This window comes from Rhodamnia argentea, chromosome 3 (genome assembly GCF_020921035.1).
Source record: "Rhodamnia argentea isolate NSW1041297 chromosome 3, ASM2092103v1, whole genome shotgun sequence".
Taxonomy (NCBI): domain Eukaryota; kingdom Viridiplantae; phylum Streptophyta; class Magnoliopsida; order Myrtales; family Myrtaceae; genus Rhodamnia; species Rhodamnia argentea.
Window position 1 is genome coordinate 1,401,774 of NC_063152.1, and position 72,089 is coordinate 1,473,862.

The 72,089-nt window shown below is 40.5% G+C and overlaps 1 protein-coding gene across 1 annotated transcript; it reads left to right on the forward strand.

The window, feature by feature from the left end:
* The first annotated feature begins 19,661 nt into the window (after positions 1-19,661).
* Positions 19,662-23,184, forward strand: LOC115727885 (protein SRG1-like). The gene is made up of 4 exons (XM_048276614.1): positions 19,662-20,014; positions 20,117-20,364; positions 22,270-22,594; positions 22,920-23,184. The coding sequence occupies exons 1-4, from the start codon at positions 19,754-19,756 to the stop codon at positions 23,163-23,165; spliced, it is 1,080 nt and encodes a 359-aa protein (XP_048132571.1). The 5' UTR covers positions 19,662-19,753; the 3' UTR covers positions 23,166-23,184.
* The last annotated feature ends 48,905 nt before the right edge of the window (positions 23,185-72,089 follow it).

Below are 72,089 nucleotides of genomic sequence, written 5' to 3' on the forward strand. Positions count from 1 at the left end.
AAGAATGTGCGATATACTATCTTAGCAAGAAATTTTCGGATTCCGAAGTCAACTATCCGAAAGCTGAAAAAACTCACGTTGCTCTGGTTTGGGTGTTACACAGATTGCAATAATATACCCTTCACCATCAAATCATCTTGGTCACCAAATGTGATCCCATCAAGTATCCGCTGGATAAGCTAGCGTTGGTCGATAAGTTGGCCAAATGGAAAATTCTTATTTTTGAGTTTGATGTGCAAACCATGACGTAGAAATTAGTGAAGGGTCGAGCCATAGAAATCACCGAATGTGATCCCATCAAGTATCCACAAGACCACAGGCAGAAGATGAGATTGACCTTCTTGATGATCGTGTTTTGCTAGTGACTACGTAAAAGTGGGTCATGTACTTTAACGGGGATGTTAACTTGTTAGGATATGGTACAAGAGTAGTCCTTATCTCCCAAGATGGCTCGCACTATCCAAGAGCCGCTAAGTTATTGTTTCCGCGCACCAATAACGTCACCGAATACGAGGTTTGCATTCTTGGGCTGCAGGCTGCAGTAGAGATGGATATCCTAAGATTACGGGTTTATAGCAATTCTTCCCTTATAATCCTTTAGACAAAAGGCAAGTGAAAAACTCGTGACTCGAAATTGATCCCATATCATGAGTTTCTAGAGGACATAATTGAGGAGTTCGATGAGATAACGTTCGAGTATCTTCCGAGAGCCCAGAACCGGTTAGCGGATGCCTTGGCCACTTTGTCGTCAATGTTCCATATCACAACAAGTTCCAATATCGAGCCACCGAGAATTTAAATCTTGAAACGTTCAGCCTACTCCATGCTAGTAGAAGAAGAGGCACATGGAAAGCCATGGTACCATGATATTAAGGTCTACCTGCAGAGCAGAGAGTTCCCTAAAGGGAATGAAACGGCTGACTAGAAGTATATGATGAAACTATCTGCGAAGTTCTTTCTCGGTAGCGATTCGTTGCATAAGAAGTCATATGATTCCATTCTCCTAAGGTATGTCAATGCTAAGGAAGCAAATCAATTGATAACTAAGATCCATGAGGGTGGATGTAGTCCTCATATGAACGGTCACCTACTAAGTAAAAGGATTATAAGGTTGGGATATTATTGGCTCACCCTAGAAACCGATTATATTCAGCATGTTCGTTCCCGCCATTAGTGTCAAGTCTACGGAGATAGAATCACTGCTCCTCCCAATAAGCTGCACCGGATGTTTGAGGCGTGGCCTTTCTCAATGTGGGGCATCAACGTCAAAGGGCCAATTGATCCCAAAGCTTCAAACGGACATCATTTTATACTTGTGGCTATTGACTACTTCTCAAAGTGGATCGAAGCCGGTTCATACGCCAATGTCATGATCAAGAATGTGGCTAGGTTTTTGCATCGAGATATCTTTGCCCGATATAGAGCACCATAGGCTATAATCACCGACGGTTGCTAAAACCTCAATAACAAGTAGAAGCAGCGAACAAGAATATCAAGAAGATTCTATCCAAGACAGCATAGAATTATCATGATTGGTATGAGAGGCTTCTCTATGCATTGATGGCATACCGGACGTCGATCCGTACTTCAATTGGGGCAACTCCTTTCTCATTGGTATACGGTATGGAAGTGGTGCTACCGGTGGAAATAGAGATTCCATCACCGAGGATTTTGTCACGATTAAAACTATCAAAAGTAGAGCGGGTTCAACAGAGATATGAACAGTTGAATATGATCGACAAGAAAAACTGCGGGCCATCTATCACGGTCGGTGTTATCAAAAGCATGTAGCAAAGTCGTTCAACCGTAAAGTTCATCCCCGTCATTTCGAGATCGATGACTTGGTGTTGAAGAAGAGATTAGCGTTTATGCCGCACCCTAGAGGCAAGTTCACACCGAACTATAAAGTGCCATATGTGATCAAGAAAGTCCCCTCGGGGGCCCGTTGATTTTAGGCTGAGATAGACGACCGGGTCTAGTCAAATCCTATAAATGCCGATATGGTGAAGAAGTATTTTCCATGAATAAAATCAAAGGCTCTGATGGCCGTTTCCTATCTAGATTTGAGTTACGCCAATTGTAAACATCATGCATACCATGCATATATGTATATCATACTTGTGTTGCAGATTTAGGTGTGATACTCAATGAATCTAAGACAAGTGACTGGATTAACTCAATATCCAGCGCCTTAGGTGAAGGAAACCGCAAATGACAAATGCTCGAGGCCGCATGGAAAGGCGTGCCCCACCTCAATGGGATCGCTTAAGTAAAAGCGAAACCCCTACATGATGCCAACATCGTCGTAGCCTGGTAGTTGGAGGATGAAAGCGGTCCGGATGCGACTGGGGTTTGAACCCCGGGGATGGCACCCGATGGCCCTATTGTAAAAATTGGGGGGGGGGGTCTCCCTTGTAAATAAAAAAAAAGCAAAAAAAAAAAACCTTTTGCACTCATTTCTTTTTTTTGTAGAAAAGGAGAACACTTCATCCCGATGGAAAACTAGATGAGGCGTTAAGGCGCTAGAGCTTCAACAATAAAATTTTTGTCGAGTTATATCATTTTTCTTCAATAGTGGGTCTGCGGAGAGCCGTGCCACCATTTGTGATGCATCGAGCTTCCTGGATAACTAGTCAAATGTGACAGTTTGCAAAATATCAGTATGCTATGTTAGCATAAATTCTTGAAGAATTTGACATAAAAGGTCAATTGGCCATTGTGGCTCAAGTAAGTATCCCTTTCCCAAAGCTTTTGTAGGACACATGACTATTCAAATGTTTCATCCCTAGTTGGGTCATAACATATGTTCAGTCCATTAAGCATTGTTAAAAGTATCTCACCCCCTAGTATAGCTGGAGTAAATGCTTCAACTTCTCTCAAAGAAAGCAACTACGTTCACCGAATTGGTGCATCCATTCACACATGCCCGTATCTTGCATTGAAGTCTCTTGCGTGTCCATTTGATCGGATGATTTTGCTGAATGAAACGGAGGTGTTGAGTATGTCAAGTAAGAGTGTTTAGGATGAGAGGAAAGCCCAATCTAAATACATTCTTGATACACCTTAAGAATGAGTGAAGTGAAAGCAAGATTCGTGTTTTGGGATAGAGGATTCATTCGCAATGTGTACAAGGGTTGAAGTGAAGAAAGGCATTCCTTCTTTCCCCATACATACAATTTATCCCTTGCTAGCCACGTTGAGCCTAAGTAAGGAGGAGTGCCAAATACCCCTATCAAGAACTACCCCTTATCGAGGCAAATACGGGAGATTACAGTGGAAAATCAGCAGAAGGAAAGGTAAGAAAGATTTAATTGCCTTCACTTGAGTTAACCTTTGCGCGGTAATTTCGGGTGAATCTTCATGGAAGCTTGAAATATCCCTAAATGAAGAAGAACATTTCTTTCTCTATCCAAACACCGAATACCCTTTGCTAAGTTGGGCTCGAATCATTCATTTCAAAACCCGAGTGGTGATCATCTGCCCACAATGGGGCTAGACAAATGATTTACTAGAAAATCGGTGTCGATGTGAAATGTCTCGAGAGTCCGGAGAACTCATGAAAATAGCAAAGGAGAAAAAAAGAGAATTAAAACAGAGGGCTAAAACAACGAAGTGCCTAGTAAAAGCAAGGCTAGAGCCTATATAGGAAAAAGCCAAATGCAAAAAAGCATTGAGCTTACCTCGAACAGAGACAAATGTAGAAAATGGAGAAAAACTCTTTTTTTTTGCCAAGCAAAAACAGACAGTTGATTGGACTCTCAAGGCATGTTATGATCCCCGGAGTTATATGCTTTTTCCTAAATGGAGCGAGATTGGTAAAGACACCAAGGTGGTGACCAACTCATAAACCCCCATTGAAAAAAATCATAGCCTTATAAGCCTTCCCAAATCGACATTGCAACCCATCCGAAGATTCTTCCGATTGTGATATTTCGAGTTGACATGAAGACTTTACAAAGAAGCTACCGCTCGAAGGAGTGGAGCTAATCATTTCTCGTCTTATCTTCTAGGTTCTTGACTTGTAAACTCGACGAAGATAATAACTTTAAATGTTTCCCTAGTGTGGCCTCAAATCAAGAAAAACCCTTTGTGTAAGCTCGTAACCAAGCTAATATTGCGGTATCTGAAAAACCTTTTAGATTGATCAACAGTGTATGTATTACGACTATGTCTGAAATCTCGGACATGAAGAGAGCGCGAAATCTCGAGGGTATTTGTTCCGTAACCCCAAGTGAGCGATTGGATTCAATAGATATCCCCCATCGAGAGTGTGTGAAAAGCCCTTTCAAATTAAGGATCTAGGCTTAGCATGCTCAATAAATCCTTTTCATAAAGCAAAATTGTTGTCTTTCATGAACTAAAGTTTTCATCCAAAAACTATTTTCGAGAGCAACAGTTCTCCCATCAATTGATATTCCCCGAGGAGTCTAACGGTCGACGATATCATCTAATTGAGTGAGAAGTTTTCGATATCGTATCGCACCAAGTAGCCTCCTCGGTGAGTAGATTTAGCTTTATCTACCCATGCATTTAACGCTATTTCCCCATCCGTTCGAATTTGTTCCGTAAGTCCCGAGTTGTGTAGGGAACTAGCGCGAGTAGTTTGATCATCCGGGACAAATTCCAGTTGTGAAGGAACATGTAATAAATGTTCATTGGCGTTAGTATTTGTTTAAGCTAACTATATTTGGATAGGTAAAGAGAGCATTAGCGTCCATAAACCAGTTCCACAACAAGCTTCCTCGGTGTGGCGAGCAATACGGCCTAGAACATATATAACTCCAAGTGCTTGTTAAGAGCCAAGTCACGTAAGTGTAAGTTGTGATGGCAGAGTTCGTTGACGATATTTTCATTTCATTTAGCAAGTTTCGATCGACATGCAAGCGCTAAAGTCGAGAGCTTATCATGTGTAACCTAGAGAATATACTCCGGAGGTCAAAGCGTAAAGTGAAGTTTAGCTTCTCGAAGTCCATTCCATAAGTAGGTTTCCTCATTCTAGTGAGCAAATACGATGCTAAGTGAAGCTCCCTCTTTTTCAATAGCCTTTTCATGGGTCAAAGATCATGAATTGTGACTTTTTCAAAATCGCCTTTTCATGGGTAAAAAATTATGAACTAAATCTTTTCAATAGCCTTTTCATGGGTTTGAGACCGCGAACCGAAACTTTTTCAAAATTGCCTTTTCATGGATCAAAGACCGTGAACCGAGACTTTTTCAAAATCGGCTTTTCATGGATCAAAGACCGTGAACCGAGACCTTTTCAAAATCGCCTTTTCATGGTTCAAAGATCGTGAACCGAGACTTTTTCAAACTCGCCTTTTCATGGGTCAAAGATAATGAATCATGTATTTTTCAATTGCTTTTTCATGGGTCAAAAATCGTGAATTGAGACTTTTTTAAAATTGCCTTTTCATGGGTCAAAGACCGTGAATTGAGACTTTTTTAGTTGCCTTTTCATGGGTCAAAGACCATGAATTGAAACTTTTTCAATCGCCTTTTCATAGGTCCGAGATCGTGAACTGTGCCATTTCCCTCGAGGGCCAAGCCTCGTATTATTTATATGATCGTCCCAAAGTAGTATTTGTTTGAGCTAACGTTGCCCGAGTAGGTACGGAGAGGCGTAGAACCCCGAAGCTAGTTCTCCAAGCAAGTCCCCTCAAGTCGGGTGAGCCTTACGGCCTAGAGCAAACGCATTGCCAAGTGAAGGCCAAGCTCGTATCGTTTATACGGTCATGCCATTTCCCTATGATGGCCAAGCCCGTATCATTTATATGGTCGTCCCAGAGCCATGTTTGTTCGAGCTAACCTTGCCCGGCCGGGTACGGAGAGGCGTGGAGCCCCGAAGCCGGTTCCCTGAACAAGTCCCCTCAAGTCTGGTGAGCCTTAAAGCCTAAAGCAAACCCATCGCCGAGTGAAGGCCAAGTCTATATTGTTTATACGGTCATGTCATTTTCCTCTGAGGGCTAAGCCCGTGTGTTTACACGGTCGTCCCATAAATTTTATTTGTTTGAGATAACCTTGCATGCACAAGTACTTAGAGGCGTAGAGCGTTGGAGCTAGTTCTCCAAGTAAGTCCGCTCAAATTTGGTCTCGATAGTTTCTTTGGAGCTTTTCCCGAGCATTGCCGGGTTAGTTTATTGACAAATTTAAGTGTCCTTTTAACTTGAAATGGAATTGCTTCGAGCTCCCCTTTCAAGAGGGGCAGCTATTGACACCTAATTTTGGAGTTCTGCATTTTATTTTCTTTGCAAAAAAAAAAAAAAAAGTCAAGCTGTTGAATATATATGTTTTCTAGTTTTATTATAAAATAAAAAATTAATTAAATATATTTTTAATTTAATTTATTTAATATATTGTTGTTGTTGTTATTATTATTATTATTATAAAAAAAGAAAATGGATCGGGCCGACTAGGCCCGGAGCCACGCGGGCAGAGGGTGGCTCGCATATTCAATCCACGGGGCCAACCCACCCGCCGCTCTATTTGGGCCTTTTTCTCCCATAAGGTTGGACGCCCTCTTTTATTTCTCGGCCCAACTGTCTCTCTATTTTTCTTCTTCACATGGGCTCAAGCGGATAGCCCATCTCCTCCTTTTATTTACCCTAAGGCCCATCTCTCATTCATTCATTCATTCTTTTTCATTAGCCCACATTCACCCCGCACGTCACTCTTCCTTGTGCACACTCACGTGACTTTCGGTTCTGCGATACACTTCACATGGTTGGTTACCAACCCACATCCACATCAAGTAGTTTTTATGCTTGTTCACACAAGCAAGCTTTGTCAAGGAGGCAGAGTGAACAGAAAAGGGAGCAGATTTGGCGTGCTAGGGGGTTCGGCAAAAGAAAAACAAAGGGAGAGAAAGGCAAGCACAAGAAAATAGCAGAGGGAGGAGCATGCACTGTTTTCTCTTTGGCTCTCAGCCTTACTCACGTTGCACGTTGATTGTGCCACTATCGCCGCCTATCGACTCCCCACCGGCATTCTCTCACTCGGGTAAGCCTGTCTCCCTTCTTCGCCCCCATCTTTGCTTGAATAGTTATCCGTAGTTTATTCACCTTGTTCGTTGCACATTTTAGACTTACCTAGGCCCTTTCTTATTCGAAAAATGTTTTAGCCTGTTGTTAGTACACCGGCGGGGACCGGGCCGATTTAGCTCATCGATCGACGTGTGAAGAGGCTAGTCGGTTTGGGACCTATGTTGGTTTTTGAGCAGTGGGCATAAAAGTTGAGTTTGAGCTTTGCTTATTTGGTTGATTTGCCATTGGCGGTTGGGCGTCGAGTAGAGTAGCTAGCGCTCAGCCTTCGGGAGCCCTTCGCGGGGGAAAAAACCTAGGTAGATGGCTGGGTCAAGGGCAAGAGTGGTTGAAGTGATGATCGAGTAAAAGCCTAGTAGGACGGCTCCGTAAGGTGGGTCTAGGTGTGGTCTTCTTTTTGAACGTATAAGTAGGTTCCCACGGTAAGATGGCATGAACTGGTGGAAGTATGCGAGGTACACTAAACTAGATGCGACATCGTAGTGGACAGATCCTACCACCGATGCTTTAGGAATAGACGGGTTTACCTAGCGTCTTGGGGAACGGATCCAGGCGAGCAAGTCCTAGTGGCTATTGTAGACGTATGGAGGTAGCATAAGCATGTCAAGGGCGTCGGAAGGTGGTAGAACCAGTTGGTAACTAGGAAGTCCATTGGAGCGTCACCTAGTAGTGGTGCGATGAGCGATGAGCGATGGTGCGGTTGCATGGCAAGCGAAGGGTGTAGGCGACATCAAGTATTGGTCACGGCTGCAGACGCAGTAAGTTTTGCTGCAAGAAGAAGACGAGGAGAAGCGGAGTCGGAGGTGCAGCGTCGTCGTCGACGTTGCAGGCACAGTGAAGTTGCAACACGAGGAAGATGATGAACTGTAGCATGAGCAGATCTTTGGGCATGTAGGCCGCTTGAGTGGGCTAGCATGGAAGAAGAAAAAAAAGGCTTCTAGGCCTGGTTTGTTTTGTTACAAGAAAGTGAACGGTCCGGACTTTGGAGAGCTGGGCCAAAGGGGATTATAAGCCTAGTTCAATTAGGACAAAGAAAAATAGGCCCGAGCCCTTTTGTTCCCACCGGGCTCGGGTCCGGTTGTCTCCCTCGGATCGGATCGGGTTTGATGACACGATCCTAGTCCAGGTCCGAGAATCTGACCTAGACATGAACCTTTTTTTTTAAATAATAAAATAAAAATTCCAAAATTAGAAAAAAATCAAAAATTTTTAGAAAATTAGGAAAAATGGTTTCGTTAACCTTTTTACCCCTTGTGTGAAATTCTAAGGCCTAAATTGGCATTGATTGAAGACCGATGTCCAATCCGATTTGATACTATTGTAATTTGACTTTCGAGTCGAGTCGAAGTTGTTTGTTTAAATAATGTTATCATTGATTTGGTTTGAATGGGCTTATCCCGATCTTTGTTTGGTGTATTTATCCGATCGAGTGTTTATTATAGCATTGTCTTTTGAAAAATTATCTGTTAATCGCTTACCCTTTATTGTTTGGTTAAGGATAAATAGGTAATTACAAGAAATGACAGAAAAATATTATACATGATCATTTAGTACTTTGTTAGATACTTGATAAGCTTAAAATGATACGTAGAATGTGTGGTTACCTTAGAGAATATTGACTGGTTAGGTATCGAGAGAGCGCTAATTATCTAGTTAGCATAAACAAGTCCCCGAACCTAGAAGCTCTGGTTGCATAGGAATCGAGATAACACTCCCGCATCTCGATTAGTTTCTAACCGACTCCAATAGGCGAGTGGCAACTCTTAGTAGCAGTTTAGTTTGCTAATCAAGAAAGAGAAATCTAGTGTCACGTGAGGTAGGACTTGGGAGAGTCCACGCCATTAACCTATGGCAATACCTCTAAGCCCGCCGGACCCTCGAGGGAGGCTTAAGGCGGGTCGCGACATATATTTAAATACGTGATGTTCTATTCCTCAACTGAAAATCCTCGGACACTTCTACGTATCAAAAGAGTTGAAATGGTGGTTTATTTGTGACATCCATGATTTTAGTGGTTAATAAATCACACCCGAATAGGTTATTGATTAACCATTAAAACTTAGAAAGCATAACAAGATGGTTTAAATAACGAACGAGGATGAGATGAGCTAGGGCGAAAGTCGTCGACCCCGTCAAGCTAAGGCCGAGTAAGTTCGAGCCAACATGGAGGCGTTGGGTACATGCCTAGCTATAGTGTTGCTGGTCATGCCCAGCCAGTGTGATGTTGGGAGGTGGCTAAGCCGAACCATCCATGGCATTTTGCCCGGTTGGCCGATGCCAACCTCTCACTCACGTCACCAATGTTCCGTCTATGTCCTAATACTTAGTAGTTAAAAGTCCTTAGTTAAAAAGTAGGTCAATGCATAACTCATTGCATAAATCAATTGATAATTCAATGTTTAAATCAATACAAAGTCAATTAGATAAGGATAAGATTAGTGTCACTTTCATGCATTAAATAAGGTTTATTAATTAAGCATAAAAATGGACCAAGTAACGATAAGTGGCTATTCTAGGGACCTAAGATATTAGCCTAAACACATGGACCAATAAAAGGCAAGCTCACTAATGAAACTTACGAACTAAGTTAGAAAAGTCAAATGTCTTGAATGTTTTAAAGGATAAGATCAATGTCATTTTCAAACATTAAATATAGAGATAAAGATCAATATTAACCATACGAGTGGACCAATCAAATAAGGATAAGTGGCTACCCTAAAATCTAAGATAATTAGTCTAAATAGGTAGACCAATTAAATAAGGATAAGTGGCTACTCTAGGACGTACGGTAGCTAGCTTAAGCAAGTGGACTAATGAGAAGAAAGCTCATTAATGAAATTTGAAAAGGAAGTGAGGAAAAAGTCAAGATGAATTAAATGTTTTTCGCATTAGCAAACTTGGGGAGCAAGCCAGAAAAACACTATAAATTGGGGTGAGTTCTCTTCAATTTTTCCATAGCCAACCATTGCTCTCTTTCTTTTATCTTTCTCTCTATCTCTCACGCCTCCCTCTCTCTTTCCCTCACGCCCTCTAGCTCATGCTCATCTTTCAATTCCTCAAGTGTTCTCCCTTGTTTGCTATGATCTCGCTCATCTTCATGTGTTCTTGGGTGGTTCTACATTAAAGAGGTAGGGGGATTACTAGTTTTGACCTAGGGATGTTAGTTTAAATCTTGTTGAAGCAGATTGCTTGGTTATTCTTTATAAATGAAATGAAATGTATGCCAAAGCATATGTATAAAACTTATTAAAGATAGGATTAGAAATCACGGCATTCTCAAGTGTGTAAGTATTTATTGCATGTGGTATAGGAATTTTTCTTAGAATGTGTGGAAGGTATGATAATCCTAATCAAATATAGCAAAGAGATCATGCGTGCACAAGTACGTGTTTACCATTAAAAGACATCTGCCCCCAACGTATTTTTCAAGTGGTTGTTGCTTGCGACAACGGAAAAGCAAGTGTTGTCATCCGCCAAGAGTTTACTTGAGGCGATGGCATAGACGTCATTTATCATTATCAAAGGATTGAATTTCATGTGCCGTCGTACGCATGAAGTGACGACATTGCCTAGTACCGGAAGTCCCGATATAACCTCGGGAAAAGGATGCCTAAAAAGTGAAAACAGAAAAGTACATATTGCTTTTATTGATTTATGCTTGATGTGCTATGTGATGTCAAACAAGATTTTCATGACAAGTGAAAGGCTTGGGAAAATTAAGTCCCAAATGTGAAAAGAAGTTTTTTGTATTTAGCGAGTGCGTGCCTAATGCTATGACTAATGTCGTGCTTCATGATTTTGAGTAATGGCTAATAGGATAACTTTATGGTTCATGACATCGGGTGTTATAACTTCTACTTTATCTCGAAACTAGTGTTTTTTCTATCGGGTTATGTGCTTATTCCTTCATTTTTCATGGAATTAAGCATGGCTCGGTCTGTCTCGCACATCAGTATGGTTACCAGAGTACCGGAGTAGACATCCAAGAGAGAGCCTTAGAGGATGGAGATTCTAATGTAGTATTTACTAGAATAAAGTCTAATGTATGGCTTAAAGTGGGTATAGTAGAATGAGTCCTGGTGCAATTTGTAGCTTAGTTTTTGAACGATAATGACAGGCTTGTCAAACCTATCCAGGATTTTGAGGGATCCCTATGTTTCCAAGGAGGACAATCGCCTGCACGGGAGTGAACTATTATGGAGTTCCAGCTAGGGTAATGTGTGAGTTAGTTTGTCATGGAGTTCATGGGTCAAGTGGTGTAGTCAAAAGTTTAATTATGTGTGTTTATTTAAGGGGAGAAGTTGTAAGTCGACCTTTTGTCCTATTCCCTATAAATCCTCGACTAGGTGAGACTCTATGGGGGAAAATGTAATGTTTTAAATAGATGCTATCTAGTAAAGAGGGTTGTTAGCATCTAGCGATGAAGTTTATTTTCTTGATGTTTAGGTTGCTCCTTATCCGCATGCAAAAGTTGTAGGGAAAGTTCCATCATGCAAAGCATCGATTAAATGAATTAGAATGAGTTATTAAGCACGGAAATGATCCTAGATCGCCAGATCCCAACCTTGGAGTGGTATCAAAGCTAGGTTATCGGATAGAGTGATAAGGTGAAGTAGGAGTATTTGTGTCTTAGGAAATGTCCATATCGAAGTCCATCCAAGTAACCCGCCGGATGCACGGGGTAAGCTATATGACTAGTACAAGCTATTTCTATATGATTGTATGATGATTGTGCTGTGACTGTTTCAGTTAGTTTTAACTTTATCCAAAGAACATGGCCACTAGAGGAGAGAACTCTATGACAAGGGCCGGACACGACACACGTATTGAGGGAATCATTCGGATTCTCGCCAATATCGTGAACCTAATGGAACGACAAGCCCAACAACGTGTAGGGAATGGAAATGCAAATGCAAATGGCGAACATCATTTGTAGAGATTAGTAGAACAAATTTTGAAATTGAAACTACTAAAGTTTGGTGGTGAAGGAAATCCCGAGGAAGCAAAATCCTGGATTGAGGAACTTGCGAAAATTTTTGCTCTCTTGGGATGTGCTAATATAGACAAAGTTGCACCGGCTTAGTACCAACTCCAAGGAAACGCTACTTATTGATGGGAGGCCACAAAGGGAACTATATCCCCAACCGATGTTGAAACAACCTGGAATGCTTTTGTGAGAGCATTTTGTCACGCCCCGAACCTTTCGGGCTCGATAACATCTCGATATGGCCGTTTACCTTAATGGTTCCCAAGATTAACGGCGGACATCTTAGGCGCAATATGATATGTACAAGCGGAAGCGTAAAACCAAAACTCCATACATAGAAATTAAAATAAGGTGACTTAGGATAAACACAAACACAGAATAGCATTAAAATAGTTTTTACATCACAAACTCAAAACAAAAATACATCAATGTACTGGGTTCGGGGATAGGCAATACATAACAACAAAAGGGCTAGGTGTGACAGTACACCTAAACATCGAGGCTCACTACTAACAGTCATATCCTTATCCTCTTCGACCACAAGATCGCACTCCGACCCCAGCAGAGCGTTGAACTCATTCATCAGCTGGAGCTCGGACTCATGAGGTTTTTTAGACTCGTTATTGACATCAGAAGGCTCTACACCGTATAGTCCCCCGTCGGAATCATCTACCATACTAATAGGAGGAATAGTTCCAAGTTGATTTGCGGCTCTAAACACCTCATCGGGGATGATACACTCCCTAAGCGGTCCAAGATGCACGTCCCCATCACGGTATGTCCAAGCCAAAAAGGTAAGAGGCCTCTAGGAATCGCCTCCCTCATCCACCTAGATAGTACTAGCTTTCTTATAGTATGACTGGTTTTCGCCTACTAGATACTTAGTAGTCACGGTCTCAAGGTCCATCGACATCCCAAAACGTGATGGCATGATGATTAGGTCGGGGTTTAGGGTATGAAAAGATAATCCCATGATGGGGAGAGAATAAATCTCAGCAAGTCGAATCTAAACCTAACTTAGGCCAGTAGTACCTCTAGACACTTTGAAAGACATGCGGTTCTTTACAAAGATAAACACATGGCAAACGATACATAAGATCAAGTCATGGTATAATGGCATGGCACATTTTCACAAGTCAAATCACAAACAAATGCCAAATCACCAATAAGACTAAGCTTCATACTAAGGCAATTCACAAATCACATACCATTTGTAGTATTCCATTATTTAATTCTCAAGGCTAAGGCCCGCGTAACATGCATCAAGCCAATAATTTGCCCAACTCGCGTAATAACGCCTCAAGTGGCAATCTAGCATTTAATGCTTCAAGATAAGTTCTAACCTTGCGTAACATGCATCTAGGTCAAATGCGCACATATGCTCATAACTCAATCAATCAATGGCCAAACAATTGGAATCTGAAATTCCACCATCCAATATACTCAATTCGACTTCCAAGCCTTAAATCTCAATCATTGGATCACATGTTACAACTCAGCCATTTATTGCCTTATTAAATTCATGATCGAGTACCAAGCATCACGATTTAGCCATAGATTTCACACTTTAAGCTCTAAAACAAACAAGCACACATCCCAAATGGTTCCCATGTCCGGACCTACTCCTAGTAAAACTGACATAATTCTATTCATTTTTTTAGCAATCTAACCTTAGATTCATGTTCCCCATGGTCTTATGGTCACGTAAAAGAAAAGAGATCTCAATTCGGCCTTTGGAAGATTTCAAACAAACCATTTTCCTTTCGACACACGCTAAAAAATGGAAAATATGGGCTCTCGGGTCTAGGATGTTTTTCATACAATAATAGCCTCAAAAACTTTCCAAATCCAATTTCAAACCATCCATTAGTAACCTAAAGTCCTAGGCTAAGTTTAGGAGCAACTTACACCAAGATTCAAGCTAGCAAAGCTGACGGAAGTGCGTTGAAACCCCTCGACTAGAACTGGACAGCAAGCTTTGTCCGGTTTGTCCTTCAAGAACATCAAGGAACGAGCTATTAAACTCAATTAAAACCATTCACAACTTTCACCACTTACCTCCTAACATACTAAGTTAGGATTTAGAGGTATCTTACCACTTTGGACAAGCAAAACCAGCTTCTAAATAGCCCCTAAAGTTACGATTTTGGTGCAGGGGAAACGGTAGCTTGCTTGGTTTTCTCGTGGCATCGTGGGTGGTGGCGGTCGGTTCAAGAGATCACAACCATGACTTGAGGAGATGAGAGAGTGGCGTTGGTTTGAGGTGGCTTACAGTCAAGGCAAGAAGATAAAGATGATGATGGTGGTGTCATCGGGAGGGGAAGAGGAGGAGAGAGAGAGAGAGAGAGAGAGAGAGAGAGAGAGAGAGAGTGAGGGAAAAAGAGAAAATGAGAGTTGAGGGTTTTTAAATCTTGTTCAAGAAGCTTGTCTTGCAAGTTGAAGAATGGAATGACAACTTGAGTGACTAGCCATCTAAGTAGGTGAGTGATGGGCAACATGAGTGATAACCTTGATGGATTGACACCTTGGAATGACTAATGGATGGGTGGTTGACTTTGGATCCCACAAAATCCTATCCTTGTCTCTTATCTATAATTCAAGACCACTTTAGACATAAATGCCCTTAGATATTCAGCTACATGGGGAAAAGACCAAAGAACACTATGCCCTCATAAACATCTAGAGGGAAGAGCAATTAACAAGGGTAAAAAGTAAACTCCAACCTAATGTCTTAATCTCGAATTTTTTCGGTTACTAAGGAATGATCCTGGAATTTAACTAACTTTGATGAGGCGACGTCCAAGATAACACCGTTGAAATCCTTGAATACTCGACGTCTAAATTTTGAAGTCCAACTCATGCTAAAAATCATGAATAGTAATTTTAGTGCATCTCAAACTAACGGGCGACTCTTAGAAGTTACACTTATCGATTTATGATTAGTGTCACGTTTAAGAGTTATTCGAGCCATGGCGACCTTGGTTATCATTTAATTGCAAGGGCCAATTACTAGTTCCAAAGGACGCGATCATCAAGAATCGGTTTAGGGAAATTTGCAAATTATATTATAGTAAAGCGGAATCACCCACGATTCAATTGTATAATGCTAGTAAATTGTTCTAAAACTAATCTTAGAACGGCCTATAATGGCCCAAAATATTCCCTCGGCAATCCTTATGGTCAAAGTGCCAATCCATGGTTGAGTTCTTTGGTCCACGTACTTAAATCCTTGTTAGCCATTCCCCTTTGGTTTGTCAACTCAAGAGTGATCAAGTCTGAGTGAGATTTAACTAAAATGCATCGATGGGCATTTCATTCATTCATAAGCTTCGAAAAGGGTTGGAATTCAGGATGTCACACATTTCTTGGAAAATATTTTTTTGAATGTGTACGTAATGAAAAGATGATGGAATTTATGCAACTTAAACAAGGAAACTTGACAATGGATCAGTATGAGGCAAAATTTGCTAGATTGTCAAGGTTTGCCCCGTAGACGAGTAGAGGAACCTAAAGATCGAGCAAAGGTCTAAAGAAGGCCTAGGACCTAACATCGGGAGGTAGTTGGTGCCCCTAAATCTGAAGGACTATAATAAGCTGTATGAGAAAGCTCAACTTGTGAAAAAAGACATCATGGAATGATCCCAAATGAGTGTGCCACAAGGAAAGCATATTTCTCATGACCTCTATCATAATAATAAGAAGAAACGGCCGTTTGAAAGGAGTGTCAATAAAATTCTTGGAGGGCTACTCAAACACGCAAAGGTGGTATGTTTGTTTTGTGGGAAGCTGCATAAAGATGAACCATGTGGAGTGCAAACTAGAGCTTGTTTTAGATGTGGACAACATGGGCATATGATACGAGATTGTCCTATGATGACTCAGCAAGTGGCTCCAATAGGATGGCCTACTCAGTCCGGCACTGTGCAATAAGGAAATGCTCAGAGACCCTCGGCTCAAGGTCGAATGTATGTAGTGAGTCATGAGGAAGTTATGAACTCCGAGACTACTATATCAAGTACGATCTTAGTATGCGGTAAGAGTGCTTATGTATTGTTTGACACTGGTGCTACACATTTATTCATCTCCAAACGATTTGTACGACTAGCTAAATTACAACCAAAGCCGCTTGAAATATCTCTTAGCATATCTATGCCCTTAGGAAAGACTCTTTTATTAGGAAAAGTACACTAGAAGTGTCATAAATTGTGTATGGCATTCACTTGAGTGCCATAACTTTCAAAACGTTCACTTAAGTGCCATAACTTTCAAAAATTGTTTACTTGAGTGTTACGTCGGAGCAAAATCGTTCACTTGAGTGCCACAAGAACTTTTCCGGCGTGCCACGTCAGCTTTCGGGCGTCTACAGTAACTTTCCGGTGTGCTACAATAACTTTTCCAGTTGTCACGTCAATATGGCACTCAAGTGAACGATTTTTAAAAGTTATGGCACTCAAGTGAACGCCGTACAAAATTTATGGTACTTATAGTGTACTTTTCCCCTCTTTTATCTATCTTATAATGCAAAGGGTGTATAGGAACCATTAATGGAAGAGAGCAAAGGATAAGCCTTATAGTTTTGGCCATGTACAATTATGATGTTATCATAGGCATGGATTGGTTAAGTGGACAACGAGCCATTGTGGACTGTTGTAGAAAAGTTATCCGGTTCCACCCGCTTGAATGTCCTAGTTACAGTTTCTTGGGAAATAGAACAAAACCCTCAATACCTCTTATCTCAGCATTAGAAGTTTAAAGGAAGGCTATGTCATTTACTACCCCGACGTATTGCAGATGCTTGAAGGCCCCATAATAGATAAAGGAAGGCTATGTCACTTAAGGGGAAGCAAGAGAATAACTCTTTGAGGAAGGATATCGTGGGTACTTAGCAACCGTAATAGATAAATCAAAGGAAGAATTTAAATTGAAGGATATTCCAATAGTACGAGAATTTCCCGATATCTTTCTAAAGGATTACTAGGGTTACCCCTAGAACGGGAAATAGAAATTTTTATTGAGTTAGCCCCAAGAACACAACCTATTTTCAAAGCCCCGTATCGAATGTGTCTAGCGTAACTGAAGGAATTAAAAGTGCAGTTGTAAGAACTACTTGACAAAGGTTTTATTCATCCGAGCGCGTCACCCCGGAGAGCACCGGTACTTTTTGTTAAGAAGAAAGTTGAGTCATTACGCCTTTGCATCGACTACGGACAACTAAATCGAGTTACGATCAAGAACAAGTATCCATTGCTAAGAATCGACCATTTGTTTGATTAGTTACAAGGAGCAACAGTGTTCTCAAAAATCAATATGAGGTCTGGACATCATCAGCTAAGAATCAAATCGGAAGACATCCCCAAAACTACTTTCCGAACTCGGCACGGCAATTATGAATTTCTAGTCATGCCTTTTGAATTGACAAATGCTCTAGTAGTATTCATGGATATGATGAATCGAGTACTTGATGATTTTGAGTAATGGCTCGGGATAGCTTTGTGGTTCATGACATCGGGTGTTATAATTTCTACTCTATCTTGGAACTAGTGTTTTTCCCGCTAGGTTGTGTGCTCATTCCTTCATTTTTCAGGGAATCAAGCATGGCTCGATCTGTCCCGTGCAGTATTCATGGATATGATGAATCAAGTACTTGATGATTTTGAGTAACGGCTCAGGATAGCTTTGTGGTTCATGACATCGGGTGTTATAATTTCTACTTTATCTTGGAACTAGTGTTTTTCCTGCTAGGTTGTGTGCTCATTCCTTTGTTTTTCGGGGAATCAAGCATGGCTCGATCAATCCCGTGCATTGGCATGGTTACCAGAATGGACATTCAAGAGAGGGATTTAGAGTGCGGAGATTCTAATGTAGTATTTACTAGAATAAAGTCTACAATATGGCTTAAGGTGGGTATAGTAGAATGAGTCCCGATGCAGTTCGTAGCTTAGATTCTAAATGATAATGGCAGGCTTGTCGGACCCATCCAGTATTTTGATGGACACCCACGTTTCCGGGAAGGACAATCGCCTGCTCGAGAGTGAACTTCCATGGAGTTCTAGCCCAGGTAATGTGTAAGTTAGTGTGTCGTGGAGTTCGTGGGTCAAGTGGTGTAGTCAGAAGTTTAACTATGTGTGTTTATTTGATGGGAGAAGTTGTGAGTCGACCTTTTGTCCTGTTCCCCATAATCCTCGATTAGGTGAGATTCTGTGGGGAAAACAAATAATGTTTTAAATAGATGCTATATAGTAAAGAGGGTTGTTAGCTTCTAGAGATGAAGTTTATTTTCCCGACGTTTAGGTTGCTTCTTATCCGCGCTCAAAAGTTGTAGGGAAAGTTCCATCATGCAAAGTACTGGTTAAATGAATTAGAATGAGTTATTAAGCACGGGCATGGGGATGATCCTGGGTGATCACATTATTTGAGACTGCTTATTAAATGTCTCATTATGGCATGATCTTAACATTATTCATGTTGGTAACTAAAACTCATCTTAGTGGTGTATAACTTTTTCGGAGCTGTTGAATTGGACTGCGCAATTGCTCTATTTGAATATTGAAATCGTCGAGCCATCTTGAAACCCTTAACTCTCATACCTACGGACGTCGAGATCTTTTGAACTCATCATACATAGAGAAGTATTGATCTTCCAAATGGATCCATTTGACAAGCCACCCAGAAACAGTTAGGATTGGTCTTCTCGAACAAGCCACGTGCAATCATTCTAATAGACTAACTGTGTTGAACAATCATCACTGCTACCCATGAAAAGCAGGAAGCCACATCATTGGCGTTTCTTGTTTTGCCACGATAATAAGGAAAAGGCAGCAAATATACAAAAGTCAAGCTAGTTGATCTAGTCATTTGTTCGACCGAAAGCGACAATTCTTTGTCATCACTGTAAGGTCTCAATTTTTAATAATATTTTAATTGAAGACAAGTAGAGTGGTCTGCCCGCCAGTAAAGAATATTTCCCCAATGTGACCACTCCCGGAGGCACTATATAAATTAGTGTTTTCTATTGACGCTAGGGAAAGAAAAAGCCAGTGCATAAAATTAGTTTATAAACAGACAAGATGTTTTGACCAAAAATAAAAATAAAAGACTCGATGAATGGGTGCACGCTATTTTCACTAGGATAATAGAGATATGAATTTCAAAAGTGAATTACGTGTCAAATGAAAATAGAAAGTTCGTTATGAAATCTTTTTTTTAATCATATCTAGTTTGTTTTTCACTTCGTTTATATTGAAACGCGTCAAATGAAAGAAATTGAACTTTTTATCATACGTAGTTTGCTCTTCAATTCTTTTGTGTTGAAACTAAGGGTGTTTTAGTCATTTGATATTGATAATTGAAGAGTGCACACAAAAGTCGCAAATTGGTTATAAAGGCGGTTTCACTGGACTAGGTTTTCAAGCGATTTTTCTCATAACCATGCAATTGTTTCCACGCGTAAAACGCTTGCCCTTCTGCTGGTATAAAATAAGAAGGGATTTCTGATCGCGGATGGGAATCGGCGGCTAAGAAAAAGCCAGTTACATGTTTAAGTTATTGGGTTTGAATTGGCAACTGGACATTTACTTGGGACTCAAAATGTAAGTACACTTGACACAGCAACTATAAATAAGGAACCTCCTCTTCATCCTACGGCCGTGAAAACCCTCAAATAGAGGCTGCAACTCATAACCTTCTACTTTTTTTGAGTTTTTCGTGTCCAATCCTCTCGTTGCGACTGATGGACGCGAATCTTACAAAGTTTGGTGGTTCTCTTCCAGTCCCAAATGTTCAAGAGTTGGCAAAAGAGGCCATAACCGAAGTCCCTCCTCGCTATGTCCGTACTGACCAAGATCATCCATTCATGGATGATGATCAGGGAACTTCGTTGCCTCAAGTACCAGTAGTTGACCTTAACAAGCTCTTATCCAGCAATGGCGATTTGTTGGAGTCCGAACTTGAAAAGTTGCACGCTGCATGCAGAGATTGGGGATTCTTCCAGGTAATATTTCACTAGAGTAGCTGTTTCTCTTTTCCTTTATGTGAGGATTACTTCAAGATAATCGGCTTTTGAAGTTGACCGATCCCTTTTTTGCGCACGCAGTTGATAAACCATGGAGTGAGTTGTGCATTGGTAGAGGAAGTGAAGGTGGGAATACAAGAGTTCTTCAAGCTTCCAATGGAGGAGAAGAGGAAATTTTGGCAAGAAGAAGGACACTTGGAGGGTTTTGGGCAGGCGTTTGTTGTGTCGGAGGAGCAGATGCTTGATTGGGCCGACCTCTTTTACGTGGTGTCCCTCCCCAGACGTTTGAGAAAACCTCACCTTTTTCCCATGCTTCCTTCTCCCTTCAGGTTCTCTCTCATGCACCGAGTACACTATACATGTCTCTATTTTGTGAAAAATGAATGATTTGAAAAATATTTACATAAACATGATCATTTTTATCGTTTTCAAAAATGAATGGTCAGAATATTTAGACATAAAATAAATCGAGCTAATATATATGATCATGACAACACACTGGTGCATAGGTCTTTTTTAGGGCCTTTTGATCATGATGCATCATGAACGTGCCAATATGTGATCGGGGTGAGCGGTGGGTAGACATAGGGGCGACTTCGTCTGCTTGGATTGAAAGGGGGCTCGAGGTTCGAGCTGCGAGGGAAAGCTTTGAGACTGGCACCCCATGTTCTATCGGATGTTCAAGACCTTGCTAATAATGAAAATATTTTTCATTAACTAATTATTTCAAGTGATACAAAAAATAATTTTTATTAAAATATTTTTAATCATTCATTTTAGCGAAACAAATGGAGGTTTAATTTATATATCAACTTTCAGTATCCCTAGCGAAACAATGTAATTACTTGCTTTGGTCTTCATTATGGAAAAGTTTGCCGATGGCTAAGCAAGGAAGGCCAAATGATGTAGTGGTTTCAGCTTTTCATGGGCAAGTGAGACGGTTGGTAACGCAATCTGAGCACCATACGTAGAACAATTCTATAAATTGGTAGTCAGGATTTCACTTTTGTAAAGTAGAAAAGCTGAGAGGACAAAGGAGGAAAGCTGAGAGAACAGTTGCTGTACTTATTGAAAAGTGACCGAGACATGATGATCAGAATTGGGATTTTGGGAACAACTTCCCAAATCGGGATGATATAGCATAAGTACAGTAACTCTCATACGATATTCATTTCATTATCATAACTTCTTTTTCAAATATTTAAGTGCCATAACTTCTACGAAATATTCATTTGAGTGCCATAACTTTTAATCAATTACTTAAGTGTCAATTTTATTTTTAAAACATTTACCTAAATGTCGAAAATCCAACGTGATATAGCACTTGTGGTGAATATTTTAATTTATGGCACTCAAGTAATTAATTGAAAAGTTATGTGACACTCAAGTGATCGGAAAAAAGTTACGTATTTAAATTGTGGCACTCAATTGATCGTAAAAAAAAAAAAAAAGGTTATAGCACTCAAATGAGCGCTGTACAAAAGTTATGGTACTTAAAATGTCCTTATCACTCTCAAATCAATTCCTAATGTAGAAATATTTAGCAAAATATTAAACACCTGTAGCAAACCAAAGCATGCTTAGGATTTGTCAGATTAGAATTGATTTTGTATTGCTGGTGAAAGATTTTAGTATGTAAGCTATAATAACATCATTATGTACATAATTTGTGACTCGCTTCATGTGCAAATATCCTCACTTGAGCTTGTCATGATCACTGACATCTACTTGCACTTAAAAGACGTGCTTCTACTTTGAGGTAAGGTGAGACTAGTCTACTAAGGCAACAACTCGATCATGAACATGATGAAACGAGAGAGATATGGCGTGGAATAAAAGACCTACATGACTGCCTACATGACACAATTTTATTTGAATAACTGGTATCTTCTGCCATGTTTCATTGAATTTTCTCACGTTCGACCGTAGAAGTACCATTGGAAAGACCTATTGAGTCAATGGTGCACGTGGATTGGGCTCACATGTGCAGCACATGTGGAAGACTGCCTACAAGACTAGCCCACAAATCTAGGAATACCGTAGTTTTTTGGTAGAATATCGGATATACTACCTATCTCGGTGTTTTCTACACATCTCTCACCATCGAGATGAACTGTTATTTGCTTAATTAAAAGTAAAACTGATGGTATCAATGTTTCATATTTTTTAGATTGCCATTCTCTCTCAACTTTGTCACCATTTCTTATATGCATCATCTTATTATTATTATGCAGAGATGTCTTGGATGAATACTCCTCAGCGCTCCGAGACCTTGCAATGAAGATACTACTTCTCCTGGCGAAAGCTCTGATGATGGACACGATGGAGATAATAGAACTGTTTGATGACGGATTGCAAGGTCTTAGGATGAATTATTACCCTCCGTGTCCCCGACCCGAGCTCGTCATCGGACTCACTCCTCACTCTGACGCCGTAGGCCTCACCATTCTTCTCCAAGTCAATGAAATGGAAGGTCTCCAAGTAAGGAAAGAGGGCAAGTGGATCCCTGTCAAGCCCCTTCCTAATGCTTTCGTCGTCAACGTGGGAGACATTTTAGAGGTAAAGATTTTCTACCCTATCTCTATTGTTTTGAATTTTGATGCAGAGTTCCATCTAATTTTATTTTATATACTGTCTCTTAACCTTTTGTCTATACATATTGGATGATATCTTTGGATGAATACTCTGTATAAACAAAACATTACACAGTCGTGTATGCAATAAACGTCTTGAATAACAGGTTGGGCAAAACCAATAATGGAGTGTCGGAAATTTGTATAGTTACTTTTATATTTCCAAATTCCAATATGTCATGAGCTAAATAGTCTGACAAAATTCATTAGAGGTTTGACAAAGTGGTTTGTGTATTTGACTATTAACACAGATTGTGACAAATGGCACTTATCGTAGCATTGAGCACCGGGCAACAGTTAACTCGATGAAGGAGAGGCTCTCAATCGCCACATTTTATAGCCCAAAAGTGGAAGGGGAAATGGGTCCTGCACCGAGCCTAATCACACAGGACAAGCCACCACTCTTCAAGAGAATAGGCGTTGCCGATTACTTCAAGGGACTCTTCTCTCGTGAGCTTCAGGGGAAGTCATATCTTGACATTATGAGGATTAATTAAGGGTGGAGAAAATAATGGGAAATCCTATCTTTATGTTGACTCTCTCCATGTACGTCGAATAAGTCGACCATATATTGATACAATCTATGTTAAAATATGTCTCGAATTTGAGTTTGCGAATAAAAACCTACCCAAGATAAATTATTATTTATGTGGACGCTCAGAATATTTAGCAAAGAAAGATGGGCACATAATTCTTTCTTTGATATTGGAGATGACCAAGCTACAAAAGAATAGGAAAGTTTGGGTCAAAGAAAGAAGAGGATATTAAAACTGAATTTGGGTTGACCGAATTAATTCTAGCTGTGCATGGATTTCCTTTGATATTCACGCTAAAGTTGGTCACTGAACGTCCTTTCTTAGATATCGGGAAAAGTATACTAGAAGTATAATAACTTTTGTACGGCGTTCACTTGAGTGCCATAACTTTCAAAACGTTCACTTAAGTGCCATAACTTTCAAAAATCGTTCACTTGAGTGCTATGTTGGAGCAAAATCGTTCACTTGAGTGCTACAGTAACTTTTCCGGTTGCCACATCAGCTTTTCCGGCTGCCACGTCAACATGGCACTCAAGTGAACGATTTTTAAAAGTTATGGCACTTAAGTGAACGTTTTGAAAGTTATGGCATTCAAGTGAACGCCGTACAAAAGTTATGGCACTTCTAGTGTATTTTTCCCTTTAGATATCTATATATGATTCTTGGTCTCCCGTTTTTTGACAAAACCGGAAGCCCCATTTTTAAGCGAATGCTTGCCGTAGGTCTTTCTTCGTGGAGTTTCATCAATAATTTTAGTGATGAGGTCAATTTGAAATTTTGTGTTTAAGATTTATGTAATTCCTTCGTGAGTTGATAAATTATTTCGTGAGAAATTGTGAGGCTAAATATTGTATGAATTATTGGATGTAATTGAGGGCTGGGAAACACCGAGAGTGTTTGAGTAACTCGAGTGTGGTTTGTAATCTCCATTATATCACTTGATTTATAGTGAAATTCGTTGCTACTATCACGCCTCGACTTCAAGTATGCGGCATACCTACTAAATCGCCTCGGGTCACGAAGGACAACGTCTTAGGTACGCTATCGATCCACGATACCATAATACACATGCGGAAATGTATATACTCCCAATCAACAAATATAATAGGGATAGCAAAGCAAGAACATCCATAGTAATCAAATAATAAAGCATAGCTGTCAAGACAATACCAAAGTAGATGATAATTAACCCTACATAGCTACTATCGTATACAACCTCACACTTCGAGGCGGCTCTCTAAGACCATCAAAAGGGGTAAGGGTCGGGCAGGGTTAAGTTCTCATATGCTCCAAAAAGAAGCCACATCTGCATAGTTTTTGTTAGTGTACTATCAAAAAGGCTACAACTCCCAAAAGTCACGGTGAAGGGTCGTAATTAGAGGTAAGCGATTGTTCAAGAGAAGGCTTAACGATATCATCATTAATCGAGTTAGGGTTAAGGTCAGAGTCATGTTCCGGGTCTACGATCTCCCCGTCCGGTGTATCGAGTTCCATCGAAACCCGGGATGGAACAGGTGGATCCGAGTTAGGCGGCCCCTCGAATCCACGGAGTGGACCCCTAAGTATCCACCCCATCATCCAGAAACCAGGCTTTGAAGACATGAGCCACTCGATGTGGCAAGCCTTCATCCACCCAGATTGTGGTGATGTGAAGTTCCCAAGTTCTGTTAGTGCTCGGTTCCGGACGATATGCGATATCGTTGACTGGTCGACCAGGACCTCGATCCCGATGGGTCGTTGCATCACTGGAGACCTGAAAATATTAGCCACAATGGGGTGAGATAAAACTCAATGAGTCAACACCTAAGCCCGGCTAAGGCGTTCATTCGTCCATAACATCATATCCATCAACTACATATCACGAAGCAGATATCCCAACCACATAGAACTTACTTGCCAAAAGCCACGAGAGATGTAACGACGATTTAACACAACAATTACATTAGTCAACTCAGTAACAAGACATCACATCAATCCATACGCACAAAATATCACACATAGTCTAATTATTAGCGGCCATTAGGCCCAATGAGCACGACTAGTGTGACTTTACACTATAACTGGCGGTGTCTATTGGCGGGACTAGGTTTCTTCCCTTACTTCCAGCAATGGCATCCGATAGTCCGTATGATTCTGATTATCACGATACGGAACTACCAGGAATTCCTATAGGGGCTTCGGTCGGCCACAAGCCGTGATCAGCATCCACTCAATTTGGTGTCATGAAAAGACGTGTATCTAGCAAGTCATGGGATTTTAATCTGCATGGCACGACGTTGTTAGGGAAAAACCCATCGTGTGACCATTCAAACATAGTCGGCAATCAACCCATTTTATCTTTGAATTTAGCCAAATGATTAGACCGACATGCTCAAGACAAATGATCGGACGGGCGTATTCAAGACCTTGCCATAGGCCTTTCGTGCTAAACATACGATTCACGTCCATATATGGTCACACGGACATGCATATTATACACCAAATTTTGTATTTATATATAGGGTGGTCAATCCTAAAACAATCATCCAAATCAATCAGCAGTCAACCGAGACATTCAATCATGCAATCGATATAGGCGATCAATTAAACAAAGTCAATCAATTCAATCATGAAGGCCAATCGGTCCAATTACGAACCTTCAATCAAACCATACACATTTAACCCCAATTGTTACGTTAAATTGTTATTAACCAATCCGATTCGTCTTTCGATCGCTCTTTGGCGATCAAGAAATGACAATCATTCGATTAATCAATCTAGTCCCAACTAGCCACAATCAGACTATCTTAACTAATTAGGGCCATTTAACCTAAACCAAGCCTCTAACCTATATCGGCCCTAATTACTCTACCTAAACACCCTAATTATCTACTTAAACTAATTTCGAACGTAATTAGCGTCTTAACCAATGATTAGAGGTCAACTCACAGTCAATTAGATGAGGCGGTGTGATAGCGATCCTCGAGAACCTCCAGCGTGTACTTAGGCTCTATCGGATCCAAGACCAATATCTCGAACAACGGGCCCAAATTCTTTATTAACTTGGCCCACGGGCCCGGCATAAGGCCCAGATACTCGGCCCAGTTCACAAGACACGGCCAAGGTCGGTTTATACCATGGCCTAGCTCATTAGCGCACGATTCGAGCCCAAAACAAGGTATAGGCTCTAGGAACAAGGTAGACGGCAAGGCGGGGGCTGTTTGCCTAACTTGGTGGGTCTCGGGGCTGGCAGCGTGCGGAGGAGGGCTTGGGGGACCTCGAGGGATGTCGAAGGAGGTTACTAGTAGTTCATGGTGGTTGGAATGAGGCGGAACATGCATTGGCGGCACCGGCGGATCGAGACGCAGTAGGCGGGAGTTGGGTAGGGATTGAGGCGGCTATTCTCGGTTCCTTGGGGTGGTGAACGGTTGAGGCGGTGATGGGGGTTGGTGGCGTGGTTCATGGGACATCGGAGGGTGGTCAAAGTACGGCCGAGCGGGCTGGAGGGGATCAAAGCAGATGCAGCAGCAGCAAAGTAACGGCGTCGTCGGTGGGAGCAGAATAGGGAAAGATCGGTCTCGAGGCTATTCCGCTATAGCTAGGCACGGCGGCCGGGAGACGAAGGTAGCTGGTGGTGTGAGAAGGATGGACAATGATGGCGGGGGGTCATGGTGGTAGCCGACGTAGCAATTGCAGCGAGAGGTAGCTGCAGCACAGTCCGGCGGCAAAGAACAAAGGAGCGGTGAACGGGGACTATTCGAGTTTTCCCGGGTTCTGTAGCAATGATGGTGCCCCGATGTGGTAGTGGATGGAGCAAGGAGGAGGTGGATGGTGGTCAGATAAGCTGGTGGAGGTTCGATGGGGACTTTTTCTCACGAAATAGAAGAAGAAACAAATAATAGGAAGAAGAATGAATAGGAGGAAGGTCGATTGAAGGGGGGTTGCCGTCTAAGAAGAGAGAGAGATAAGAGAATTTTTTTGAATTTGGGGGCTTGGTTTGATAAGGTGGGACTCGCGTTTTACTTGCTCTATCTTATAGTTCATAAACTCTAGAAGCAACATGGTAATTTCCAAAGTTAGTAAGGGGTATTTTGGTAATTTTACATATAAGGGTAATTCGGACATTCGACTATCCGACAAAGGGTAATTTAATCCAATCACAAGTCGGTTTAGTCAGAATGAGACTTAGGTACGAGAATTCCTCATTCTAAAGCGCGACAACTAAATGATTGAAACCTAAATTAATTCGATCAAAAATTCAGGAAATTTCCAATTTCCGTTGCTTAACTCGTAGGAATCCAATTTTGAGCAACAAACTAGAATTCACAATCATTCCATAAATTGAATTCTATTATTAACAGATATTGAATTTTCAAGGCTCACCGCTACTCTCCCATGAACGTAAATCTCTTCGACCAAACTATATAAATCTGGTATCTAATTTGTTTTCTTGTTCTGTATATTTTATTGTTCGATTGCTTGCTTCGTGTAGTGATCTATAGTTCAACTTCAGAAACAAGTGCTATGTTACTCATTACTTGCTTGAATTTCGACTGGTTTTGATTCCATCATTCAAGCTTCCCATTATTAGCTCCTTTGGATAACTGGATTTGTGTTTCTAGTTTTTATTGAATCTTTCACCTTGAGTAACACTTGGATCTTCAAATTCATGATGCATCTCCTTAGGTGTTTTTGTCGTTTGATGATCTATCTCTTGATTTTGAACTTCTTTAAAAGCAGCATTTTCTTTACAAGTTTCATTTCCCTCAAATTTTCTCAATGGTTCTAAACTCTGAGGCGGTGTGAAAACTTGAGTATGTTCGGATTGGTCATTCTAATTTTGAATGTTCTCATCAAATTTGACATTCATTGATTCTTCAACCACACGAAAGTTTTTGTTCTATACTTTGTAGGCTTTGCTCGTTGGTGAATATCCCGAGAATATCCCTTCACTCGATTTCTCATCAAACATGCTAATACGACCATTAGCATTTTTCAGAATAAAATATTTGTACCCAAACACTCGAAAGTATGCAACATCAGGTTTTCTTTCTTAGAAAAGCTCATGGGGGGTTTTCTTAAGAATTGGTCTTAAGGAAATATTATTTGGAATGTGGCAAGCTGTAGAAACTGTTTCTATCCAAAAATGTGAAGTAGTTTTGCTTTCTATCAGAAGAGTCCTCGCCATTTCTTGCAAAGAACGATTTTTCCTTTCTACCACCCCACTATACATATAATTACACGTTAATATCCACATCATGGTAGTATGAACTTATTTGACCACTCAAGTGTACCCAAATGGAAGGAATTGTGGGCCTCACTTATTCATGAGATGTATAAAGGCCCAACGTAACTTTAAAAGTAATACTAGAAATGAGTTCTTATGAAAAAAACCTATTGCGATATGGAGAACCAAGCTAATTTCAAAAAGTACGCTGGACATGTTTTGAGCAAATATATGCGCTATTTTCAAGTTTTTACAACAACCAAAAAAACAGAATTTTACATTAACTGGGACGCAATTTCAAGGGCTTTGCATGAAAAGACGTAATGAATTTTTTCAGAGGTGAAAAAAATGATGGACAGGCAAAAAAACAATTTTGATTTTCACTGTGAAAAATGGGCCTTATGTGTTATTGGAGAAATGGGCCAAATGACATGTCAAGGCCCTCAAAATCTTAAAATGGGCTCACACTCAATGAGCATGTCAATGCATTTCTTAGGGGACTCATCACAATGGGCTTTGGCAAATGGATCCACTTGAGCAGTTCAACTATCAAAGTAAAGAGTGCGTAAACAAGAGAAAAAAAAAAATTAAATTGCGAAAGTAAGCATATCGAGAGAATGGGATGGCGGCAATATAACAAGCCACAAACATGAGCATGAACCGGTGAGGTTTGATGCCTAAACTAAAAGGCTCAGCAAATGAGGTCAAGAGGATGATTCGACTGGTCATAGTCTCATGTACTAAGGTCGGGACCTCCTATAGTCACGCAATCCCACGGACAAAGATAAACACTTTTGACACCAAGAAAGAATATTCGTGATTGAAAAGGAAAACCTATACTTCACAGTGTCACAGTCGACGTCCGACGATAGGGTGTGCGTGCAAAGTGTAGTATCAAAACATTAAAAGCATGCACAAGAATTTATAATGTAAAAACCGCTTCAATATCAAATTAAACATTTATTCTCAACACTTCCCTACAAAATAAGAGTTAGCAAACATTCCACCCCTTATAACTCCTATATGCTAAAATATTTAACACTTGATGTTAGAGGTGTACCTTCTCTCCACGTTGCCTTATTAGAATATTTATTATCGAAGAGAAAGTCTAGGCCTAAGTCCACTGCGAGTTTTAATTCAAGCCCCTAGTGAAGTCGCCAAGTTGTCCCGACCTTCCCAAAAGTGAACCACCAAAAGAGAAGATAACAAATTATTAAGCCAAAGACTTAGCAAGATTCTTCCAAGTCCATACAAGTCGCAAACTTTGTGCTTTTAATTTAATCAACTTAAACATGCAAATTAGTTTACTGAAGAGATGCCACAAATAAATTATTGACAAGTCGATTAGACTCCTAAGTAAAGTATGGGAGAACATTTTAATGTGTGAACTAGAGATATCATGGATACAAGGACTTAAAATGTTAGATAAATATAGCGCCAATTTTGTAAGCAATCTTAATCAATTTTAAAACTTCAACTACTAACATGTGATGGATGTTTATCGTATTGCGCAATCAATAATGTAATACTCAATAACTCAAAAGCAATAAATAAAGGATGATATTATTTTCACTTTGATTTTGGATTTGACACTCCAAAAAATAGTGCTTTCACCATTTTACCCCTTTATATTGCATGCTTTCATCAACTTTTCCTCTCTTTTTGTTTATTTATTACTTTTCTTTACTCGTGGGTCCCACGTTCCTCCTTCTTGTACCTTTTCTTGTTTGTTGTATGTTGGACAATAACAGCAAAGGAAACTCTAGCTCCTCGACCTCTCTTACAGCGGCCGACAAACTCCTTTTCCCACCCATTACTAGCTACAGGAAACCAACTCCGCAAGTTTCCCAAACTACTCAATAAGCTTAGGTGCAAGTTGCCCAAATTGTCAACTAATCCCGTAGGTGGCATTAAAGAGGCAAGAGATGTTAGCAATCATTCCTAACATGTGGCTGATACTAGAACGCTACATGGTAAATGGTATTAGAGCTGTTCATGGAGTGATAAGGTGCGCTAGTGGATAAAGTGTTTGGTAGATATGCATGCGTTTAAAACTACTAGTGCATGTGAATTACGTTTTTCAGATATTGATAATAGTTTATGCTACTTATTAGATAAGAAATTTTGTTGATTACTACTTAAGGTTGATGGTTATTATTACTATTTGTGGATATAGCAGAGTGATCAACTGAAAATTGGATGGTAACTTGCATTGGCGATGGTCTACTTTAGGCTTGAAACGTTGTGGTTTGATGGTTAGCCATGCACAACTGATTGTGGATATGAAATTGTGACAAGATGATTGATATTTATGGATTTTAGGCTTGAATCTTGTTGGTACATTGATGGTTTTAGATATGGATTTTGTTGAAAGGCCATGATGTTCGCAAAGAAACGAACCATGAAGGATGTGAGTAATAGGTTTGGATTTGTACTTGCGATTTGAGGTTTAGTAAATAACTTTGGATGATGTCATACACGGTTATCATGAATAATGACATATTTTCTTACCGTTGCTCGCGACAATGGAATTATCCATGGTCATCCACTAAAAGTATTACTTGAGGTGATGGCTTAGAAGTCATGTACATAATGATGATATGATATGTTTTTGTCTTCGTACATGTATAGTAACCACGTTACCCGGTATCGAAAGTCCCAATGGGAGGCATGAGAAAAAAAAGCCCAAAAGTGAAAAGAATGAATGTATGTTGCATTTTTGAGTTTATGCTTGACATTATGATAGACGTTGTACACGGTTATCCCGAGTAATGGAAGGCTGGCGTAAAGAAAGCCCAAAAGTGAAAAGAATGAATGTTTGTTGCATTTTTGAGTTTATGCTTGACATTATGACAGATGTCGTATACGATTATCATGAGTAATGGAATGTTTGTGAAAAAAAAGCTAGAAAGTGAAAAGAAAAATCTTCTGCTTTGACGGGCCCCCGAGTTTCTAGGGAGGACAATTGCCTACTATGGAGTAAGCCACTATGGATCCCTAGCCTAGATAATATGATAATAGGTGTGGTTGTGAGGCTTGAGGGCCAACATGTCTAGTAAGAAGGTTGAATATAAGTGTTTATTTGATGGGACCCCCTCTCCTTACCCCCACAAGTTTGAGTAGATGTAGTTCTGTGGGGGAAGTATGTGATGTGTAAATAGTATATACAATATAGTAAATAAAAAGGGTTGTTCGACTCAAATGAAGAAGTCTATTACCCGATGTTTTGGTTGCTCCTTATCCTTGTGCTAAAATTATAGGGAAATTTCCATCAAGGAAACATTGGGTAGAGAATTTAATATTGATAAGTTAGAAGGGAATTATCCCGATACGTCACACATGAGATATTTTTGGTGTTTTATGATGAATTTTGAAATTTAGGAATTAATGGAAAAAAATCGGTCCTAAATGAAGATTATCCTAAATGTCTAGGAATAAATTTGAATTGAATTCTAGAATTATCTCGGAAATCTTTGATCATAAGTCTAAATGTTTTAAGATAATATATCCTATCTAATGGAGATGCAATCTATATCTAATATGCAAATTAAATTAAATGCATCTAATCTTTCTATTAAATCATATTCTCTTAAATGAATGTCTATCCTATGAGATTAAGATTTCTAGAAAATCTTATTTAATTAAGACAATTGAATTTTTTAGGTAAGATTTCTAATAAAACTTACCTTTCTAAATCTTTTTGAAATTTGATAGCAAATTGAATCGAGGAGTCAAATCTAGTGGTTGTAGATTAGATATCTCGATTCTCATGCCAACGACACAAATCTCGGGGTCGAGATTAGCCCAATTTTCACGTTGTCAGTTGGGACATGATCCCTAATTTGAATTGATTTTCCTAATCTAGGAAAATATGCTGAAAAGATAACGTTAATTCAAAAATTAGGAAATATCATTGGGAACTCAAAATTAAATACAATTTTACCTAATCTTGAGTATCCGTTGGATCATTTCCCGTTTTGAAACAACTCGGGATCAGACCGAGACGACCCGGGCAGTGGTATCGCTTGGCTCTCGGACTGCTCGATGGCAAGGGCTCGACTTGCAGTGGTCACCGGCAGCTCACAGTGACGGCTGATATTTGGAAAAGCTCGTCGGAGGTTCATGGGACTTTGCGGGCACCAAACACGAAGCGGCTATTGAGCACGCAAGGAGACAAGTTGCTGCAGATTTTGTTATTACTGTTACCGACCTCGGGGCTTATATCCTACTTGCTTGTGGAAGGTCCCAAGTGCGCCACTTCACCCTCAGATCACACCTGCACAAAAGACAACGAATTTTTTTCTCTGTTATGTCAACGAACCTCCAGAAGGTTTCACGCCATCGGGAATGTCCCAGCGATAGACTTGTTGAATTTTCTGTGGTGGTGTCGGTGATTTCTCCAAGTTCAGCCAGAGGACAGCTATAGATCACGGGCGGCGGATGGTTTGACCAGCGAAAGTATGCTTCGGTGATTGTTATTCGTCTCGCAATGGAGCTTTTATGATTAATCTGCAAGAACAGAACCAAATTAAGCGGAACAATGGGCTTGGTTATGACTATTATCGAGCGACAGCTAGGGCCCGAGAAGAGACAACAGCTGGATTGTCACGATGGCTGGTTCGTCGTTGAGGTGCAGTGGCGGACGGACACCACGTCAGGCTGAGGGTCGTTGGGGAACCATTTCGACTCGTCACGGACAAGGCTAGACCGTAGGGAGCGTTGGCATGGCGTGAAGGGACTGGCATTCGTCTAACTCAACCTCGGTTCACGGTGGTGCCATGAGAACAACGGCTGATCGTCGGTGGCGACCTCTGATCAGGTCGCACACAGTAGGCTCGCTTGGTCCGCGTGTCAAGCTCAGATCCGTTTCTCATCACCAGTCCAATTAAATAATAATGCATGTTAGAAATTAAAACTATACTAAAATGCAGACTAAAAACAATTAATTTTGGCTAGATATTAAGGTTAGTCTCTAATTTTATTTTAATAAAATAAAAAATAGAAATAACTAAATTTAGATGTCAATAGCTGGCAATGGGTAGATAAGAAGTTTGCCAGCTGTTGAGGTATCATAGCAGATGTTGAGGAGCTGGAGTTTTCTTCGCTAATATTGTCCAACATACTCCCCAGTGCAGACGAGAAAAGGAAGAAGGAGGAACAAGAGAACCCGCAAGAAAAGAAAAATGAATAAATAAACAAAAAGGAGGAAACTTTGACCAAAGCAAGCAAGAAAATGGGGCAAAATGGTAAAAACATTGTTTTTGGGAATATCAAGGCCAAAACTAGAGTGAAAATAGTGCGGCCCTAAAAGTACTAAGAGTGTTTCAGTGTGGTTGTAATCCTTAGAGAATTGCTTGATCAATACTGGAATCTTAATCTGCTCTCCTCGTGGAGTAGGTTCTCTTGATTGAATCATATAAATTTAGTGTTCAATATATTTTTATATAATTTATTTTATTGTTCAATCGCTTAGTTTTTCACAGCAATAGATACAAGATGTGTGTGTATGGAGAGCAATGTGTTGTGCCTATTATTACATTGTACCTTCCGAGGTAGAGGTCGAAAGATCCGAAGGTTACGGGGAGTAACAATGGTGGGCCACCATGGGAGCATGTCTCAAGAGTGGGTGCGGGAGTCTCGAGAATGGGCTTCAAGGTCGTCGATCAAGGTTTAGTGTTTTGAGTTTGACCCCGAGTCTAAGGTATGTGCAGCGGATGTGGTCCTGAAGGGGTGGAGGTCAAATTGAATTCCAATAAGTCGGGTAAGTACACCAAAAGCGCCACAACTTTTAAAAATTGACCATTTGAGTGCCATTGGCGATTTGGGTCACCAAAAAATTGTACGTGGCATTAAAATAATGTAAAACTAGCTGACATGGTCCGCCGGAAAGTTGAATTAACAAATTAATTGGCAAACGACGTCACACACTTGTCTTATTAAAGAACTATTCTCTTACTTCAACAATTTAGGACAAAATCAAATCTGAAAAACCCTCACCCTACCGAGCCAAACCCCACGAATTCCAAGTCTTCAAAGTGGTCTAAATCATCTCATCAAATTAGCAATGGGGAGCATAAGCGGGGAAAGTGACTCAAGAATCTACAAGCAAAGCCAAGATAGAGCTCCACATTTTTGCTATTATGGGTTGCGAAGTCCAACAATAACAGCTTGGTTGAAAGATAGGATGCATTTGGGAAGAGCATTCCCAAGGGGGGCTAAAGTTTCCAAAGCCCCTTGGGACAAAGTTTTAATGTTTGGGAAGTTTTATGAAAACATCTATATCTACATTCAAAAAACCAAAAGCCCAAGCCACCACGAAGGCTGCCTTGGCCTTTTGGCATTCTCGGCATGCTGCCGAGAATAGTCAAATGATTTTTTTTTTTTTCCCTTTTTGTCCTCAAATATCTTTATAATTCCAATGTTGCCCCTTCCAATATGGAAACCCTACATCCGCCTCTTTTTGTTTTACCATATCCGAAGTCCCCTTCTCCTCTCTTCGTCTCGCCTAGGTATACTCTCACTCCATCGCTTGTTCGCTCTCTGTCTACAAATTCGTCCGATCCGTCGAATTTCGCTTGCATTTCTAGTAAGTTTCGTTGGGGATTCTTTGAATGATTCTTCATCATGCTTCATTTTCTCTCGCATTTTTGGAGAATTGAATAGATCCGGTAGTAGCTATCAAGTTCTAATTTGTCCCCCGAGTTCTCTCTTGTTTTCTTTGCCCTGTTTGGGCTGCTTGATGATGGACTCATGGTTGGTTACGTAAACGTGGCCAACGAAGGGATATAGTGTCAAATGGGTCTAAGTAATTTTCCAGGAATACCCGAAATGAAGAACATGCAAACATTTGAAATCGTGGAAAGTTGAAGTTCTTGGGCTGGAATGAGAGGTTTCAAGAAAACCCCGTAAAGTGAAAGAGGGAGAGGAGATTTTTGTGGACTTTAACCGCTCCATGGAGAAACTGGTACGGGAGGTTTACTTCTGAGGCAGAGTCACCTTTCACTTTCGTTGTATGCTTTTGTTTTCGGTAATTTGCAATGAGCCCGAAAATTTTTGCCTGTAAAAAATAGGTGTTGTGCAGGTGGTCCGGTGGTGTTTCGTGTGTATCTAGAGTGTGGTAGAGTTATTGGAGTAGTTTACTAGTTGTAGGACTCACATATTGTTTAATGAGATTGCAGCTCCTTGCTTCTATACTTGTTAACACTTGTTCTGCACCTTTGCTCTTTTCTTTTCGTGCTAACAATAGAAAGTAGCTATTTTTTTTTTTTTTTGCTTTGGGTTTCATATTTCAATTTAGAGTTAGCAGTTCATCAATTCGAGTTGATAATGAGAAAGAAAGCAAAGAAGAAGCCTCTATGGATTTTTTTTTTTTTTTTGGGTTCTTGCATCCCCTGCCTCTAGGCATGTATTTCTTCATGGCAAAGTGACCCTTAGTAAAAATCTATCTAATTTATTTGCATCTCTCAAATGTTTGTCTTCATTTTACTAGAAGATGGCAAGTTCATCAAAGGAAAAGGCATAATGGGGCCCAAAAGATGTAGAAACTTTTTGTAAGTTGTGCATTGAATAAATTGAAATAGGCAATCGCCTTGCAAGCAACAAAAGGGACCGATGGACATTCATAATTAACAAGTTTAATGAATGGTGGGAGAGGAAAATTAAGGTATGTATCTCTTTTTTTACTTTTTTGCAAGTTCATATTTTATGATACGACTTACAAAAATGTTCTATTATAATAGGAGGATCATAAGTTTAAGGTTTTTCAAACAAAAGTCATATATTCGGATCTTGCGGTGTTATTGGATAGAATGTTTAAGGGAACAGTTGCCACTAGAAGTGTTACATGGAATCCTACACAAGGTTTAATCAATAATGAGGAGATTAAGGCCCCACAAGCTGATATGGGTGATGGTGATGGATCTACTAATGATAATTTAGAGGATAATGCAAGTGAAGATATTGCTCGACCAAGTCCAAGTAAGAGCAATAAAAGAGTACCGCACAAGCAAGCTAGAGGAAAGAAAGGAAAAAAGTTGATTGGACCTACTAAGATAGCATCACAAATTGATAAACTTTGCTCGGTTGTTGAAAGTAGGAGTAGTGTATTATCTCTTGCAAAGGAGTTTGATCCTTACAAGGAAATTATGCAAACATTGAAGGCCATACCTAAGATTAAGCAAGATCGAAAGTTGTACTTTTTTGCACTCTTATACTTTGCTGAAAAGAAAGACAATCGGCAGATCTTCATGGACTTGGATAGAGATGAAGAAAAAGGGACCTTCATGAACAGATGCAAATGTATCATGATAATCTTCACCTTCAACCTAGGTGTAATCTTTGGTGACTAGACGAGCCTTACATCATTCAATACTACCATCGAATTTTCGTTTAATATAGACCCACTTGGAGCTTATGGCCTTCTTACCAGGTGGAAGTGGTACGAGAGACCACGTATGAATCTGAGAAAGAGTTTTGATCTCAGCCTGCATAGCGTCTCTCTATTCTTGATGCTGCATTGCCTCGGTGAAAGTGGATGGCTCGGTGGTAGTAGACAAAGAAGTAAGAAATGCCAAATGGGGTTGTTTAAAATGAGTATATTCAAGAAAATCATACATGGGGTAAGAAATATCTCGACCATTATCTTCGACGGAACTTGGCGTTTAAGTAAGCGAACAACGGTTGTACTGGAGGAAATGAGGACGATGACATATACATTGGGGTTTGATAGATTGTTTAGGCGATGTAGGTAAGGGTGTTTGTGGTGGTGTGTGGATCGGGTGTGGCGTTGTCGGGTTTGTAGTTGAGGATTAGATTATTTCATCACATTATGTGATAGGTAATGGTAATACGGGCGACTCTGGCAAGGTAGGTTTGGGGAGCATCGAGTAAGGAAAAATTATTTCGTGAAACACATTTCATGAAACACAACATCTCGACTTACCTAAAGCGTTTTGTTGAGGAGATAAAAAATGTGTTACCCTTTTTTACCATTAGGATATCCCACAAAAACTCTCGGAGTAGCAGGGGCGTCAAAATTATTTTGAATGGATGTATTGCACCCAAAACATAAACAACTGAAGACTCGAAGATGAGTAAGATTCGGTAACCGACTACGTTAAACTTCATATGGAGTTTTCCCTTTCAAGATGAAAGTGGGAAGTCTATTTATGATGTAGGCGGCAGTGAGCATGCATTCACTCCAAAACTCAATGGGAATATTAGATTGGAAGTGTAAGGCATTTGCAATATTTAGAATGTATCGATACTTGCATTCTGCCACCCTGTTTTATTGAGGGGTGGACATGCAACTTGATTGTTGAACATCACCCATGGAGTCTAGAAAAGAAATTGTAAGTTGATTGAAAAATTCTTTTCCATTATCAAAGTGGATGCAACAATTTTGTTTACCAAATTGGGTTTTTACCATGATTCACGTCAGCTTTAGAAGACATTAAATAAAGCCACATACTATGAGAATAATCATCAACTACAGTAAAAAAGAAAAGTGCCCCAATTAAAGACGTGGTTCGATATAGGCCTCAAACATCTAAATGGATCAAATCAAAACATGAAGTAGTAGAAATTTTACTGGAAGGAAATGGCGAGCGAGATTGTTTTGCAAGTGGGTACACAGTGCAAGGAAAGGTATTAAAAAAGGAAATGTTATTGTATAAAGCTTGTAGATGATGAAGAGACGATGAACCCGGATGTCTCAATCGCTAGTGCCATAAGTCAAAATGTGCGCTTGGTGTGGTGGTGGATGTCAAAGAGGTAGGTTAGGTTATGGAAAGATAGTATAAACCCATGTGCCACTTACCTGTCGCTAAAGTCCTCCTTGAGATTGGGTCCTAAACCAAGGCGATTATCGAGGTAAATTTAATAACGAGAGAAGTAGCAATAGTGAGTTTACTAATTGAAATAAGATTAAATCGAAATTGGGGAATAAATAAAACATGATCAAGAATTAGATTTAGTAGTAGAGGAATCCGCTCAATGCTTGCAACAAGAACCATAGTCCGATCGGGAAGGGACACAGCATTGAAAGTTGTATTGACATAAAATTCAGAAAACAAGGTTGCGACACAAGATATATACTCCGTTGCATCGGAGTCTAGGATCCAAGATGAAGTGGAATTTAAAGAAATGGAAGTATGTGCTAAATTCACCAAAGGGTGAGAAGAAAGTGCAGTATTGCCAACTAGAACTAAATAAATGAGTTGTTCTATTTGTGTAGCTGTAAGGGCCGGTGGGGAGGAGGAATCAATAGTGGCAGTTATTGCAACAATCAAAGAACCAGCTAAGTGTGAATGTCGTTGGCGGCCAGAATCATTAGTGAGGTGCTTGCTATGGTCATTCCACCATTCCAGCTATTCGTGCTTCTTAAAACACTTGCTTTCAATATGTCCATCCTTTCCACAATGAGTACAATATAAAATGAGTTTGGAAGAATCCGTACATGGATAAGTACGAGCATTATTAACGTGAAACGTGGTCATGGCAACAGGATCGTGAATAATAGTGCGATTGTCCTAAATAGTGCCCTATTGCTCCTCTTGTAAGAGTAAGGCATATGCTTTGTTGAAGGTAGGGAGTGGATTTATAAGGAGGATCTGACTCCGAACCACTACATAAGATTCATTAAGGCCTTGGAGGAAATCTAATAATGAATTTGTTTCAAGAAACCGTAGCAAGTTCTACGTTACATCACAACTACAAGTCGGCAAGTTTCGGTAAAAGGGCATTTCATCTCGATAGGATTTAATCATGATGTAATAAGCAGCTATTGAAGCCGTACCTTGTTGATGCATAGATAAAGCCCTACGAATCTCAAAAATTCGAGGAGCATTATGAGGGGAGAAGTGCTCACGAAGATCATTCCGGACATCATTTGCAGAGTCATTCTAGAGCATGCTATGTGAGATCGTTGGTATAGTAGAATGAATCAACCAAGAGCTCTCCATGCTATTGCAATGTACCCATAACGGATAATCCAAAGAGGTTGAAACAAGACGCTATAAAAACCCATCAACAAAACAAATTTTATTTTTTGCCTCGAGGGCCATGAGGATGGCACGTACCATATTGGATAATTGTCTCCATCTAAAGGAGGAGAGACCATAGCAGCATTCGGGTGGTCACTTGAGTGAAGAAAATATTAAAAAGTTACATCGATCATGTGAGAGACAGTGAAAGTGATTTGATTGATTGTGCAAGAGACAGTTCAATTGTTTTCGTTGGCCATGAAGAGGGAACTACACCGGAATCGACATTTGCTCTGATACCATGAGAAATAATAGTGAGAAATGGCAGAGAATCGAATTCCCAATAATCACTAGTACAAAAACTATACACATATTTATACACAATTCGCAATTATGCTTCCTAAATTTACTATACTTTAGGTAAGTACAACCAAAAGATTTAATATGACAACCCATGAGATGAAGACGCAATCATAGCATATTATCATGATCACGATAACAATCACAATCAAATCACAATCACCATCACGCTAAGATACCACACCATTGGTAGCACAATTTGCTTGGTGATAAATAAAAAAAAATAAGTATGCTTTCTCAAATTTCCATCCAACCCCTTCCATCTACTTTGATCCCTTTTTTAGACATTCACCTTCCAATCCAACCGTTGGATATGTTTCCGAGGAGTTAAGAGTTGTTGGGAGTTGACTGGAGCAAGTGCCAAGGTTTGAGACCGCCCGGGGAAAAGTACACTAGAAGTGCCATAATTTTTGTACGGCGTTCACTTGAGTGCCATAACTTTCAAAACTTTCACTTAAGTGCCATAACTTTTAAAAATCGTTCACTTGAGTGTCATGTTGACGTGGCAACCGGAAAATCTAACGTGGCAGCCGAAAAAGTTATCGTATCACGCCGGAAAAGTTACTGTAGACGCCGAAAAAATGACGTGGCACGCCGGAAAAGTTCTTGTAGCACTCAAGTGAACGATTTTGCTCCGACGTAGCACTCAAGTGAACGATTTTTGAAAGTTGTGGCACTTAAGTGAACGTTTTGAAGGTTATAACACTCAAGTGAACGTCGTACACAAGTTATGGAACTTCTAGTGTACTTTTCCCGACCGCCCATGTAGCCTATTCCGAATGTTACTTTTTCAAAGAATGGAGTATGTTGGTACCGATCCATCAACCTTCGAGCCTAATACATAAACTAAAACTGCCAAAGTGATCTGCGTGAAGTACATTACAAGTGTCATAAGTTGTGTCTTGCACTCACCTTAGTGTCAAAAATTTCAAAATAATCACTTAAGTGCCAAAATCGGAGAAAAAATGATCACTTAGGTGCCAAATAGGAGAAAAAACGATCACTTAGGTGTCAAATCGAACAAATTTCAGCCAAATGGAATACGTAACTTTTATATTTAAATTTATTATTCGACATGGCATATTTTTTATAAAATTTTAGCCAAGTAGTCTTCTAAGATAAAAAAATTTTAAAAAATAAAATAAAATAAATAAAAATAAACTAAAATCTTAAAAGAAAGGGTAGGAGGGGGCTATTCGGGCAGTAAGGGTGGGTATTGGCTGGTAGGGGTCGCCAAGCCCTGTCCAATGGCTGGCAACCCTACTAACAACGGGCGGACCTCACCTAGCCTCGACAAGGCTCGAACCTCATAGATCTAGGCAAGGTCGAGCCTCTCTACAGCAGAACCCCCGCTCGTTGTCCGGGCGGCGGGACCCCCGACATTTCGTGTGCGGGGATCACATTTCATCGATTCATATTTCGATTTTCCTAAGCTCATGTGGGCGTGCCCAGTATGAGAAACAAGGGTCTCCAAAGTATTCACAAATTCCAACAAAGCTCAAGTGCTTGAGTTCAATTGAAAGATTGCAAGGCAAGATTTGAAGATTATCCATTGGGTGAATAAATTATATGCTTCATGTCCATCATGATAATTCAATCTAACTATAAAGCATATACTTCGCATATTTTATGTTGCATCTTATGTTGTAGTCTCTATTCAACTACGGTTGTATCCTATGACGTATTTCCGTGCTTAAGAAAGTTCTAGTAAAATGTTTATGTTAATAAATTGCATGAGTCTTGTTATTCACCGACTCGTGAAAACATTAAATCAAGCTATTTGTGTTTGGTAGAAAGGCTCAAGGGAGCTATGTTCAACTTCATTGAACATGAAGTTGCGGTTCACATAGAAACTTCTATCCGCTTGTGGAGAAGTCTCTATATTGTCGATGACAACCTTTTAGAGGAAAAAGTGTTCCACTATTTGGTGAAAGAAGGGTGCTGATGGATCTATATGATCGATAAAGTTTATTAAGGGTTCTTTATTTATTCTACACTAGAAAGTGAATGGCGAGTGATGGTTTATGGGACTTGCGGTGTGCGTCCATGCAAACAATCATACCCACCCACCACAAATTACTACAAAAGCGGTTATCCGCTAATTCAAACATGAAAAGTCACATCTCTTTAGAGATGTAAACTTACGCTCTCCCCCTTTTCATTGGTTGTCTGTCGTATTCAAGAGAAAAGAGAAAAACAATGACGATACTCTCTTCTCCTTACCATTGAATCGCATTCGACATGAAGGAACTCTCAAGATCGCAAAGGGGCATATAGTACGTGACAATTGCGGTATGCCCTTGTAATATACTTGTTCTGATTAGTCATACAAGTGATGAATTGGGCACATTTCCGCAAATTTAATTTTAGATAGATAGGATTTAGTTTCCTACATTGGTATCAAAGCCGAATTCCTTGTTTCCTGATCGTTTTCCTATTTCGTAGTTTTTTTAGAGAGAAAACCCTAATTACGTCATTCTTGTTCATTCGAAATTGTTTATGTTACGTGAAACAAATTTTTTTTTAATATACCATGAGAACGGGCTCGAGGAAACGAAAATTTTGAGTGGTCGCCCAATGCAAGGAGATGCCGGCGGCGGCGGTACGCACATCACGCGCCACCACGAGACAGACTCCTTCGAGGCCACGGCATTTCATCGTTTTCTTCGTCAATTTTTGGTCAACGAAAGTTAATTTTGCATGTACCATTTTTTCCGTATCGACGAGATGAGCAATTTGAGGGATAGCTCGTTACCGGAGGCCACCGGAGTAGCCAACACGCGCCGGAGGGGTCCGGCGTATGTGGGTCTAAAGCGCCCATGTGTGTAGGGCGTGCGGGGTGCTCGGTTTCTAGTTTTTACCCTATCCTGAACCTGGTTTAAAGTATTCCAATCCTGTTTTAGAATTTTCCTAAACTCGATTCGGGACATTCTAGATCCGATTCTGTTTTTAGTTGAATCGGAAGCGTGACCCAACTATAACTTGGTCTAGGATCCAACCCATTGACCCAAAAAAAAAAGGGTCGTTCAATCTATAGGGGCTTATATGGTATTTGATTTGGGTGTCCTTGGTTACGATATGTTCGTAATTATTACATAATTGATGGATTTTAGTAATCCACTTTGTTTTGCATTTGTTGTAGGAACAATGTCATTGTGGCTGGGACTAAAGGTGCATAATGTAAAAACACCTTCAAGGCTATAGAGACTTGAACAAATACTAGCCCTTGATGTGAAAATTGAGGCATTGGGCAATTATCGATGGTATAATGTTTGTGACATTATAACCCATGTGAAAATGGTCAACAATAAGATCCAAGATGCGTTTTATGCCTTGAGGAACTCCATGCCCGAGGAATGGCATGAATTGATCACTCGTACATGGCTTGATCACATCACATACAAGAAGTTCGTGCTATATTTCTTGCATGAATTCATAAGGGTCGGGGTGATGAAGACGTTGTCGCTTGGAATGAATGGGTCTTAGCACGGGCGAGAATGCGCCCGGCATAAAACCAAGGGTCCTCGAGAGGGTTTTCCAAAGGTGCCGATATGGGTTCCTAATTTAATCAAAAATCCTCCTAGAGACCTTGAGGATTTCCTTCCTTGTACGAAGGAAATTACATGGGTTAATTTTCAAACCAAAGATAGGGTGATAACACGTGATTACATTTAAACTTTTCCTTTGATAGTGTTATTCCTATGTATGTCTAGGAGACTTTTAGGAAATTATTGGCGTTGAATTGATGTTCTTTGAGAATATTATGATTATTGGATGTTCTATTTTGAACATGGAATTTGCTTATTTAATACAATGTGTTATATACATATTTTTTTTTTGTATATATTTGAGTGGGAGTGTTCATAAGTTTTAGTAACTTTATGATGAACACAGTTGAATGATTGTATTGATGTTAAGTTCAGATTATAATTCATGGAAGATAATGGGAAACTTAGTGAATTGTTGATTCTAGGGTCTATTATGAAACTGCATGTTAATAAATTAAAATGCATTAATATGATGCATTTGTTGCATTCAAATAGACTTTAATAATTCGTGCAGAATGTTAGAATTACCTCATTTTCGGATACAATGGCAACGGCTTCATAGAATATTGTAGCCGAGCTCAATAAGAGCGAGAAGTTAAATGATGAAAATTATGAGATCCGGAAGGTGAAAATCTAGTATTTGCTAGAAGAGCTAGATGCATTGAAAGCTCTTAATCTGATCATGACCGAACAAGAGCATGGAACTATTGCACAACATAGGAGGGATAAGGAAGTCTTCACTACTTGGAAGAAAAAGAACTCAATTGCTTGTATTACGTTGTTGAGCAACATGGATAATGATATCATGCGAGAGTTCAGGCAACATAAGAATGCAAAAGATATATAGGACGCATTAAAAGCTAGATTTGGGCAGACTTCGGTCACCAAGTCGAGACGACTTACAATCATATTCTATAGATAAGATGTCACATGGTCATAATATGAAGCAGCATTTGAGAAAAATGTCGAACATGATTAGTGAGCTGAAGGATGCAGGTCACACATTATCTGATGAACAACGGGTTCATGCAGTGATCCGTTCTTTGCTCCATAGTTGGGAGCACATGAAAGTTAACCTGACCCACAATGAGAATGTCAAGACCTTCGAGAATGCTATGTGCCACTTGGAGCTGGAGGAGGACTGGTGGCTAAGATACAATCCAATGTGTATTTTACTAGCTCTGGTTCATATGGAGCTTCGGTCTCTAAGCATAAGCATCCTAGCAGGTTCATGAAGAGGACAAGTAAAGGAGCGGAACCATCTCGCAAGAAACTGAAGTTTGATAAGCATGGAAAAGGGAAGTATCCTTTTAAGAGAAATATTTCAAGGGTGAAATGTTATAATTGTGGCAAGAAGGGTCACTTCGTTTGCTACTATGGCGAGCCGAAAAAGGTAGAAACCTTTAATATACACTTAAAAGTGCTAGTTATGTATCAAGTTCTATATTTCTAACTAAATCTCATCCTTTGTAAACTGTAGACTCGGACGCTAGAGACCATATAGCCGCAGACAGAAATACTTTTGTGGAATTTTGACGAATTCTACGTAGAGCGAAGTGGATCTATGTGGGGAATAACTCCAGAGTGGAAGTTAAAGGAGTTAGCACCTACCAACTAATCATGCGCGGTGGTCGCACTTTATTCCCGCACGATGTCTTATATGCTCCAGAGATTCATCGGAATATTGTTTCTGTTTTGGTTTTAGTCAAACTTTATTTTTGTATGAATTTCCATGATAATGGTGTGTGTTTGTTATTGGGTACAACTTTCTATGATTTAGGTTATTTTGTTGATGGCTTTATTGTGTTGGATGTTAAAAATATCAATGTAAATGTTTTTCATTCTCCGTTTACATCTTCCCATTCTAGTGATAATGATGTGAACGTGTGGTATGCTAGTCTTGGTCATAGTGGCCAGCAACGTATGAACAGATTAGCCAAAGAGGGCTTAATGGGCAACATGGAGAAAGTTAAATTGCCCACCTATGAGCATTGCATAGTGGGAAAAACAACTCGGAAGCCATTTGGAAAAGGAACAAGAGCTGAATTTCCATTGCAATTAATTCATACCGACATCTGTGGCCCAATGAACGTAAAGGCAAGGTATGGGGTTGTATACTTCATCACTTTCATAGATGATTACACTCAATTCGGATATACCTATTTGATCTCTCATAAATTTGAAACATTAAGTTGCTTTAAGAAATATATGACCTTAGTGGAAAATTATTTAGATAAGAAAATAAAAGCATTGAAATCCGATCGATGTCGTGAATACTTATCCGATGAGTTCATAAATTTATGTGATGAAAAGGGAATAGAAAGACAATTGTCTATTCTATATACTTCGTAGTAAAATAGTATTGCAGATAGAAGAAATAGAACCCTAATGAAAACGGTTAGGTCCATGATGGCACGGGCTAATGTGCCTAGTAGCTTTTGGGGTGATGCTTTGTTAACTACCGTCTATGTAATTAATTGTGTGCCTTCAAAATCAGTCTCTTCCACCCCCATATGAGTTATAGATAGGTCGAAAACCTGATTTGAGATTTTTTAAACCCCGAGGTTGTCTTGCTTATACTCATGAGTCCACTCATAAATATAAAAATTGGGACCAAGAGGGAAAAAAGAGTATCTTCATAAGATGCTCGGAACACGCAAAAGGATATGTGTTCATAGGCGAGCAAGAAAGCGGAAGTGTGACTGAATTTGAATCTCAATATGTCACATTTTTAGAGAATGAATTTTCGAGAAAGGGCGAAATAGGTAAAGACTATTCTCTATTTGAGACCTTAGATCGGGATAATGGGACAGTTGGATATAATGATCCAAGTGGGAGCCATGTGAAAAGTAGGAAGTTGAGTATGAACGAGTCTTAATTGCAACCACTTAATGAAACGATACCATTATCCGATCTGAGTGGGAGCGTAACGGAGAACGAAGTACCCTTCGTACAATCTTCTCTATGACGAAGAAGTGGCAAAAGCATTCCATGTCAACGCTTTTGAGACTAGAGGGGAAGCTTTCATGATTACTCCACTAGAAGAGGATGAGCCAAGGAATGTAAATGAGGCTCTCTCTTACCCTAATAAGGAAAAGTGGACGACAGCAATGGAAGAAGAGATGGAGTTAATGAGATCAAATCGCGTTTGAGAACTGGTTGATCTTCCGAAAGGATGCAGAGCCATTGGGAAAAAATGGGTTCTCAAAATAAAGCGTAAGGCTGATGGCTCAATTGAGAGATATAAGGCTCGCCTTGTGGCTAAGGGGTATAACTATCAAGAAGGAATTGACTATGAAAATATTTTTTCTCCTATGGTAAGATTCACATCAATTCGCCTTATTCTGGCAATAATGGCTAGTTTAGATCTTAAGTCATATTAGATGGATGAAAAGAATGCTTTTCTCAATGAAGAATTAGAAGAAGAGATCTATATGGAATAACCCGTTGGGTTTGTTAATGAAGGCCAAGAACAAAAAGTATGTCAACTTTTAAGATCGATATATGGCCTTAAGCGGTCTTCAAGGAAATGGTATATACGTTTTCATAATGCCATAGTGGCATATGACTTTGACATGATTAATGAAGATAATTACGTGTCTATCAAAAGATCCAAAGGTTATTTTGTAATTTTATCATTATATATTGATGATATACTAATTGCCGAAAGCAATATAGAGTTTGTCAAGACAATCAAAAGTTGGCTATCTTCTAATTTTGAAATGAAAGATATGGGTGAAACTACATACATTCTCGGAGTTAAGATTTTGAGAGATCGTTTGGAAAAGTTATTGTCTCTTTTACAAAAGACATACATTAACAAAGTCCTTGAACAATTTCATATGCAAGATAGCAAACCCATTGATATTCCTCTTGCAAAAGGTGAAGGTTCAAGCTTAGAATGTGTCTTAAGACTCCGCAAGAGCAAGAACAAATGAAAAATGTTCCTTATGCGAGTCCCGTTGAAAGCTTAATGTACTTTATGATGTGTACAAGACCTGATATTTATTATACAGATGGATTTGGTAAGTAGATACCAATCCAATCTAGGTCAAGCACATTGGTCTGGCGTTAAGAGAATTCTAAGGTATCTGAAAGCAACTACTGATTACTCGTCGACATATCAAGGAAGTGATCTACACCTTGAGGGCTATATGATGCTGATTGGAGAGGAGATTTGGATGAGAGGAAATCCACTTCTGGAAATATATTCTTATTGAATAATAGCGCCATATCGTGGAGCAAGAAGAAATAACATTATATAACCTTATCTATCGTGGAAGCTGAGTTCGTAGTATTATCGGTGGCAACATGAGAGGAAGTTTAGCTTAGAAGATTTTTGAATCATTTGGGTGTTACTAGAGATGCTACAAATCCTATAACAATTTATTGTGATAGTCGAGCAGTAATGACTTACACTAAGAATCCTAAGTTCTACCGTAAGACCAAACATATAGACATTAAGTATAACTATGTCAAGGACATGGTAGCACAAAAGGAACCTATAGTATATATCTACGCACAAAATGTTAGCAGATCTTATGACAAAGCCGATTCTTAAAGATGTTTTTTTTAGTCATATAAAGACTCTAAAACTGCATAGAGGTTGATGTATTCAATATTAGTATTTTCCCCTAAATGTTCACGATTGATGATGTTTATCAATATGGATGTCTATAAGTCTATTTGATATTTATGCATGTTAATGCTGGGTGCATTATATTAAGAAGGTATGTCGAACGGATAAGAGATTAGCCCACTCACACGGATAATCGTCTCTATTTATGGTGTGATGAATAGAGATGAGACAATTTTAAGCTTATTATTTAGGTGATAATTGAGGGCTCAAGCTTAAAATACATATGTCGCCTTAACAGAATGTTAAAATGAGGACTTATTATTTATAATGTCCAGAAGTGAAATAACCCATATATTTCACTTTATCTATCTTTATTGCCATATGAGAGTTCTAAGGGAAACTTTTGGCTAGAGTTATTACATGAACTCAAGTTAGACATTGAGTATATCTAAGCTATTACCCGTACAGTATTAAATGGAAAGACATACACTCCATGGGAAAGGAGAAAATACCATAATACATATTTCATATTACGTATACATGAGTTGACCAATGAGAGTATGCAAAAGTTCAGATCTCAACTTTTCTAAGCTGTATAAGACTCTCAAAGATAAGAATTCCTCATTTGGTGCCCTCACGACTCTTCATTATCCTCAAGATTTCTATTTAGTGTTCGCTATCTTAGAATTTTGCCTATGGTCATGAAATTGATTCGCTCTAAAGGGACACTTCTAGAAAAGCGAGCTAAAGCGAGATTGAGAGGTCTAATGGAGGAGGAAGATCGATTTAGAGTTTTAAGTTGCATTATAGATTATATTCCCAGACCGGTCGGTTATGATTATGTAGTATGATCATAATTGTGAATATAACGTATCATACTTAAATGAGATCGAAAGAGATATATATATGTGATCGATCGATCTAAGACACAACATACAAAAAAAATTCACCATTAATTATGTCCATTTTGAGCTATCATATACTTCCAAGCGATATATGATAACGAACTCTCGGTGTATGCCGGTCACACAGATTATTTGTCAATATGAACTTTGCAAAGATAAAGAGAGTTATGTTTGGTCCTACGTATGCGAGTGGGAGTCGTAAGTCCTCCGTGGGCATGTAGGAGTTGTTTACCCTACATGGGTGAGTGAGAGATGATGGTAAATGGGTCTTACGGTGTGCGCCTATACGGGCAATTGTTGACACCTGATTTTTAATCGGTTTTCCTTTAGTTTTATTTTCCGAAATTTACCAAAAATTCACAAAAAATAAAAAAAAATTATTAAAAAAATCAACATTGGAAGCCTTGGCCAAGCTTAAGGAACCAATTTGGAACAAAAAATAATTTTTCATATTTTTCGCTTTTTTTTAATAATTTCGGAAAATAGGAAAATACTTCAAAATTCATAAAAAAAAATACCTTTCGAGGTCACAAAAATACACAAAAATGTCCAATATTTTTATTTTAATTCCCTTTTCATATTGACCTCAAGAAAAATCAAAAATTGAGTTCAATCTTAGGCGTTTTTTTCATAATACCTAAGGTTGAATTTGCATAAAAAATACCAATTGAGTCTTTTTATTTGCAATTTTTGCACATTTGGAGTCTAGACATTCAATTGTGGTCCCTTTGAACTTCAATTTGATCAATTGCACCCTCAATTGCACGAATTGCACGAATTAGACACAAAATTCCCAAATTATTTGCAATTTAGTCCCTCAATTGGCCAATTTTTGAAATTACTTTTAATTGAGGGACTATCATTGTAAAATCGAACTGTCACCCTATGTTTTCATGCATTCTAAATCGATTGGAATGGGTCTCATAGTCCAATTTGGTCAAATTGACATCCAATTGAACTTTTCCCCAATTTGGGCAATATTGAAAAATTTGGGGTTTTCATAGAAATTGATGGGAAATTTTGGGCAAAAACACATTTCTAGATAATATCCAGGCCCCTAAGTGCAATTTTGAAATTTAATTGCAAAAATTCCCAGTAAATTTGAATTAATTTTGAAAATTATGCAAGAATTCTTGTCTGAACCGGTTCGGACCGGTCTGACCTCCGGTCGGACCGATCGAACCGATCCAGCACAGTATCATCTTCCCCAAATTCACCCGTGCCATTTGCGGGTTCAACGATGGACTTTGACGATCAAATTGGAGTTCAATTCATGCTTAATTGGATCAATAGAGGTGGGGCTTTTGTTCGTCAAGTCAAGGTCCGTCAATTGCCACCGGCGGCATGGCCAATGGCCGCCGGAGCACGGCGGAATCGATAGTCAAAGTTCCCGGCGACCGAAAGTCAACCATTTCAAAACCAAGTGCAATTCTCACTCGTTTTGGGCTCAACGGACTTCAAACGGCTTTGGACGGAATCTTAACGATTCCGTCGCCGTCCGGTGAGCCGTTTTGCGCGTGTGCACACGTGTGAATCACCCCCGGCCAGCTCACACCCGATGCGCGCATTTTTGAAAATGGAGTATAAAAAGCGAGGAAGCTTCGCGAATAAAAAAGGGGGCTCATTCGTTCACCGGATCGAATAGAATAGAGAGAGAGAGAGCTAGAGAGAGAGAGAAAGCTCTCGGTCTTCGCCATTGAAGAAATCTGCGGCGTCGTGGATTGCTCGTCAAGCCAATCCAAAGCTAATCGAGCTCGCGATCCACTTCGAAGCTTCACGGTAGCTCCGTAAAGCCGAGTCACTTGGATTAGCTGGGATCTCCAAACCGGGTGAGTCGAGTTCTCAATCCTCTCTGCACGATCATGGCATCTCGACTTCCGAGCATGTTTCTTTCAATTGATGTGTGTGTTTTCATCTGAGCATCACGACCATGATCGCACTTGGTTTTTGCATTGATTTTTGAATCTCCCGAGTCAAACCTCCAACTCTCTCCGGTCAAGCTTTGGCCGGGCATTTCTAGCCCTCGCGGCTCGATCCGAGCTCGAGGTAAGCTTCTGTACTCTCCTTCAAGCTTCGTGTGAAATAATTAGGTTATTATGCTTTGTGCTTCATGATTGAACTCGCAACTACGCGATGTGTTTGGTCGATTCTCGTGATTTAGTGGATGAAATTGCTTGATTTTTGACTATGTTGATATGAGGGATGAGTTGAGTCGATCGGTTTTGGGTTCGCGTCGATCCGGCGAGATCTCACCGTTGGATCTCGCCGGATCATTCTCGGCCGTTCGTTCGGTGTCGTCGTGAGGAAGACGACGATGCCGCGTGGAAGTCAACTTGGTCATGTCCGTGTGTCCTTCCCGATTGGTCCGGTGGTGCACTCGGCTCGGCCGTTTGAGTATTGGATCCTACGGTCAGTTAATAGATAGGTTTTTCGGACCGTAGGATCTCTTTTTGTATTTTTGAGTATTCGCTTATTAGATAGAAATTAGAAAAATAGGGAAATGGCGCCGTTTTACACGGACAGGCGTTGTCGTTTTGAGCGGAAGAGGAATGACGTGGAAGGAGTCGAGTTCAAATCGTGGCCGTCGTGCTCTTAATTGAAGCTACGTCGTTTTAGTCTAGGAAGAACGAACGGACGAGATCGAGTCCGGGTTAGATCTTGACCGTCCAGCCGCTAATCGATACGTGTCGTTTTTAGTCGAGGAAAGGAGATCAAGTCGGACTTTAGATCGTGGCCGTTCAAAGTTTAATAAATGCGCGTCGTTTTTGAGTATGAAGGCCGAACGTCACCGTTTGTCTAGAGAAAGAGTCGACTTGAGATTGATCCGAAATTAATTTCCCCCCTTTTTTTTTTTTTTTTTTTTTTGGAATATTAGAAAATAGCCTAGAAAATAGAAAATAAATAAAAAGCAAATACGATGCCATTTTTGTGTTGCTTTGAGTCACGGGTGGTCGGTGGTTGACCCGGTGGTCTATTAATAAAAAATAAAAAAATAAAAAGAAATTTTCAAAAATCCAAAAAAATTGCAAAAATACCTAAAAATTCATAAAAATTCCCATTTTCACAAAAATTTCTAAAAATTCCTAGATCGATTCGGACTCATAAAGTCCGGATCGAAAATTTTGAGACTTCAAGGGTCGATCGTATCGATCCGGAAAATTTCCAATATTTTTGGAAAATAAATAAAAAATTCGAAAAATTAGAAAAAAAATAGAAAAAAATTCAAAAAAATCACAAAAAATGAGAAATGGTCACATTCAACTGGCCAAATCGAAATTTTGTGATTTTCGGGTCCCGAACTCCCAAAATGACCATTCTATCCTTCTCCGCCCCAAATTTTTACCAAATCACCCCGACACCCAAATTTGATTTTTGTGTGGGCCAATAGGACCATTTTAAACATATCAAACCTTGACTGATTGATTTGATTGCTTGTAATGATTTTGATTGCGCATTAAATTTCTTAATTGTGATTGATTAGGATAGAAAATTCCCATATGCATGAAAATTTAGAGCTGTTAGGACCTACCTCACCCGATATCGCATCTGCATGAATTCTTAGGTTAGAAAGACACTCAACATCGGTAACCGAAAGGGCGCCAATTTGAAATTTGGCGTAACCAAGTCCCCGGACCCAAAAATCTCTGGTTTTCGCGGAACCGAACGGTTTCTCCCGACCGCTCGGTAAGGTTTTCCGATCGTACCTTCCAATAAATCGATCGGTGGCGACTCCAAATTGCATGTACACCTCGCGCATGCCACCCGACCACACAAGGTCAATTTCGATATTTGATAAATTTTACCCGACATCGCGATTCGAGTAATGGGTCTTGGGAGGGACCCGCGATCCCACATAATATATATATAAGAGGGGGATCGGCTCGTTAACCCTACGCATCCCGGACTTATGAAAAAAAATTCTCGGGAGAGGGTCGCGACAGCAATCACACCCGCCTACAACAGATAACCGCAAAAGCAGTTATCTGCTAATTCAAATGTGAAAAGTCATGTCTCTTCGGAGACGTAAATATACGCGCTCCCCCTTTTCATTGGTTGTCTGTCTCATTCAAGAGAAAAGATAAAAACAATGACGATACTCTCCTCTTCTCACTATTGAATCACATTTGACAAGAAAGAACTCTCGAGATTGCAAAGGGGCATCTAGTCTGTGGCGCTTATGGTAGGTCCTTGTGATATACTCGTTCTGATTAGTGATACAAGTGATGAATTGGGCATGTTTTCGCAAATTTAATTTTAGATAGATAGGATTTAGTTTCTTACAACAAGGAATTTAAAAGTACAAACATTAGGAAGAAGTATTTACCAGCGAGGTAAATTGCAAGAAACTAAATATAAAATTGAATTTACAGAAGAACGTTGAGTTAGGTAAGTGATTCCGAAGGGCTTTACAAAAAGTACACATGAGTACATGATAGTTGCCCAACCAGTACTAAATTTTTAACCACGTATACTTTTGCATGCCCGATTGCGGTTACTAGATGTTACATTATATCCATTATCTTGATGGACACATCAACTCCATTGCCTCAACGACTACATCAATTTTACTACCTTAATGATTACATTTCTCGCCACCATGCGGGAGGTGCTTACTCTCTCTAAAGGGTTCCGTGACCCTCCCTTGAGACAATCAAGCTTCCGTTTTGTTACTCTTGTTTGCTGTGGACAATGTAATGGAGGTTGGTAGTGACAACCGATGGTGGCAAGAAAGAGGTATAGTTAGTTGAGGTTCTTTTTGAATAGTTCTTTTCATATGACATTGTAAATTTATCACGACATCAATATTAAGTGTTAAGCAAAAAAAGACGATAAGTAGAGACAAATAAAAAAAAGGCCATGTGAACATTAAAATAATTCAATCTTATTTAGACTTTTGATCGAATGAGTAAAAAAGAAGGCAAATCACCCATATATCACGGGGCCGACGGTTCCTTGATCGCAGAATAGCCCGTGTGGCTATTAGTGAGTCAAGAACACCAAGTCAAGCTTCCTTCTATAGTTGTTCCTAAGATCAGGAAGGCGAATACCATCCTCTTATTGGATCTACTACGTCCCACTTAGCTCAGGCATCCAGTCCCTTGAGTGAGATACCCAAAACACTTTGGCACAATAATTGGTTTCGGCCTACCATGGCCTCATCGGGAGAACGACATTAGCTTCCGACTAGTTTGTACACGGGAGGCCAACCTAGCTTTTAGAACTCCTTAGAGATATAATCTTTTTGGGAAAAGTACACTAGAAGTGCCATAACTTGTGTACGGCGTTCACTTAAGTGCCATAACTTTCAAAACGTTCACTTAAGTGCCATAACTTTCAAAAATCGTTCACTTGAGTGCTACGTCGGAGTAAAATCGTTCACTTGAGTGCTACAGTAACTTTTCCGGCGTGCCACGTCATCTTTTCGGCGTCTACGGTAACTTTTCCGGCATGCTACAGTAACTTTTCCGGGCTGTCACGTCGGCTTTTCCGGCCGCCACGTCAACATGGCACTCAAGTGAACGATTTTTAAAAGTTATGGCACTTAAGTGAATGTTTTGAAAGTTATGGCACTCAAGTGAACGCCGTACAAAAGTTATGGCACTTGTGGTGTACTTTTCCCTAATCTTTTTATAATAGAACTCTTAGTACAAACCACCCTCCCCCCTCTCCTCCGAACTAATTGTATCTTCCCTTTTACATCACTTATCTTTCACCCTAACGCCACGAGCTCTACTCACAAGGTTACGCAAGTACAAGAGAACTCCTACGTCACGTCGGTCCATGACACATGCATGTTAGCACGAATGAACATATGGACATAGAAGTTAAAAATATGGACTAGGAAATTCGATCCAAGTAGGCTTCCTATTGGAGTTGGAATCCTATTTTGGGTAGATTTCTGGTTTTGGATCTTGTTATCACCTTGTTAACACACAAAGTTACTCCAAGAGCCACGTAACGGGCATGAGCGGGAGTTTTGATCGCTTTCGGGCAGGAATGCCGAAGACAAACTCAGGAGAACCTCGAAGATGCCACGTGTCAAAGAAAGTTTTGGCGGCATCTTCCTCGAGCAACGAAAGGAGAAGCGCGCAAATGGAGCCACGATCGGGGCGGTTAATAAAAGATTGATGGTAATCCCCACGAGGTGAAAAGAAAGGGCTCGAGAATTGAGAAACCATCAAAAGGCCACCCACATGACTTATCGAAAAATGATAAAATGTGAAGCCAAAGGAAATAACCGCTCGATGGTTACCAGAGTCAATCTATAAATACCCCGCGACCACAACAAAACATACACACAGAAAAATACAAATACTTATCTTTACAATTAAACTCTTAGCTTTTAGCTTAGTTATAGCTTTCAGATTCCCATCGTCGATTCAATTCCGGTGAGTTTCATATCCAGAGTTAGGTATCGTTGATTAAATTCTGGTGTCTGCTCATTAGGTTCAGCACCGTCGATTCAATTCCAGTGTCGTACCCTTCGCTCATCTCTTCCAATACCATCGATTAAATTCCGGTATTGTGTCCTATATTCTCTGTCTAGTGTCGTCGATTAGATTCCGACATTGTGTCCTACAATATGGTTCAACCTCATTGATTAAATTCTGGAGTCGTATCCTAAGTCCTAGTACGTCGAAGTTCGTGTCACCGTCGAATATGAGGGCTGTCGAATCGTCAAAAATCTGTATTACGTCTCTGGTGTCAATATAATTATTCTTTGCATTTGACTCTCTGTCTAAAACTGATCCGGAACTCCTAATTGAAAAATGAACGGATTAAGTTTGATAAAAGATTCTTGCGTCAGCAATCATTTTAAACTTCAACCCTTTTTGGGCCAAGATTCATCCGCTTGGGCCTCATCAAGGGATTTCGACACATAACAATCTTTTTTGGCAAGCCTAGTGGGACCTAAGGTGTTAGTTCAAGAGAGAGATATACCACGCACGAGAGGTCATAACAATGTAGACGGTGTTGGAGACGAGCCCATGGAGGAAATACAATGTGCGGAGTCATCCACGGCTCATGCTTTGCTAAGCCAAGTCCATGGTGAAAATGCCGAGGTTCCTCGACAGCATGTCGAAGAGCCAAGGAGAAATCCAGAAATAATGTCCGTCATGCTATCTTCAATCGGACGAACAATCAAGGAAGTTCGTAATGAGTTTGCTGATCACATGGTCCAACGAATGACCGAGGTAGTCAAAACATTAATCATCAACATATATCATAAGTGCGCTTCAAGACAGCATGGAATCACAGCTAATCCACCTCGGTTTCAATGTGAGAATGCCTCCATACCAGCGGTGAACGGTGTATTGCCAATGTCTTTATCACCGGATATAGGTTCCATTGGTGCTTAGCAAGATCTTACAGTGAGGAGAACCGTTACCAGCCAATGAACCCGGACTTCCAACAAATGCGGATCTAGGTACATTTCTTGGCTATCCTATTCATCAAGATATACATGTTACCCATTATGGGGGGGCTATCGCTCAATTAAATCTCATTCCTATCAATGAGCAACCGGTACCCATGATGGTCGAAAACTAAGGGGCAGTACCAGTTCCCCTTGGGGAGCCATGACAGGCCGGGGGCGGGACCCGGTTTCCCTGTGTCAAAGGCCCAGAGCGGTTTGTTCAGCCGAGACATCATGTCCAACAACAAGTCATGCTACTAGGATATCGGTAGGTAAATCAAGCGTTGCAACCACCGGGTCCTCAGCCTATATTGAATGCTTTTCGATCCGCTATGCAACCAGTGTGTCAAATATGATAACCTGAGTATTAGATGCCGTACTAACCACAATACCAAAATCAGCTAGCAATTGATCAAGTGGCTGGGTACAATGATCCGATGGTGGGATATCGAGTCAATGTTTATCGAAAATCGTATCCCGATTGGATGGATACTATCCCGTATTCAAGAGGATTTAAGATACCATGAGCTCACATTGTTTACTGGTGAAGATGATCAATATACACACCAGCATATCAATCGCTTTTTAGCACTATGTGGAGATGCTGCCCATGCAGACCATTGGAAATTGAGACTATTTCCATTGTCTTTGTCAAGGACAGCCTTTACATGGTACATTGCATTACCACCAACTTCGGTGCTAACATGGGAACAAATGGAGCGATTGTTTTACGCACAGTTCCAACGAGCAATACCGAATTTATCAATTGTTGATTTGTCAACTATGAAGCAGATGACAAATGAAACTGTTGACCAGTTCATTACAAGGTTCAAACGAGCTAGGAACAATTGTTTTACGAGGTTTAAACGAGCTAGGAACAATTGTTTAGTACCCTTACCCGAAAAGACATTTGCGAAGTTTGCCTTCAATGGACTAAAGTTCGAGATACGATATAGGATGGTAGGGCATCTATGTGCAGATTTGTTTGATTTATCTACCATGGCTATTAAGCATGAAACTCTGCTCAAGGAAAGAGATAAAAGGCATACTTGGAGGAGAGATATTGGTCTTGTCAAATCGGCCGATTTCAACGGAGAGCCAACATACTCTGTTGAAGTAGCTGTTGCCCAACTAATCATAGACAAGCCATACACTTGTCAAGCATCGAAGCCGGCGAAGATGAAAGAGAAATCAACCATTATGGCTAAGGCCAAGGAGGCAATATACTACTCATTTGATGCAAATCGAACGGAAGAAATTTTTGACATGTTGTTGACTCATGGATAAATCAGGTTGACAGAAGGTTAGAAAATACCGACCAAGGAAGAGATGGTCGGGAAAAAGTATTGTAAATGACATCATTTGCGGAGCCATAACACCTCGGATTGCTTGGTTCTCAAGAAAAATATTCAGAAGCAATTCAACAAGGAAAGATCAAGTTCGCCGATGACAAAAACAAATCCCCTATAGTTTTAGACATTGATCATTTCCCCGTAATGATTGGAATGGTATTTTTGAGACAATCGGATAAAGGACACAAGTTGTCGAATCTTTGTACTCATTGTAGGCGTGAGCTGCAAAGTACAAATCGACACAAAAAAGATTATCAATGGACCGGCCGGACTAGTCAGAAGATTAGACGATCACTGTAACACAAGGAGGTAATACCTACAAAATCTCCTATTCAACTGAAGGTTTATAAGTCATTCGCATAGCGGTACGAAGAAGGAGACCCTACAATTGACACCTTAGGAGAGCCAAGTGGAAAGTTTGACTATTATGTGAGCTATGACCCTCAACCCGCTTGCCCTCAAGGGAAGATGGATGGGAGAAGTAGTCGGATAATAACGTTCGATCATACTATTACACTACAATTGGACCCCGATGCCGGCGGACTCTTAAGATTCCCAGCAATCCCTTGGAAGGATCTTGGTATGAGACGATAGAGGCCCAAAGAGGAAAGAAGGTCATGACCTGCACCAGGAAAAGAAGGTTACAAAGGAAAAGAAGGGCTCACATGCTACGCCGACGAGTTACTCTGCTTAACCCTAAGCCGGGGTTTACGACTCCAAGTTATCCTAGACCTCGAAGAGCAAGAAACTTGGTCTGGAGACACAAACCAGAAGATGTACCATCAACCGAGGAGAGTTGCAGACAGCCTGAACTCCAGGAGTCCTCTAAACCGAAGTCCCGGTATAGAGCTCGCATAAGCAGGTCAGTATCACCCCTAAGCTGTTGTATGGTGCAAGTTGAATTACCCAATGATTTTCGATTAGAGTCGGGCTTGGTTGGTCATGTTAATGAAGCTACATTACAAGAAAAGGAGGGTGCTCGGTTTTGCTTCGACAATGAGGAAATCATGGAATTCAAGAAACCAATGGAGGAGATCTCGAATTATTTAAGGTCGCTTAACATAAATGCCAAGATCAATGGGCAGCCCGTAATGAAGGTGTTGGTAGACGGAGGTTCGACATTAAATCTCATCTCATACCGATTCTTCAAGAAAATAGGAAGGAATGATGATGAGATTATTCCATTGAATTTTTAGTTGTCCGATTTCACTAGCGAGATCACTGAAGTAAAAGGCATATATGTGGCAAATTTGACCATCGGATCCAAAATATCGATGACATCTTTCTATGTTGCGGATGCTGACGAATCATATAATCTGTTCTTGGGGAGAGACTAGATACATGGAAACCAATGTGTCCCATCGACACTACACCAAATGTTAGCATTTTGGAATGGGGACAAGGTAAAATATGTAAAAACTAACTCGCAAACTTGCGTAACTTGGACTCGTATATCCGAACGAGACAAAATCATGCTAGATGACTACCTTTGCATATCTAGACCCCCCGAGGTTGACCCAAGAGATATCGTATTCTGCTGTTTCGACAAGGGAAACACCGAGTGGGTCCCAAGGAAGGAACCGGTGGAACCACTTAACTAGTTTGCTAATGGAAGCCCAAGAATTAGTGCAAGCCCTCGCTAGGGGGGATTCGGCTTACAAGGCCGAACAAGCTGGTCAAGCTAACAAGGTGATTGATGGAATTCTAGACTTTGAAGAATCTCCAATCAAGGAAGACAATAAGGCGGTTTAAGCTCAAGACCCATTAGAAGAAGTAAATCTTGAAGATGATGCTTGTCCACAACCGACTTATGTCAGCAAATTGCTTGATCGCCAGTTCAAAACTCGGTTGGTGAGGTTGTCGAAGGAATATAAGGATTGTTTCACTTCATGAAATGCTTAGCCCGACAAGAAAAGTAGTTGAGCATTGATTACCAATTAAGAAAGGATTTCAACCATACCAATAGGCTCCGAGGAGGTTTGCTCTAGAAGTGATCCTCAAAATCAAGGAGGAAATTGAGCGTCTCCTTTCTGCCTGTTTTATAAGGACGGCAAGGTATGTCAAATGGTTTTCCAATATCGTGCCGGTCAGAAAGAAGAATGGTAAACTCATAGTATGCATTGACTTTCACAATCTCAATGCGGCTACTCCGAAGGATGAGTATCAGATGCCTATGGCCGATGTGTTAATCGATTTGGCCTCCAATAACGAGGTTATGTCCCTTACGAACAGACATTCCGGGTACAATTCGATCTTCATAGCGGCGAAAGACGTTTACAAGACAGCTTTCGGGTGTCTTGGGGCTATCGGTACGTTTGAGTGGATTGTCATGCCTTTCGGTCCGAAGAATGCTTGGCACTACTTATCGAGGGCAATGAACTTCATTTTTCATGACGTGATTGGAAAGTTCATGGAAGTCTACATTGACGACGTCATCCTTAAGACAAACTAGGTAAGTCATCTAGACCAACTGGAGCAAGCTTTTGTGAGAATGCGTAAGTTTAAATTAAAAATGAATCCTTTGAAATGTGATTTTGGGATAAAGGCTGGTAATTTCTTAGGCTTTCTGATCCATCAAAGAGATATAAAAATAGACAAGAACAAAGCTGAGGTTATCTTAGAATTGTCGCCCCCAATTAATAAGAAGCTACCGCAGATGTTAATTGGAAAATTGAATTTCCTGTGACGTTTTATAGCTAACATGTCGGGAAAAATCGAAATTTTTTCTCCATTAATCAAGTTGAAGAATGAACAAGAGTTTGTGTGGGAGGAGAAGCATTAGGTGGCTTTCAACAAGTTAAAACAATAGCTGGTCAAGCCGCCGGTGTTGATACCACCAAAGGCGGGAAGGCTAACGAGGTTGTACTTATCCGCAGCTGACACAACAATCGAGAGTATGCTGGCCTAGGAAAATGATGTAGGCAAAGAACATGCCGTATATTACCCGAGTAGGATGCTTAATGACGCCGAGATGAGATACACACCCATCGAAAAGCTGTGCTTATCATTGTACTTTACCTATACAAAATTACGACATTACATGTTGTCGACCACGGTGCATGTAATTTGCGGAACGGATGTAATTAAGTACATGTTATCTAGGCTAATCATAAGAGGCCGGATCGCGAAATGGGCATTTACTTTAATAGAGATCAATTCAATTTACGTGCCGCTCAAAGCAATAAAAGGGCAAAACGATATCGACTTCATCACGTAATACCCGTCAGGCTTGAAAATAGAAGATGACGAAAGTTATCTTCGTATTGCACCGTGGGTGCTATATTTTGACGGATCAGTGGTGTCTGGATTGTAAGGTATTGGGATTATGATCATATCACCCTATCAACAAAAGACTAAGCTTTTGTTCGGGCTTGATTTTGAGTGTTCAAATAACCAAGCCGAATACGAAGCTTTGATTGTAGGGCTGAATGTTCTAATTAACATGAAGGTCAAGTCAATAAAAATAAAGGCCGATTCTCAATTGGTGATTAGACAATTGAATGGAGAATATCAATGTTTTAGCGAGAACATCATGAGACATCACCATTTGGCGAAGGAGCTACTTTCGAACTTTCTTGAGTATGAACCGATCCACGTCAAAGGAAGTGAAAATTCGAAAGCCAATGAATTAGCTCAAGTGGCATCCGGATATCGGATATCGAAAGAACTAGCGGATCATATTATCACTCGGATAAAAACTTTGCTTTCGATAGAGGGACAGATTATGGAAGTCGAAAGTGAAAAGATCGAGAGTTCGAGCCGGGACCTTAGCTAACGGGATTGGAGAACCCCCTTAGTGAGCTATTTAAAGAGCTTAGGCTTGTGCAGTAAAAACTTCAAAAGAAAAGCCTTGAGGTATCTTCTAATTGATGAAGAACTATATCGCAAAACGGTCGATGGGCTGCTTCTAAAGTGTCTAGGTCAAGAAAAAGCAATGCTAGCCATGACAGAGGTTCGTGAAGGAATTTGTGGGGCACATCAAGCCGCTTTGAAGACAAAGTGATTACTAAGACGACAGGGATATTTTTGGCCAACAATCACTAAAGATTGCATCGATTACGCTAAGGGATACCAGTCATGTCAAAAGTATGGACCGGTTTAGCATGCGCCTACCGCATTAATGAACCCGATCGTCAAGCCCTGGCCTTTTCGAGAATGGGCAATAGATATAATAGGGAATATTTATCGTTTTTCATCGAAAAAGCACGGTTTCATTCTAATAGTTATTGATTATTTCACAAAGTGGGTTGAAGCGGTCTCATACAAGAGTGTGATGCAGAAAATGGGTAGGGAGTTAATCGAAGAACGGATTATTCATCGGTTTGGAATTCTAGAGACGATAACCGCCAACCAAGGAACAGTTTTCATATGGCGAGAGATATTGGACTTCACCAAGTCAAGAGGAATCAAAATGATCCATTCAACACCCTATTATGCTCAAGCTAATGGTCGGGCGGAAGCTTCCAATAAAATAATCATTGGGCTAATAAAAAAACACTTAGAAGACAACCCAAGGGAGTGAGACTCACTATTTTCGACAGTGTTATGGGCTTATCAAACGTCTAAGAGATCAAGCAATGGAGTTAGCCCTTACATGTTAACATATGGATAGGAAGCTATACCGCCCCTTGAAATTACTGTACAACTGTTAAGAGTAAAACTTCAAGGCAGCATGGCAAAAGAACAATACGATGAGATGATGTATACTAACATCAATGAGCTAAGAGAAAATCGAGCCACGGCCTTGGAAAAGCTAATGGTTGCGAAACGAAGAGTGGCCAAAGCATACAACAAGCATGTGAGGGTTAAGCGTTTAGAGGTGGGAGATTTGGTCCGGAAAACCATTTCGCCTACAAGTCTTGACAACGAAAAGTTCGGTAAATGGTTACCGAAATGGGAAGGACCATATTCGATAGTCAATGTTCTCCCAAGGAACGCATAACGGTTGATGGAGATTGATGGAAAAGAATTATAGCGATCGATCAATGGGAAATATTTAAAAAAGTTCTATCCATCTATGTAGGAAAGTAGAGAGAAACCGGGGGGCTGAGAATGAGAAAAGTCAATTCATTCCCAAACACCTTTCATACATTTCTCTCTCTCCTTCATTCCATTCTCTCTTCCAGTTTCTCCTTCTCTCTCTCTCTCCCTCTCTCTCTCTCTCTCCCTGCTTCTCCGGGTGCGCCTTCACTTTTACTTGAGATGCTCCTTGAAGCAAACGACAAAATGACGTAGTCGATCTTTAAGCAAAAGATGTTTTCCTCCCGAGCACAATACTTGGCATGGGCCGGCTCGTCCATCGAAGCTTCTAGGGGATCCCTTTCACGGTCTAGCTCTTGAAGACGTGTGATCCGGGCCTGCATGAGATCATTGGCGGTGTCCACCATGTCTTTAAGGCCTCGACAGTGACTTCAGCAAAGGTCAAAGATCGAGCCTCACAAGCCTCACCTAGTTCATACTCCTAGCACTCAGAATCCTTCAAAAACCCCCCACAGATATCGCCGATCGACCTTCGGGCGGTCATATATGAGGTTTTGGAGTTGAAGAACATCAAAATGGGATGGGAGAAGGGCTTCCCGAGCATTACAAAGCTCCTTGTACTCTACTTCTCCATTCTCAACCTCCTCTATCTTGCACCACAGTTCGTGCTCGGCGAGTTCATGCTTGGAAATTGCAGCCGCATTCTGACGAAATTGTTCGAGCCCATAGTCAAAGGTAACCATGAACTCGTCGTAGGTCGCCCGGAATAGGTAGTCACAGGGAACATTCGGCAATATTGCCCGTTTTATAAAGGAGTTCAATTTTTCAAGAGCCTTGGGACGCACCGTTAGTAAGGCATAAGTATGGCCCAGGAGAGAAATAATTTCTTTCCGGAGGGTGGTGAACTCGTGAGTGAAAGGTTAATGCGAAGAGGAAGAAGAAGTTGTGGACTTTATACTAGCAAAAAGAAGGCTCGCTCTCTTGTTCCAAGTTTAATAAGTCTAAATGAGGAACCACTTCATATGAACCATGCTATTTATAGGCAAAAGTCCAGGCGACGTCTCATCTCACGATACACAGAATCCGTCCACGATCTTCTAATTACTAGGGCGGTTATTATCGTAGTTGAGTGCCGAGTTACGAGGCAATCAAGTACATCGTGGAAAAGTGAAAGGTGAAGTTAATCCTAGCAACGTGGATAGTGGTTCCTAGTTATCCGCAATTTCTATCAGAGAGCCGTGGCTATCGGACTTCCGGATAGGCCCGAAACAACGTCTAGTATTTAAATGCTAAGAAGAAAAAGGTGATCTTTTGAAATCATGCCCTATTGAGCCGTGCAAGATTCGACATTAGAGCCAGGAGATTTAGATTGGGAACGGATCAAAATAAGGACAACAGAATTGAAGAAAAATCATGCCGACATAAGATAAGTAACGGTGGATCATAGTACATGCTGCTTGATGCTTAACACAAAACCGTGAAGCTGCATTTCACTATTACAATTGGCGTCAATAATTGATTCCTTTCGGTATTCAGCCCTTAACAGCTCGAGGTGTAGAGATTCGTAGATAGCCTCCTACCGCTTGATCGTCTTTAATTGAACAGATAAAGCTTGCAAGGAGGTATGCTCGTCATTCTCTAAGGTGCTAAGTATGCCATGTTGATAGGACAAATCCTCGCCAGCAAGGAGAGTAGCCTCTGCTAGTTTGTCGATGGCCTCTAGATCCCGTTATCTCGTCTTATATGATTTCAAGGTCGAGCTAAATGTAAGGAAAATGAGCCAAGAAGATAAGGAGATCTTTGACTTCATTTTCAACGGCCACATTACGACATATATTGGCATATCCTCTTTCTAGAAGATCATGGAGTTATAGCCACTTGGCATGGATGAATTGGTAGTTGTCACGAAACATATTTGATGAACTAGTTGAGACAACTATCATGTTCATAGGAACAACCCATATGTTGCTGGGAACTCCTTCAGTACGACCATCAAAAGCTAGGGAATCATTTGTGGTATGATGAAGATCGGTTTAGCACAAGTAGTTAATAAGAAGACTAAGGAAAGGCTTACCTTCATCAATTGGCTGATCAAGTGCAACGTTCGGCATGAATAAAGGAGCAGGCTTCCTTAGAGGATGTAGTAAGCCCAATGGGGTTCGACGGACCTTGGAAAGGGTATTGCTCATGCCATCGGGGAACAAAAAAGAGCTATAGGTTTGCCACCATCTCTTGAAGAATGAAGAGCTATAAGGGTGGTCGGAGAAATTAATAAATGCGAAGCACTTAAAAGTAGTGTATGCAATTTCGATGTGGCAAACCATGTCGACAACAGCCCCCGGCTACCGTAAAAGGGAAATTAATAAAATACACCACCGGCATTGGGACACCCCGAGTAAGTCCAAATTGGCGAGCACAATAATGAGGATTATAGATCTCGAGCCCCGATGAGAATTTGCCACCGCCAGACAAGTTCAGAGCCAAGTCCGTTGGAACTAAAATACTCATCCAGAATAGGTGAGCATTGAAACTGCTACTTAAAGAACTATAAATGCCATTTTCGACAAGTAGCTTAAAGAAGTCAAAGCTAGTAAGAGACAGCGGTAGGGCGAGAAGATTATCGAAGGGTGTAGAGCCATCGGACGCATGTCGAAGTGTTCGATTAAAAGCCATGGGTACACGGTTCCCTTTGATGGCTGTCGAAGAAGATGTTTTATCATGAAACATTTAGGAAAAGTAGACCCGCAACCACCAGTGTAAAATCCACAAGGGACCGGAAAAAGGAGAAGGATGTTCACCCACTAGTGAAAGTTGTGCATCCGTCGACTACGGACACAGTGCGGCCAAGAATATCCGACCTAGTCCGACATCGATACCCCGTATAAGTGCACATGCTATGTCGAGAAACTCCGAAGATACTTGACACGTAGAGAGGCAAAAGACATACTTGCGGAGCCAACACAATAGAAAAGTAGTATGTTCTTTTGACAAGATGGGTCCTAAAGTCTTGGCATGGCAATCCATGAATTCATCATAAAGAAGATTGAGGCAACAAGCTATATCAAACAGAGGTTGGTCACTTGGGAGTTGGATATCACACTCAACGAATGGAGAGAGACCGGTCATAGGCCAAACATCAAGCAAAGTAGGGGTCACTGGACCGGTGGAGAAAAATAAGCGGTTCAACGAAGGCGACCAGAAACAGCACAAGCTGCCAACAAGACCATATTCTAAGGGATCAATAGATGTACCGTAGAATGATAGCAAGATGTCAATCCTAGCTTGTGCCCAGACGGTAGCTAGCTCTCCTTCCAGTCGTTTATACCAGTTATAAAATCGGTTATCGAAGGACTAGTATGAAGAGAATCTATGATTATTCAACAACTAGGCGAAGGCACATATAATGGATTGTTGGATGGGTAAGGCTTCCTTAAAACAACGAGGAAAACAATCCGTCAGTATAGAAGGAGGTCGCAAGCATGTGAGATGCGGACCCAAGCTAATATGGCTATTTCCTGACCGATGGTCCATGAAGGACAGGACACCTTTCCCTCATTCTCATAGCGAGAAAGGCCGATAAGACAAGACAGGCATGTGGTCACGTAAGCATCTAAGCTACTAGGGTAAAAGTTCGCCATGGTTAATTGGTATGCAATAACGTTCGAAGATGCAATTATATAGAAAATACCAAGGAACCGACCCGAGTTAGTGGTCGGTCGAGCGAACGTGGGGGAGTCACGTTGTTAAAAAATGTGGCAAACTTTGGCGCAAAGACGCAGGGAGAGAAAAAAGATGTGATCGCATTAACGGGGCTCCGAATAGAAGATTATTTAGGCCGCCTTGAGCAAGCTATAGAGAATAGACTCAAACCTCCTATTGAGATCATGACTAACACTCCTAGCTTGACATCGTTCTGCTTCCACTCTTGCCATCCGAGCGTAGTCGGCCTGCTTCTTCTCCTCCAAGGAAGCAGTGGACATCCTGAGTTATTCCTCAACGATAGCCTAGCAAGAGGATATAATGCACCGTCGACACTGGATCTCTTCTATCATTTTCTCTATTGCTAGTCTATCCCGCTCAAGGTCAAGTTCTCGTTTATTTAGGTCGGCAATCTCAATGCTAATGGATTGCAAAGATTGTCGCTCCCGATTCACAAGCTGCTCCGCTTTCTCAGGTTTGACACTGGGTGTGAAGGATTGGCCAACAGATTTGGCAAGAGCAACTACTTGATTTTGATTTCAACAAAAATGCTCGAAGCCTGTGGAGAAGTGCTCCAAGAAAATTCTGAATTTTTGGACCAGGCTTGCAAGAAATTTTGTGTTAGCTTCTCTATTGACTAGTTCTTCCATCACGACCCCGATTTCCTAAAGAGCTTCCGGATCATTGACGAAAGAAGCAACCCCATAGTAGATTAGATCCAAAGAGCAGGACAACATGATTTTCAGCCTACTAAAAGCCTCTGCGGATGGATGAACGTCATTTTGAGGCACAGCTGGGAGTTTAGTAGAAGAGCAGGATAAGCTAGCAAAGTAAGCTTGGACATCTCCCACAGGTGCCAAAGAGGTAGAAGCAATAGGAGGATCTTGAACGATCTGGATAAGCAGTAGGTTGTCGATTGATAGTATCGAAGCAATGGCTGGAGTTGAAGAAAATGGCTCTCCATGAGCTACCCCGACTATCAATGGAATATCAAACGATGCAACCCAAGGCAAAGCGGGAGCGATAGAAGGCTTGTCATTGGTCTTCCAAAGCAATGGCATCAAAATTGTAACCAGAGCAGCGGGAACGGATGGCTGATCAGCAACAGGGACATCGTCCAAGTCTTCGATAGGTTAGCTCGCGCCTTCATGCTCGACAGCCTCATCAAGATCACTCGGAGACTCCGTCGAAAGCTTGAGCTTTTTTATTATCGAAGGAGAGTCCTTTCTTTTCTTCTTAAGCGAGGAAAGCATCTCTGCATCAGCCTCATCATCCGAGTCATCATCTAACAAGGAAATGCAAGTAAGTCTATTTGAGTTGTCGATAGCTTCGAAATTACAAAAGGATAGATGAACTTACCACCAGAAAAGGCAATCGAAATCTTGGGACTACCAATTTAAAGGACCTTTGCTGAGCCCTTCCTTCCTATCTTCTTCGGCAAGGGGACAAAAGGCTTTATCTTTCCTCCTTTGAGAAGTGATGAAGTAGCTTCCTCGAAAGGGTTGTTGAAGGCAAAGGACAATCACCAAGCTTCGAATTCGGAAGTTACCCCGAGATTCGGCAAGATAACAACGGGAATATCGTCAGAGAACCACCGGTACATCCGGGCAGTAATTTGTGCGCAGCGAGCAAAGGGTTCGTCATCCTTGATGTTATATATGTTCTTGTTCATCAAAGGGAAATCCATCAGATAAGGAATGGGCATAGGCACGGCTTGTCGAAGACCGAACCGACGGGCACAGTACTAAGGGAAATATGGTTCAAACTCAGGAAAAAATCTGCCTTTTAGACAAAGGCGAATCAAAAGGTCTTTAGGAAAGATGATGGAGGTCCAAAAATCACGATGGGTAAACCGCTTCATCATGTTAGAGTTAAAAAGGAAGCTAAACTCACCGGAATGATAAGGAAAGAAGTCTACCTAGCTTGTCTCTTGGGATATCACCTTTTGAAGATAAGAATGCAGATATAAGACATTAACGGGAACCTTCAATGGAGTAGCCCAAAGCGGTTGCGTACCTAGAAGGGAAGACACCCTAGTCGCTTCATAATTAGGGATACTCTCAAGCATAAAAGGAAGGTAGAGTGCTGCCCAAGCCTGGAGAATCCAAAGCGGACTTGCCGGTACACTGTATTCCTCGGATGACTCCATTAAAGAGGCAGCGTGGGTGATTCCTCTATACAAGGATGCAAGAACTAAAGAACCAAGAGCAATTTTCTTTCCCTTAGCCGGACCAGAAGCAAGTGCAAGGTAATCCTTGGATACCTTGACGGTTGGGCTAAAAAATAAATACCTCGACAACCAAAAAAGAAGGAAAGTCGTCCACTCGACCTAAGTGGCAGCACTAGAAGTTTTGCAATAAGTGATGTCAATCGTTGCGGAAGTTGATCGTTCTACGAAGATCTATGAGTTGTGAATTTGCTAACCTCAACCCCCAATCGAACCTGTGATTGGTAATCTCGGTATGAACACGACCTGTTGACGAACATGTGTCAACCAATCAACACTATAACGCCACGAACAAGAAAATTCGCAATCTTGCTCGATAAGTTGAATTCGATCGCCACAAGGAAACATTGATAAGATCTAGTCCTCAAGAGAACTTAAAGAAGAATACCTCTCTGTATAATATTTTGAATCAAAGTTGCCTTATCAGAAACCTATAAGCTCCCTTATATAGGGTGCTAACCCTAATAAGGCAAAATTACAAAAATATCCTTAATTAATGAAAATTCGCCTAAAAATAGAAAAAGGCCTAAAAGTCCATCTAAATGATTCCGAAACGCTAAAAAAACATCGTCAATCACTACTAAAGTAGTGAATATTGATCAGTGGCTCGTTTCCAAGCTTCCCGAAGTCATTGTAGCCAAAAAGTGATATTGTTGCGCCAAGGAGCTTCAGAGTCTTTAAGTCTCGAATCCATATTGTCTCTATTCCAAAGATCTTGAACCATAACACCGACTGCTTTCTTGAATTCCTTTGCTCTAGCTCGAGTGATGGGGCCTAGCGGATAGGATAATAGGTCCCTAGCACCTCCTCCTCGATAGGGCTCGATGTCCACATCAATAAGTCTCGAGAAACTTCCCGTAAGCGAGAAAGTTGTCGGAAATGGAGAGGTCTATCACCTTTTCAAGGTCGCTAACAAGGGTCTCATAAGGAGAAAGGCTAGCAATAGTGAAGGTATGCAAAAGGGTAACTCCCATGGGAAAAAGAAACAGTTGGTCGAAGAGGACCGGAAACTTATGATGGAGCCCAGTAAACCCCTATTCGGGTCATAGGATAACAGGCTAACTTCAAGTGCCGTCTGTATGTTCATAGTAGTCCAAAAGGAGGCATTCAACACATCATCTTGAAGCTAACATAACCAAGCATAGAATTTGTCATCATACAAAGGAAAGCTTATGAACCGCTATGCCAGAGATGACCATATATCTTTTAGAGGGGTAGCCTGAATAGAAAGCTTTTCACCTTTCCGCATCGGGAAACAGGATTGAAGAAGTACCGGAAAGCGATGATGGTCGTAAAGGCTGGGCCCAAGAATGAATCCAGCGTACTCTTGTTGAGTGTTCGGTAGTCCGAGGAAACAGTGGTTAGCATCCCTGCTATTAGATAGCTCGTCAACGTGATCAATGAATTAGCATGGAGTGCACTTGGAAAACTCGATTGCCATAGAAGGAAAATTGAGGAAACCAAGAAAGGTTTAGGGTTTAAGAAAATTCTCGGAAGGAAGAAGACGACGACGTAAACCTTTACCCAGAAATTAAAAAGGGGGCCGAAAAGAATCGAAGTGTCGTATGAAGATATGATTGCACTTCGAGAAGGGAAATCGAGGAGAAAAGGTGCAAATCACAGCTGGTAGCTATCAAATCAAAGAAGATCTTTTAAAAGAGATAAATCTTCAATTTATATCTTTTAAATGAGGCATTTGTTAATTGCCAAAGTTACTCTAAGAGCCACGTGACGGGCACGAGCAAGAGTTTTGATCGCCTTCGAGCAAGAGTACCGAAGACAGACTCGGGAGAACCTCGAAGATGCCACGTGCCAAAGAAAGTTTTGGCGGCATCTTCCTCGAGGGACGAAAGGAGAAGCGCGTGAAAGGAGCCACGATCGAAGCGGTTAATGAAAGATTGGCGATAATCCCCACAAGGTGAAAAGATAGGGCGTGAGAATCAAGAAACCGTCAAAAGGCTATCCACATGACTTATCGGAAAAGGATTAAATATGAAGCCAAAGGAAATAACCGCTCGACGGTTACCAGAGCGAGTCTATAAATACCCCGCGGCCACAACACAACACTCACACACAAACAAATACAAACACTTATCTTTACAATTAAACTTTTAGCCTTTAGCTTAGCTATAGCTTTCAGAGTTAGGTGTCATTGATCAAATTTCGGCGAGTTTCATATCCAGAGTTAGGTGTCATTGATTAAATTCCGGCGTCTACTCATTAGGTCAGCACCGTCGATTCAATTCCGGTGTTGTACCCTTCGCTTATCTCTTCTAATACAGTCAATTAAATTTCGGTATTGTATCCTACATTCCTCGTCCTGTGTCGTCGATTAGATTCTGGTATTGTGTCCTATAATTTGGTTCGGCCTCGTTGATTAAATTCCGAAGTCATATCCTAAGTCCTAGAACGTCAAAGTTCGTTTCACTGTCGAATGTGTGGGCTGTCGAATTGTTGAGTCCGTATTACACCTCCGTTGTCAATATAATTATTCTTTGCATTTGACTCTCTCTCTATCCAAAATTGACTCGGAACTCCTAATTGGAAAACGAACATATCAAGTTCAATAAAAGATTCTCGCATCAGCAATCCTTTTGGGCTTCAACCCTTTTTGGGCTAAGATTCATTCGCTTGGGCCTCGTCGAGGGATTTCGACACGCAACACACCTATATAGGAGAAGCCGATGTTCTTTGCAAATTGTATCCAAGAAGCTGTTTTTTAGGAATATTCCTGAAGCAATAAGAGAGAATATGAAGGCGCGAAATTTTTGTGATAAGATTCTGTGTGATTGCTTTGTAGTATAGAGAGATTATTTAGTGAGAAATTATGAGGGTTAAACATTGTGTGAGTTTTTTAGTAGAATTAGAGGTCAGAAAAACTTCCGAGAGTGTTTTGAATGGCTAGAGTTTGGTTATAATCCCGAAAGTATTGCTCGACAAATATTGGAATCCTATGATGCTCTTCTCGTGGAGTAAGTGTCACCCATCGAATCACATAAATCTAGTGTTTGATTTATCTTTTTATTCTGTTTATTTTATTGTTCTTTCGCTTAGTTGTCCACAATAGTAAATACATGATGTATGAGAATGGAAAGCAAGGTGCTGGTGCCTATCATTACGTGTGCACCTTTCAAGGTAGATGTCGAAAGAGACGAAGATTGGGAGGAGCAATGACAATGGCAGGCCTCAATGGGAGCATATTGTTAGGAATCACACACCAATTTTAGAAAATAATTCAAGTAAACAATCCATACTAGCAGAATACAATAATAAAAGAACATAATTAGGAAAATATACCAAAGAATTTATTATTGAAGGTCACCAAACTTAGGGTACGTCTCCGCATATCATGAAATTGGATTACCCATTACTTCTTTGACGCTCTCAACCTTAATGACAATTTGACGTTTTGGTATTGTACACGCGTTAAAGGACAAAAATCACTTAACCAATTTCTATTGTTTTACAGTGCAACGACAGCAATGATCGAAGGTTTTGTCTTTTTTTGGGTATTCACGACCAAAATAACAAAACTGATGTATATCACAATGACTTATTGTAATGCTAGCGAAAAAAGAACGACTTTTTGTGACGACTTCGATGAGAATATCCTGCTTCAGGACAAGTACA

Coding starts and splice junctions, on each gene's coding strand:
- LOC115727885 (XM_048276614.1), top strand. CDS start 19,754: ATGGACGCGAATCTTACAAAGTTTGGTGGTTCTCTTCCAGTCCCAAAT. Junction 20,365..22,269: donor ATGCTTCCTTCTCCCTTCAG/GTTCTCTCTCAT, acceptor ATTATTATGCAG/AGATGTCTTGGATGAATACT. Junction 22,595..22,919: donor ACGTGGGAGACATTTTAGAG/GTAAAGATTTTC, acceptor CTATTAACACAG/ATTGTGACAAATGGCACTTA.